We start from the raw sequence: 72,089 nt of genomic DNA, 5'->3' as shown, positions 1-72,089 counted from the left end.
TAAGTATTATATTTATTATTATTAATGCTATGAGTATTACTTATAATATTATTATAAATTTTAAAACTTTAATATTATTATCATTATGATAACAAGGTTTATTATTATTAACATTAAGAAAATAATACAGATTATTACTTTTTTAGTATTAGTATCACTTTTATAACTATTAGTATTATCGTTATATATTATTACTATTAATAATGTTATCAAATCATTATAAATATTATCATCATCATGTTTATCATTACAAATATTATTTGAGTATTACTATAACAATTATTTTAATAAACAAATGATATATATATAAGGATATATTTAAATACATATAACATAACAAAAATTAATACTTTTATATACAAAAGGAATATATGAAACATATATGTTCTATCGATATAAAAGGATATAATTAATGAATTTATATATATATATTTGTTCAATTTCCATTATGTATATTAATAAATAAATAAATGATATAGGTTCGTGAATTCGAGGTCAACCCTGCATTGTTCAATATAGTTATATGTATTTTTACTACAAAATACATTATGGTGAGTTTCATTTGCCTTTTTACCCTTTACATTTTTGGGCTGAGAATACATGTGCTTTTATAAATGTTTGACGCAATAGACACAAGTACCTTAACTGCATTCTATGATAGAATTATCTGGGATTGGGGTTGATTATTATGACACTCATTAGCCCCCGGTTTTTGTTAGAGCGTATGAGCTCCCGAGCCGGGTGGATGGTTTATTATTGATGACATTTTGGCACCGGTTGTCCTATATTTTTATAAACATGTGTTCAGCCGTGGGGTGTAAAGACCGGCACAGAGGTTCTATATTTTGAAGGCACATGTATTCAGCCGTGGGGTGAAAGACCGGCACAGATGGTTACTATTATATTTTGAATCATCACCAGGTGTTCTTCATATGAAAGATATTTTTGTGCAGTTGGAATGGGACTTCTGCACGTTTTATAATATTTAAAATCTTGTGGTCTATTAAAATGATGAAAATGAAATGATTACTATAAACTGATGAACTCACCAACCTTTTGGTTGACACTTGAAAGCATGTTTATTCTCAGGTTTGAAAGAAATCTTTCGCTGTGTATTAGCTCATTTTAAGGATATTACTTGGAGTCATTCATGACATATTTCAAAAGACGTTGCATTCGAGTCATTGAAGTTCATTAGAGATTATTAAGTAAATGACGGATTAGGTCATTTATAATTGGATATTATGAAATGGTATGCATAACTGTCAACTTTCGATGTAATGAAAGTTTGTCTTTTAAAAACGATGCAATGTTTGTAAAATGTATCATTTAGAGTTCAAGTACCTCGTGATGTAATCAACTATTATGAATCGTTTATAATCAATATGGACTTCATCCGGATGGATTAGGACGGGGCGTTAAAGAACTCGGCGAGGAGGCATTGTTCCTTCAAGACACAAGAATATCATTGATTAGTATTCTAAATAATACTAATCGTGATATGGAATAAAGATAGAGAGAAAATTTTCCTTGACTCGCCCTAAATTCTTTATGTCATAATGTCGGAACATCCATATGAGTCACCATAATATAATCCCGGCAATTATATTACCCTAATTCATATGTGCATTCGACATTACTTCATAAGGTCAAGGTGGCATGTCAATCAAATTTAACAACATGAGATTAAGATGGAATAAGAGTTAGATATGAATAGAAGAGTTCGAGTATAAATGCACAAGTAGTCACGTAATTCCTACTTCAAGTCTATATGCCGGTTGTAGTCTAGACTCACTAATGTACCCTATGACTCGGGGTTGACACCAATGAACTCTAAATCCCTACAACCAACGCTCTGATACCATCTGTAGCGACCCGACAAAATCGTCATTGACGGCGCCGTCTACTTAGGTCCCGTCACGTGGTCATAAGTCTTTAAAACAACGTTTGACCAAAATATGTCGCATTCATTTCAAAAGTAATGATGTTTCAAGGTTTACAAAGTAGTTCAATGACTAAACATGTTACAACGTTTTAAGTACAATTGAAACCTATGTGACACAATTTAAGTTAAGTCAAAAGACGCTCCATGTATGCATGTATACTCGACATCCAAGCAAGTATCAAAAAGAGTGCGGAAGTATGTAGCACATAGCGTTCAAGGTCCTGAGAAAACATATAGAAAACAGTCAACGAAAACGTTGGTGAAATCATAGGTTTAGTAAGTGAGTATGTAAGTTGAACCACAAGATTTATAACGTTGAAATAATAGTAAACTATTTTAAAATTTGTTATCACGAGCACCCAATTATCAAGGCTTAACTAATGTTACCCCATACACATAGTGTTAGAACCTACACTTATTCTCGAAAATATATTTCATCCGCATAACGGTAGCGAACCGTCCGAATGAGGGTTTATCAAACCCATATGGCCATACAACATAAGTTCTCGCTTACACTCGGCAAGTGTAACTAATGATAATCGAATTGAGGCATTTTTGTTCTAACTCGTACGTAGAATGTTTGTTTTCGTACTTGTGTTCACTTGTAAAACGAAACGTTTATGTTTTCTCATACCAAATGTAAGTATAAAAGAGTAAAAGTGGGACTATGATCTCACCTTGAGTGCACGGGTAAATAGGCACTTCACAAAGTAAACGTGTGCAAGAACAAATGCTAGCCTTGACCTAAACAAATAGGTTGTATCAATATCGATAAACACGGTCGGTCAAAGTTGTTCAATTAGTCCTATGGCTCGTTACGACTCGATTAATATAGCATGTGAGTCAAATTGTCAAGTTTCATGCAAGATATAAGTAAAAACGCAAGTTAGAACGATTGCATAAGAGTTTGGTTAGTTTGACTAAAAGTCAAACTTGGTCAAAGTCAAAGTCAACGTCGACGGGGTCTGGTCGGGTATCCAACAATTTTTCTTCAATTAGTAATCATATATAAACGTGTTGGCCAAGTTCCATGTTAATCGGAGTTGCGAGTAAGCGGAGTTGAATTTGTGAAAACACATAATAAGTTAGTCTACTTTTTCTGCACAGGAGCGACGCACCAAACCAGGAGCGGCGCTCTTGAGGACCCAGAAGCGGTGCTCTTATTTCCAGGAGCGGCACTCCTGACGTCTGAAGAAAAACTCCACAAAAGGCTGACCAGGAGCGGCGCTCTTAGTGCAGAAGCGGCGCCCCTGTACCTGGGAAAATGCTGTTTCTGAATTTTAACAAGTGCACGAACCAAACTTCAAACAAACACAACTAATGAATCGTAAACATTCAAAACACGTATCTTATATCGTTGGAAAGGTAATTTAACGAGGAATACAACTAAACACCTTTAATAATCCAGAAACATCATTTACAATAATCAAATCCAAGTTGAATGCTCATTTAATGTTCATCATAAATGCTTCAAGTTCATAAATGCATTTTGGTGACTCGGGAATTAAATGCACACATATAATACGAAGTTTTGTAGGGAATTATGCATACAATACTACTAAACACTTACAAACAACATTGCAAGGCATTTAAAGCATCAAAATTTCACTTTACTTCTACCCAACCCTAACTCAAAAATCATAAATTTGACAATTATGTTTATGAAGTTTTTTCATGTCAACCTACACATCAAATTGAAGCTAGTGATGCTAGTAACACTTTTAATACATGTACTTTTAACATCTAACAACATTTAAGCAACTAAATCTCAAGATCAAACACACCCATTTCAAGTTTAAGCTAGTTACATCAAAATGACAAGAACAAGCATATAAATCACATATTCATGTTAGACTTGAGTCATAGACACTAATTAACACACTTTTAAGTTTAAAAGATCAAGAACAAGAAATTTAGTGTTTTTAGAAAGTTACCCAAATGAGATGAAGTTGGTATGGATTTGAAGAGGAAGATGCAAGGATTCCAAATATGTAATTTGTTTTGAAGAACGCTTACTAGATCGAATTTAGATGATGAATTTGTGTTTGAGGGTTTGAGAGCATAAAAGTGGAAGTAGTGGAAAATGAGGAGGATGAAATGAATGGAGGAAGATGAAGTTGACTAGTTGACCTAGTCATGACTTTGCCCACTTGGCAACTTTGGTCCCTCAAGTTTAAATACAGGTTCGTGAATTAACCAAACGAATTACCTTAAATACGTAGAGTAAACGAGAGATGTTATAATTAAATAACGGACTTAAATTAACTTAACGGAAAGCAAACGGAAAAAGACGAGATGTTACACTAGTAATCCATTATTTTCTTTTAGAGCTATTTTAAATCAGTATAACAACTCGTTATATTTATTTGAAAAGTTATAAACTGCTATAAAAACTCGTCATTTTCTTTAAGAAATTTGCCCCCAGTGATTCGGAATCCTGGATCCGCTACTGTGTGTACTTTTTGTCAAATTTTTTGTACTAAACTTTACTAATTTTGCAATGTTTATCTTTTTTATTTGTAACATTGTTGTGGAGTACCCAAAGTCAGAAAGATCTTCATGCATGAAATGCTCGGAGAAGATCGAATCCAAGTCTATAAGATTGGGATATAGCAGTTGGGACACGTTTAAAAACACAAAATGGCATCATTTACACTGCTGCTTCCCTCTAAATGCAGACCCTGTTTTAGCAGAATCAGTAGTTGGGTTTTCAACACTGAAGGTGAACTTAAGTTTGTTAGTTTATATACTGATTATGTACTTAAGTGATCCCTTTTATGCATGATAATTTTTTCTCAGTTCTATGACTATAATTATGTGATGTTATACCATCACAAAAGTCGTTGAAAGAGATCTTCACATAGTTCGAGTTTGCTTGGTTGGCAATCAAGCTGTTATACCTCCAAAGAAGCATTCTTTGTCGTAGAGTCTTATGGAGGAAAGTGTGCAATCAGTCTTCGATTAACAATTCTCAAATCTATCAAAGCATGAATGTTGAAGATTGTTCTTGGAGGTATAGTAATTGTTGCATTTTAAAATTAACAACAACAACAAAAACAACAACAATACCCAATCTCACATATCTCACATGTGTAGGGTATGAGGGAGGTGAGACGTAGAAAATCTTTCCTCCAACCTAGAATAAAGAGAAGTCATTTCTTCACCCCGAGTGAAACACTCCAAGAGTGGAGAAAGTCCTCCTTCTCTATATTCGACGGATAGAGAGATTGCTTCCAAGAGAACCTCCGGCCATAAAAAAAAATAAATAAAAATAAAAATAAAAATTAAAAAAGAAAAAAGAAAAGAAGATAAAATATATGTATGTATGTATATATATATATATATATATATATATATATATATATATATATATATATATATATATATATATATATATATATATATATATATATATATAAAGTAAATAAAAAAAATAAAAAAATGAGACACCATTAAAATGATAAGATCGAATTTTCATGCGTTTTAAATCATGCCTGGAATTCAATTTAGGCTTTAAGCGGCAGTCAAGTCGTCAATAAATCGACGTTTGCTGCTGACTCACTTAATAGAGCCGTTTTAAAATTTAACGAATGCCATTAAATATACTAAGTTAGAATTTTACCCAAAAATTGAAACATTTATATGTGGGTATTTTAACGAGTAAACTTCTGAAATAGTTGAACACACCTGTAGATTCTTTAACGAGTAAAGTTCATATATTTTAGTGCTTTAAAACATGTTGGCACTAGGTCAACACTTCATAAAACTGAACTTTTGGGAATTTAAATACATCTGCTCAAAGATGCTTCTAGGATAGACAACATGGACCATAGAAATCACATAGGTTCATGTATGCTTTAATAATTGTGTAGTGTTGTCTGTGTGCTTTAAGGCGATGAATAGTTTTTCCTTTGATATTTTAAGTCCAATTACCTGAGACAGCTTAGTTGAAAACATAAACAGCATATAGCAAATGGGTAAGAAAAGGGGCATGGGGTGATCATTGAATGTAGTAACTCTGGTGTATGCTCCTTTTCATGATAAAGAAAGTTATACTCTTGCATTAATTTCAACATGGCCAAGTTATATTTTTTTTTTAATTTTTTTTTTTGCGAAAAAAAAACATAAATTTAGATAAATAAGACACTTTTCATCGAAAAGAATGAAAAGGTCAATATTACAAGATTACATGAAAGATCAAAGCAACTTGCTAGCATGTTCGCTTGCCTACACTAGTGATTCTATACCAAGACCAAACTGAAAGAACATACCAAATTGAAAGAACAGAACAAAGCAACTTGGTGCAAGTATTCTAGCCTTTTAGTTCACTAGGTGGTGGTTTCACAATGTGTTGGCATTGGAATTAGTAGTAAAAACATGAGGAAGTTATATGTGCAAGTATTCTTCCTTTTTTTTTATATATATTTAACTTTGACTTTAACCTCAACACCTAATATCAAACTTGAATGTATAATCTAAATTAAGATTTCTCAACCATCATTTATGTTTTCGACATCACAGTTACTTAGAGCTAACAAAGGGTGTTGCTGATAGTTATCATGATTCATAGTTGATAGTTATGATGATTCATAGTTGAAAGGGCACAATGTTAACCTAGATATGAATCAATTAATTTAATAAATGATACTAGAAGTAGAATGATATATGTTCCCATGTGATAATATGAACGAGTTAAATTATTCGACTGGATCAGGTTCTTCTCCAGTTGCTTTAGTCATGTTAAATATTGTTCTCCTCCAGTTTTCATGTTAAAAAATGGACGGCTCATTCCAATAATGCATTGCTGAACTTTTTGCTGATGTTTTATGCTGATTGTTTTGGAACTTAATTGCATTCATCCAATAATTCATGAGATTTGGTTGTGCACAATTCAGATATATAATTTATGTCTTGTTAAGATTTGGAACTTGTCTATTACGGAGTAATATATGTTACCATAATGAATCCCAAAAAGTTTTCAATTAAAACTTTTAAGGTTGCGGTATTAAACTAGTATATGTAAGATAATAATGGAACATTAACATGTCAATGGTTTTAAATACGGAGTATTTGATAAAATAAGTCTAAAAAACTAAAGGGCCGTCAACATCAATGCTCATTATCTTTAAAAAGGTTGGTTCGGGAAAAATTAAGGGCGGGTAGTTATGTCACCTAGCTTATGATTATGACTTATTATGACTTATTATCTTGTACGCAATCTAATTATGACTTATTATGCATGCTACTCTTTTCTCTATAAGTCCTATGCTATACAGTTCAAGGGGGAGCCATACTATCTTCCGCTATGTACGATTCAAGGGGAACATTACTCTAGGGTGCACTTAGTTCTAAGGGAGCTAACCTTTTTGCTTCGACAAAAGGGGGAGAAAGTGTATGGTAAGTGACGTTAACACATGTGTTGTTTTATATGTCTAAGCAAACTTACTTATGTTTGTCATCATCAATAAGGGGAGAATGTTAGTTAGTAATCCAATGATAATATTCAAAAGTTAATCACTTTATTTTTATGATGACACCAAGCCTTAAATGCTTAATGCGTATAGAACAACACAAGTTCATGAACCTACGTGATCTCTAGCAAACGACCAATACACATAATAAACAAGTCAAAAGAGTATTTTGAAAAACTCAGGTAGTACACGGCTAGGTCCACGGTCGACCGCAGGTCAGACCGTGGGTGTCCTACGACCATTAATGCAACAATGAATTTTCTCACATGGGAGGCCCAAATCAGCAGCATACTTCTTTGTTTCATAAAAACTACTAATCAACTTATTTTCAGATGGTAATGCATCTTTGAATAGTTGTAACATGGCATCAAATATCTTCTCTGACATATTAGACTCTGACTTTATGTTTAACAACCTAGCAATAGTTGACAACTGTGAGAGTTTTGAAGAACCTTGCCATAAGGGCTCATCGGCTTTACGAAGCAAGTCATATAACTTTTGAGTTTTCGCGTCTGGTGGCTCGACTTCATCCTCATTGAATAGTGGGTTAATATCATGACCAATTGCATCTATAACCAAGTTGCGATATGGATTTGACCCTTGCTCGTCTCTAATATCCGAGGCATTGTGTGATTGCGTAGAGCTCGATCCCACATATGGTTCCCCATGACAAACTCATTGATAGTAGTTTTTTACAAACCCCTTCTTCACAAGGTGCAATTTTACATCTTCTGGTAATAGAAACTTTCGGTTTTGACATATACGACAAGGGCACCTTATTTTATCATTATTCATGTAAGATGATTGTTGACAAGCATGATCCACAAATGATATAATCCCAGCAATAAAGTCTGGATTAGTGTACTTGCCTCCTTCTATATGCCTATTATACATCCATTCTCGATTAATTCTCATCTTAAAATATTACTCTTAGTCAATTCGCCCAACACTATATTAGTGTAAAACTTGTTGACAAGCAACGTTTCCTTTGTGTGGGGTACCTACATCAAGCACCAAATCCAAAAATTGTTATTGTGAGTCACAAAATTCCAAGTGTAGCAAGCATATGACATATAGAAGTGAACTATAGGAAGATAGTAAATGGGGAAGCAGGTGAGGAAGAGTAAACAAACTAGTACATAAGTTTTCAACTTTTCATCCATGGTATTTATTACTGACGCCATAGGTACTAGCGCATTATAAAAATGTGTAACAATCTATAAAAAAAAAAAAAAAAAAAAAAAAAAATGTACGGAGTAATCAATTTGCTGTAGAATTAGCTTCTATAAAATATTATGTGAGTGACTGCAAACGCAAACATCTTTAATTGTAATACTCCATACAACTTAACGAATTCTCACAAAAAAAAGTTATTTGACAACTGTGAAAGATCAAATATAATAGAATTCATATTCAACTCTATAGGAAACTCAATTAACTCGTGAAGCAAAAACAACCAAAAAATCATATCAGCTTATTAGAATCATCTATAGGTACCTTTAATAAACTTTAATTATTATGTTAATCATATCAAATACCTTAAGTAACCTAAACCCCTAAAGCTAAACATTAGTGTGCCATTAAAGCAATTAAATAATAACACTTGACATGCATAATATTGTGCAATTAACATTATATTGTGCAATTAGCAATATACTTAGCCATGAATAAGATTAAAATTAGAAGAATTTCACAACAAAGTACTCCGTACTTAAATAGATATTCGCCGGTGAGAAGGTCAGAATGTAGAACGTACTCTCGCCTATCAATCAATTAGGGCTATTTTGAAACTGAGTGTGCAACTTAATTACGGAGTATTTTCTTTATATTATAAATAAACAACCCATTAATATAATACATGTCACCGTTAATTTACGCTAAACGATTTATGGGATTAATAAATGAAGCAAAAGATGCGGGAAAATAATAATATAACAATAACAATAATAATAATAATAATAATAATAATAATAATAATAATAATAATAATAATAATTATTCACTTCCTAACTCCTTGGATCCATATGTGGCGAGTTCCAGTAGGGGTGATCTTCATGGGCCTAGTCCTTATGGGCATAGTGACGGAAGTGCGAAAGGTTCTAGCAGACTCAAGGTCGTTACATTTAAAATCGAAAAGCCCATTAGTAATAAGCATATCCTCTAGGGGTCGAATGGTAATAACGTGGACGACTCTATTGCGGCTTTTTGCGAACTTTATGGATAACATGGAAGACGTTCAAAAGGGCGACGTTAATCCTAGCGAACCGCCTCCCGAATCGGAGCATGTTAAAAAGCCGAGGAAGGAGAAAAAGAAAAAATTGGTTCAAGGTGCGGAGATGAAATCTTTTGGCGATTTCATCATAGACGCATAATTGCTTTTTTTAGCATGGTGGCGGAGGAACTCTCGGGTTTTAGATAGATTTTAATCTTCCGTTTCTCGCTTAGATTGTTTTCCATCTTTCCCTTTGTAGTTCTTTATCCATGTTGATCATTGTCTTTGTTAGTTTTGTGAGGTTAAAGAAAGTTGTCGGATACCCACGAATTTTACCCACAAATACTAATTCATGGTTATATAGCCACGGATTACACACAAATTTACCATGATTGTAGATTTAGTTTGTCGATCAAAATTACCCTCAACTTTCCCACGCATTTACCCACAAAATTAACCATGACTTTCTTTACCGAGTCAAATTGGCCACGAAAATAAACACAAAAAATTACCCACGAAACAATATGTGGGTAAAACCAAGTATATACGTTTACCTACAAATTAGCCACGTAAAATTACCCATGATTACACATGTCGTGTGTAATTTGTACGCCACTCACAATTACCCATGATTTTAACCATATATTTACCCATGAAATCTTAAAGTGTGGGTAATCCGTGTGAAATATTTGGAACTCGTTATTTTAGTCACCAATTTGACTCGGGGGAAAAATTCGTGGTTAATTTTGTGGGTAAATGCGTGGGAAAGTTGAGGGTAAGTTTGATCGACAAACTAAATCTACAATCATGGTAAATTTGTGGGTAATCCATGGCTATATAACCACGAATTAGTATTGTGGGTAAAATTCGTGGCTATCCGACAGCTTTCTTGTAGTGTTGTACCATGGTTTTTGAGAAACCATGTACAAGGTTGACTCCACGGAAGACCGTCGTTCGACCGTGGTTCGACCGCAGTTGTTCTGTCTAAAACTCTTGACCAAATAATGTTTGACCACTTCGGGGCATCTATAATTCACGAATCATTTTTCAACATACTTAGAATAGTTGCCCCTTTCATATCAAAAAGAGTTTTGGTCACTAGAACCCTAATCTTGATTAATCTCACCTAATGACGCCTTAATGACAATTTAGCTTGCGATTAAGGTTAAACATATAAGTGTTACAAATATCCTTTTAAATCTCAAATATATCTAGACATGTTTAGGATGGTTATTAAGTCCCAAATAAAGAGATGCTCTCCTCTTAACCCTTAAGCATTACTTGTATGATTAAGTATGGTTAATGCAACTCCCAAAGAGTCTTTAACTAGATTCAAACTAGTCAAATTTGACTTATTGCAAGCAACCAATGAGCCAAGATACTTCCATCAAAGTTGTGACAAATTGTTGAAGACATGGTATATGATGTTTGGAGTATTGTGGTTTGTCAAAGGATAAAAATCTGCATTTCAAATTATGGAAAATCAATGACACAATAGAAAGACAATGAGACTTTCCTCTTTTACAAGCTTATGTCAACTTCCATGATACATCCAAGAAGAAAGGGGTTATGCAGATTGTTTCAGATGTTTATGGCTTCTAATTGCAGCCATCCATTAAGGGAAAGTGACAAAAATAAAGGTCACAAACGGCTACAAAATCAGACGTCAGAACCTGCACGATCGAACCACGGTCGACCGTGAGGTGAGCCGCACAAGGCCTGGACAGTTTGTCTCTTGCCTATAAATACCAAGCCTTAGCAATTAAAGACTCACCTCTTGCACTTACATTTTTATATATTTTCAGATATCATTCAAATATTATTGTAAACTATTTAGAGTGATTCTAGCAAGAGTGATTGTAAATTTAGTTGTGAGTTTACTTGTAAGCTATCTTCATAAAGGGATCTAGACGGTAGTTAAGGTTTCACTAAGTTGGAGCATTAAGATCTTGTGGTAAGAGAATTTGGTGATTGTGAATTATTCAAAGGGACGTAAGGGTTCATAAGTTGCGGCTTATCGAGGAACTAGTGCTGTATCCGGACACTTCACCGAGTTTGGAGTATCATAGTGAAACTAACTCTCAATTCGTTAGAATTGGAGAGTGGATTAAGGAAGATTAGTTAACATCTTCCCGAACCACTATAAATCTATGTGTTTGTTCTCTTATCCCTTATCTTTACATTTATATGACTTGTGAACAAACAATTCAAATCTCACTATAGTCATCTCAAGTTTTAATATGAAAAGATTTGTAAAAATCAATTAAGTAACACTATTCATCCCCTCTAGTTACTTACAACTTTCTATATCGAATGAGTCGTGCTTCAATCATTAACACATACGAAATCACATAATTCGCTAAAAAAAACTAATAACAAGTTCTTCGAATTTACATGAAATCAAACTTAAATATGTTCAAATTTAAACTACTGATCAATTCTAAATGCTGATCCGAGACTAACTAATCCTAATTCCAACTCTAACCATAACAAATTCATAAGATCAAAGTTATTTGACTTTTATCAAAAATTCAAATAAGTAGAAACTCACTAGAGCTTGGAATCAAACATTGAAAAGTTCCAGATTCGGTAACCTAATGATTATATGCGCTGTACATGGTATCAATCAATATTTTAAGATCTTAAGTTAGTACCTTAGACATTCTAAAAGCACAGCCATCACATGTTAATGCATGAAGCTTATGCTATGTTGTTATGCACATCATCAATTTAGTGTTTGGGTAACTTGGTGGCTGCTGCAGTGTGTGTATTTAATAGATAATACATATGTAATTTTTACCCAACAGGAGCTAACTGCCAGTATTACATGCTTCTCTAGCGCCTCGTAGCAGTCAACGTCAAGTTGTTGTTGCATACAATGAAATGATGAATGGATTGTGTTCATTGGAAATTTTTGTTGTTTAGTATTAAAGTAGAATGCAAATAAGTTAAAATTGAGAGAAAGACCGACTTTAAGTTACTGTGTCTATGTTTTGGCACATCTTTTGGTTGCTATTGGTGTTAGGAATAAAACACGTGAGCCCTAACAAGATTTGATAACCCTAGGTTATCATACCCACTTACAATAAATGAAAATAATTGATGTATATGAAGAAACTAACAAAAACGATAAAGACAAGAGAATTTAACGAGGTTATATGTAATCACGAATGATTACTTTAATAATCGGCCACCAAAGAGAGTTCTTTTATTGATAATTTTCATGAATACATGTATGAGTTACAATAAGATGCTTAAATAGGCAAAACGCAATAAGGAAATAACTTTGGGAACAAGAAACGCGATTTGGAAACTTCCTCGTCAGGTCATAGCCACATCGCGCCCAGAATGAGCCTCGGCACGCCTCCAAGGCAAAAACCGAAACAAAAACTTTCTTCAGCTTGACCCTGTTGATAATCTAGGCCGCGTCGCGCCTAGGAGAGGCCGCGGGCGCCTTATCGCTTGAACCGAATCCTTCTTTCTCGTTTTTCAAATCCTTGTTTAACTCGCTTCGCACTCCAACAATCTCCCACTCGAAGAGACGTTAAGCAACATCCATCTTAACCTAACATCATCAACATCATCATCATCCCACAATAACAACTTGACCCGCTAATTATACCTTCCTTTTGATACCGCCAAATTTGCACCCGAATCACGCCGCACTTCACCCGATAACCTTAGAGCAAGTGAAGTCTTTTGAAACCAAAAAAAAAAAAAAAAACCGCTGAGCTATAACTCGATCCTTTTGTTACTAGCTTAGGAAACAAGAACCTCTCTTTGGCTATGGCACATACCTCATTAGTTTAGGAGATAACGGGTCGTATGAGTCCGACCCGACCCAATTAACCTCATCGTCCAAGTGATCCACCCCTACACAATATCATCCACCCGATTCAACTTTCCAACAAAGAATAAACCCTCCGGTAGATCAAACATGTGGATAACACCATCAAGGCAGCCGTGTGAGAACGCAATCACACCCTTGATCTTCCACATAACCGCCTTTTCTTTCACCATTGGAACACCGACCACATATGTGCGCACGTGTTTTGACAAACCCGATTTTCCATCCCGAGCCAACTCTCATTGTACGGATGTTTCATCAATCATGACTCTTCAGAAAACCTCTTGTTCATCTTCCTCGGTCGACCACAACAAAGTTGCCATTGGAGAAGATCTATCCGAAGTACCGAAAACTCTAGTGTACCCAATTCGACCCCAATTTTCACTAGCTTCAACTTCCTTTGAGCTCCCACTCAAACAAGAACCCTCAACAATTCCAGAAAGCATTAGAATGCTATGACTTTTGACATCCACAAAATTACGTAGCCATTCCTCCTTAGGAACTTCAAATATATACATGGTTCCGCTTTTAAACACGTGAGCAACCACATAATCTCCCTTAAACACTACCCACTTTTGATCTCCAAATAGGACATGACAATTATCATCATCCAATTTCCCCACTGAAATCAACCGACTCTTGAGCTTTGGAACGAACCGCACATTCCTCAAGATCCAAGTATAATTCAAGTGTCTAACTACGAGATCACCAATACCCGCAATATCAAGTGTACTCCCATTCACAACTCGAACCTTACCGGAGTATTCCTTGAAGTTCACCATCTCGTTCATGTATGGGGTACGAGGCATCAGAATCTAAAACCCAAGATTCGTCAAGAACCTCTTTTTGGCACATCAACCCATCATCGATCACCATAGTCGATACTGAAATTGCAATGACCCGCACTTTTTCGATCGTTCTATACTTATAAGATTAATATTTACATAAATTAAACCTTATCAACATGATAAGCAATCCAAATTGTTGAGATTTATGTTTTCGAAAAGAGTTTTACACAACGTTTGACCGTCTAGTTTGACCGATGATATCACGAACTATATAATATATGATAATTATACGTTTGTGTATATATATGTATATATACATATTTAACATGATCTAAGGATGTTTTAATACCTCATTTTGTATTAATAACAATAAGTTATAAGTATATTTTGAAACTACTAACTTAAGTTTTCAAAACGATAACCATACGTAACGTTATTTGACATAAATACTTATGACCTATAATGTTTATACATATATCGTATAAGTAATGTATTTAATCACTTTTTAAGGACTTAAATACATAAAACAATATAAGTGTATTCACAAAAGATAGCTATATTTGAATCCTCGTTCCGTTTTCACAAGATTTCTATACTTATATCTAGAGTATATGTACTCGTATCATACCTAGCTTCTATACGTATTTACTATTGGTATATACACATCAAATCACCATCAACCAGCCCTTGTTCATGCCTTATGTGTAAGGTAATTAGAAATTGGATGCTAGCATTGAAAGTCATACAAAATAACAAAAGGAAAACTTGTCCATGTCCCCCCCATTCACGTTTTATATGGCCTTCCCCATATCAATTCTAGTTCACCATTATCACTTCCAAATTACTCTCTAACACACCTACTTGAAAGCCATAAGAAACCCTCATCAATTCAGCAAGAAACCATGAAGATCTAGCCATAGAAACAAGCCTTAATCATCATAAGAAAACTCTTACAAAAACACTTCAAGAATCCTTCCAAGAACACAAGTTTACTTCCAATCTTTCATTCAACTCCATCACTCTTTTGGTTCTAGGTTTTTACTTCTCTTTTACAGCAACCTTGTCCAAGTAACTTGAGGTAGTAACTTTGTTCATAACCTTATTCGATTCATATATATATAGCTATCTTATTTTATGGTATAAAATTTTAATAACAAGAACATAGTTTGAATGTTTTCAAATTTGTTTGCAAACTAAATAGATCCTTCAAACTTAACTTTTAAAATACTTCAAGACCTGTAATATATCATAAATATATGCTAATTTAACAAGGTATAACTTGGTTTTTCAAAGAACACCTTAAAAACTGTTTTTACGATGTCGGAGTGCAACCGGGGGCTGTTTTGGGTTGGATAATTAAAAACTATTTTGAACCTTGAATTGGAGGTTTATTTTCTGGAAAAATGATATTTACTATGAATATGATAACACATAAAAATTTCATGATTTAACTCAAAGTATAAGTATTTTTAGAAAAATAATCATTTAATGTTGTTTACATAAGGGAAAATGATTAACTTCATAAGTTTCACCAAAGTTTGACCTATGACCTGTGATTTCGAATACAAACTAAGGTATTTACAGTTCATAGTCTTAAAGAAGAACTCGATCCAAGGAAGTGGCAAGTTGAACCAACGAAAACGGAGTTGTAACGAAGAAACTATGACCAAAACAAGATCGGATATCCAAAACTAGTTTAGCCACGAAAATAGTTGGAGAAAAATTAAATGAATCACATCTTTCTAAAATAACATGATATTTTATATATATGTACTCATAATTTAATTTTATATATTTCAGGACCACCCGTAAACAATACGAGAAGATTAATCATAAGATTCCATGATTGTACGCAACACGTCATTTGACAACACCGGTACTTTATGTACGCAACACGTCATTTGACAACACCGGTACCGTGGGTCAAGATTAATCCCGACCAATACAAATACGATCGGGTTTTATTTATTTCGATGGGGGTTTTATTTATTTATTAAACACCTAAATATGAACCATTAAAATTGAATTACTAACATCGGACTGCTAACTACGGACTAAGAAGACATTAAAAGTATTATAAGTATATATATATATGTGACGATTGTTTTAAATGAAAATATATTGATAAATTATATATGGATAGGTTCGTGATATCAACCGGAGACCAAGTCAAAATATATATATCTTCAAGGCAAAAGTGAGTATATAGTCCCACTTTTAAACTCTAAGTATTTCGGGATGAGAATACATGTATTTTATGTTTTACGTTATGGACACAAGTAACTGAAAAATATATTCTACGTTGAGTTGTACCACTGGCATACTTCCCTGTAGCTTGGTAACTATTATTTACAGCGGTATTGTAAACGCGAATCCTGTTGATAGATCTATCGGGCCTGACAACCCCAACCGGACTGGACGACCAGTATTCAACGGTTGCACAGTACTTCGTTTTGTGACTACACTTGGTACGGTGTAGTAAGATTTCATAATAAAGGGAATATGCGACGTGATTAAATGTTAAGTATGGTTACCAAGTGCTCAACCACTTAGAATATTTTTATTAAAATGTTTACATATGAAATCTTGTGGTCTATATTTATATCGCTGCCGGCATTAAACCTATATCTCACCAACTTTATGTTGACGTTTTAAACATGTCTATTCTCAGGTGATAACTAAAAGCTTCCGCTGCAACATGTTGAATTTAAGCAAGATCTTGAGTATGCATATTTGTGTCAAAAATAAAACTGCATATCCGAGGAATTGTAATGTAAAATATGCTAGAAATCGTATTGTTATCATCACATGTAAAGTTTGTAAGTCTAAGATTATCGCTAAACGATAATCATCTTTTTATTGTCTAAAGCTTGTATTAAAATAAGAGTTATGGTTTGTAATGTAAAATAAATGCAGTTGTTCTTTTAAAAATGTCGCATATAGAGGTCAATACCTCGCAATGAAATCATACGTTATCTAACTCGTTCTTATGGTTAAGGACGGTTATGACAGAAATGTCCCATTCTTATTGATTAAAAACGTTCCATATTAATTGATTTCGTTGCGAGGTTTTGACCTCTATATGAGACGTTTTTCAAAGACTGCATTCATTTTAAAACAAACCATAACCTTTATTTCATCAATAAAGGTTTAAAAAGCTTTACGTAGATTATCAAATAATGATAATCTAAAATATCCTGTTTACACACGACCATTACATAATGGTTTACAATACAAATATGTTACAACAAAATAAGTTTCTTGAATGCAGTTTTTACACAATATCATACAAGCATGGACTCCAAATCTCGTCCTTATTTAAGTATGCGACAGCGGAAGCTCTTAATAATCACCTGAGAATAAACATGCTTAAAACGTCAACAAAAATGTTGGTGAGTTATAGGTTTAACCTATATATATCAAATCATAATAATAGACCACAAGATTTCATATTTCAATACACATCCCATACATAGAGATAAAAATCATTCATTTGGTGAACACCTGGTAACCGACATTAACAAGATGCATATATAAGAATATCCCCATCATTCCGGGACACCCTTCGGATATGATATAAATTTCGAAGTACTAAAGCATCCGGTACTTTGGATGGGGTTTGTTAGGCCCAATAGATCTATCTTTAGGATTCGCGTCAATTAGGGTATCTGTTCCCTAATTCTTAGATTACCAGACTTAATAAAAAGGGGCATATTCGATTTTGATAATTCAACCATAGAATGTAGTTTCACGTACTTGTGTCTATTTTGTAAATCATTTATAAAACCTGCATGTATTCTCATCCCAAAAATATTAGATTTTAAAAGTAAGACTATAACTCACTTTCACAGATTTTTACTTCGTCGGGAAGTAAGACTTGGCCACTGGTTGATTCACGAACCTATAACAATATATACATATTTATCAAAGTATGTTCAAAATATATTTACAACACTTTTAATATATTTTGATGTTTTAAGTTTATTAAGTCAGCTGTCCTCGTTAGTAACCTACAACTAGTTGTCCACAGTTAAATGTACAGAAATAAATCGATAAATATTATCTTGAATCAATCCACGACCCAGTGTATACGTATCTCAGTATTGATCACAACTCAAACTATATATATTTTGGAATCAACCTCAACCCTGTATAGCTAACTCCAACATTCACATATAGAGTGTCTATGGTTGTTCCGAAATATATATAGATGTGTCGACATGATAGGTCGAAACATTGTATACGTGTCTATGGTATCTCAAGATTACATAATATACAATACAAGTTGATTAAGTTATGGTTGGAATAGATTTGTTACCAATTTTCACGTAGCTAAAATGAGAAAAATTACCCAATCTTGTTTTACCCATAACTTCTTCATTTTAAATCCGTTTTGAGTGAATCAAATTGCTATGGTTTCATATTGAACTCTATTTTATGAATCTAAATAGAAAAAGTATAGGTTTATAGTTGGAAAAATAAGTTACAAGTCGTTTTTGTAAAGGTAGTCATTTCAGTCGAAAGAACGACGTCTAGATGACCATTTTAGATAACATACTTCCACTTTGAGTTTAACCATATTTTTGGATATAGTTTCATGTTCATAATAAAAATCATTTTCTCAGAATAACAACTTTTAAATCAAAGTTTATCATAGTTTTTAATTAACTAACCCAAAACAGCCCGAGGTGTTACTACGACGGCGTAAATCCGGTTTTACGGTGTTTTTCGTGTTTCCAGGTTTTAAATCATTAAGTTAGCATATCATATAGATATAGAACATGTGTTTAGTTAATTTTAAAAGTCAAGTTAGAAGGATTAACTTTTGTTTGCGAACAAGTTTAGAATTAACTAAACTATGTTCTAGTGATTACGAGTTTAAACCTTCGAATAAGATAGTTTTATATATATGAATCGAATGATGTTATGAACATCATTACTACCTCAAGTTTAGTAGGTAAACCTACTGGAAGTGACAAGAAATGATCTAGCTTCAAAGGATCTTGGATGGCTTGAAAGTTCTTGAAGTAGGATCATGACACAAAAACAAGTTCAAGTAAGATTTTTACTCGAATTAAGATAGTTTATAGTTATAGAAATTGAATCAAAGTTTGAATATGAATATTACCTTGAATAAGAAAGATAACCTACTGTATATAACAAAGGTTTCTTGATCTTAGATGATTACTTGGAATGGATTAGAAAGCTTGGAAGTAAATTAGTAAACTTGAAGGGATTTTTGAAGTGTTCTTCCTATGATGATTATAGCTTGATTCTTGAAGTGATTTTTGATGAAGATGATGATTAACTACTGGAAAAATACGTTCATAATAGTGTGTGTGTGTTGAGAGAGAATTAGAAAGAGAATTGGAAGTGAAATGGAGTGAATGATGAGTGGTAATTGGTGAGTGGTGAGTGGGGTTAAAAGGAGTTCTAGTTAGTTGACTAGCTCATGGTAGAAGTTAAAATTGATTAGTCATACATGACATAATCAAGAGTGGAATCCCATACTAGTTCCTATTGGTATATACCCATAGTAAGTACGTTTTGAAGCTGTGTATAATACGGGTAAGAATACGACTAGAATTCTTGATGAAAGAAAAGAATGGGAAAGTAACTGTAACCATTTTCGTTAAGTATGAGTGTTTTGATATATGTCTTGAAGTCTTCCAAAAGTATTTTAATACATCTAAATACACTACATGTATATACATTTTAACTGAGTCGTTAAGTCATCGTTAGTCGTTACATGTAAGTGTTGTTTTGAAACCTTTAAGTTAATGATCTCAATTAATGTTGTTAACCCATTGTTTATTATATCTAATGAGATGTTAAATTATTATATTATCATGATATTATGATATATTAATATATCTTAATATGATATATATACATTTAAATGTCGTTACAACGATAATCGTTACATATATGTCTCGTTTCGAAATCCTTAAGTTAGTAGTCTTGTTTATATGTATATAACTCATTGTTAATATACTTATGGAGATACTTACTTATCATAATCTCATGTTAACCATATGTATATCCATATATATATATCGTCATGTCGTTTTTACAAGTTTTAACGTTCGTGAATCGCCGGTCAACTTGGGTGGTCAATTGTCTATATGAAACATATTTCAATTAATCAAGTCTTAACAAGTTTGATTGCTTAACATGTTGGAAACATTTAATCATGTAAATATCAATCTCAATTAATATATATAAACATGGAAAAGTTCGGGTCAGTACAGATACGCTCCTACCCGACTTAAGAATCGGGCACTTTGACTTATAGTGACCAACTTGTTGACAATTCCAACACACCACGTTCTTGCTCCTTGACGGACTTCTTTACCTAACTAAATCCCACGTTTTGCAATAGTGTTTGCAGCTACTGCTTCAAGTTTTGTTTCAATTTCATTTATTACGATCACTTAAGGCATAAGATTTTTAGCTGCTTCTATAAGCACCAAAATTACATAAGTATGAACCTTATTTAGTAATAATTCATAATACAACAACAACAACAACAATACCCAATCCCACACTTGTAGGGTATGGGGCTAATTTATGGCAACAACTAACAATTTAACCCCTTTAAAAATAAATACAATACTTGTTAGAACCCATCGGTTGCTTTGAATAAACATTAAATGACAAATATTTGTACTTCCTATCAAGAAGCATATTGTCTAAATGTGTTAATCAGATCATTGTTATTTCAATCTTAAAGGATATTGTGGTTTCTTTTGCAGTTTGGCAAGTACAACGATCCTAAAAACTCATACATATAGAAGTATTCCCTTGATAGTGCTCCAAATGAACATATATTTAGGCACAATATCCTTCCAATATGTAAAACTTTTAGTTGTAATTATTCTATTTTTATGTAATATTCGTTTAAATAGATAAGTGCGAAGACAAAAGAAGAAAACGACGATTTGAAGACGCAAATGATCAAAAAGCTAAAAAGTACAAAGTACAATCCAAGTGGTTCAATTTATTGATGAGAAACGTCTCAAAATTACAAGAGTACGAGTCGCAAAACGCAAAGTACAAGATATTAAATTATACGAAAGGACGTTCGAAAAACCAGAATCGGGACCTGAGCCAACTATCAACGCGCGACGCAACGGAGCTAAATTTACAAGTCAACTATGCACAAGAATATAATATAATATTTAAATAATTATATAAATTATTTATATATTATATATTATATTAAATAACGTCGACAAACTAGCAAACAAAAAATATGTGAGCTGAATCTGACGGCCATGCGATCGCATGGGAAATAGGCATAAAACCCATGCGAGTGCATGAGGCCATGCCAGTGCATGAGGTTTGCACTAAAATCTCATGCGATCGCATGAGTTACTGTAGCAGGCCACATCCTATAAATTCGCCAGTTTTCTGTGAGTTTGAGGACATCTTTTTCTATCTATCTCTCTTTCAATTTATATTTATATTTATATTTTAGTTATAATTTTAATTTAAGTTAATAATAATAAGGTTATTGTAAGAATGTTTTACGGGTTTTAAGTCGGAACTCTGTCCGTGTAAACGCTACGCGATTAATCACCACTATAAGCTATGTTCTTCCTTTTTAAATTAATGTATCGTAACTAAGTTATTATTATGCTTATTTGAGCCGAAGTAATCGTGATGTTAGACTAAATATTAAGATGGGGTTATTGGATTTTGTACCATAATTAAGGTTTGGACAAAAGACCGACACTTGTAGACATTGGACTATTGACTATTAATAGATAGGGGTATTGTCTAATCGAATGACAACTCATTAGAACCTGTCGAACCTATCTTCAAATTAGTTAATCTAATAATTATTAAAATGATTATGTATGTCCTATTTAGTGACGTTTATACGACATCTTTTACGATCATTTAATTAATTATTCGGGTTAGGTAATTGATTATTCATTCTGATCAAGTGGGTAAATTAATATTCATATCTCATTAAAACAGGGGTGGATTACATACAAGGATAATTGATGTAATTGTTAACAAAGTAATAAAACCTTGGATTACACGCAGTCGATAACCTGGTGTAATTATTAAACAAAGTATTAAAACCTTGTTACAGTTCGAATCCCTAATTAGTTGGAATATTTGACTTCGGAAATAAGGTTAATTTGACGAGCATTTTATAATTATGACCGATGGACTATTATGGATAAAAACCAAATAGGTATCAAATAAACCAGGACAAAGGACAATTAACCCGGGTAACAATTAATTAAAATCAAAACGTCAAACATCATGGTTACGGAAGTTTAAATAAGCATAATTATTTTATTTCATATTTCATCGTACATTTATTTACTGTCATTTTAATTACTGCAATTTACTTTATCGCAATTTAAATTCTGTCATTTATATTATCGTCATTTATCTTTACGCTTAAAATATAAAATCGACAAACCGGTTATTAAACGGTAAAAATGCCCTTTTATAATAATATTACTATATATAATTATATATATTTTATACAAATATAGTTGTTAAAAATATAGCGTTAAACTCAGCTAGCTCTCTGTGGAACGAACCGGACTTACTAAAAACTACACTACTCTACGATTAGGTACACTGCCTATAAGTGTTGTAGCAAGGTTTAGGTATATCACATCCGTAAATTAATAAAACTTGTGTAATATTTCGTAGTATTTCGTAGTAAAAATATAACTATTTCGTATACACCTCTACGCACATCAAGTATTTTTGGCGCCGCTACCGGGGACTGCTTAAACGCCGGAAGCGAAACGCTATATATATATAAAAAAAAAAAATTTTACTAAGTTTTAATTTCTTTTTGTAAAAATACGTTTTAAATATTAAAAATACAAAAATATAAAAAGAAAAACAAAATATATATATTTTTAAGAGTTGTTCAAAATATAAAAATTTAAAAAGTTTGTATTTTCTTTTATTTACAAAAAACTAATAGATAGTTTTTTTTGTTTGTAAAAATATAAGTTTTTATTTAATTTTATATAAATACTTTAATTAATTATAAAACAAAAAATTAAAAATAGAAAAAAAATAAGTAAAAGAATTGGGCTACACGGTAGCAGCCCAATTTGTGACCTGAATATTTAGGCCATGCGATCGAATGGATCCGAAGGCAAAAACGCATGCGACCGCATGAAGTGCTCTGACACGCCACATCTGATCCTAGTACTGCATTAATTACGGAGTAATTATAATTATTATTATTAAAAACCCTAATTAGGGTTAATTATAATATTAATTATTTTAGTTTTTAGTTTTAATTTGTATTTTAAGTTTAATTAATTTTATTAATATAAAAAATTAATACTTTTATAAAATAAATATAAAAATAATATTTTTATAAAAATAAATAATTTTATCACTTTTTATATCTTTTTATATTTATATCTTTTTAATCGTTTAAGCGTAATTTTATAATTTTTCGTTCGTAATTAGTTTTTAACTTAGTTTTTGCCATAGTTATTTTTATTTCTAGATTTTTAGGCTTTGTCATAAAATCCCTTAAGTACTCTTTCTTTAGACTAAGATTTAAGTGCTTTAGAATTTTGCGACGCCGTTTTAAGATTTTAGTACTTTTTAAGTTATTGCCGTTTTGGATATAGAATTCCTTTTAAGATTTAATACCTTTAGCCGCAACTTTTAGACTTAAGTGTTTAGAATTCTAAGTTTCGACGCTTTATTTTCTTATTTTTATTTTTCGACTATTTGTTTTTCGACGCTTATTTTTCGACCTTTTATTTTTTCGACGTTTTTCGACGCATTTTTTTCTTTCTTATTTCTCGATGCTCTAGTTTTTAGGACATAGAATTTTCTATTTCTTCTCTAAAATTTCAAAACGAAAAATTATTTTAAGCGGTTAAATTGATAGACATCCAAAATTTTCTGGTTCGTAGTAATAGTTGGATTTGTTAGTGGCGAGTTGTGGGCTTCCGATTTAAAGGGTCCTGGCTACCTGCTGCATCTATTGGCTATTCGAAATGTGGGCAAAATCCGAAAAGTCTATTAATTTGATAACTTATATAATTTTTATCTTTTATAACTAATAAGATATTCAGTGAATGCACCGAGCAAAATGTTCACCACCTTTTATACGTTCACCACCTGTAACTCGATCAAGACATCTAGCCAATATTGTCGCCGTTGATTTTTCTTTAGAATCGTCATCTAGTCGACCAAGTACTCCAATTCAAATTTCCGATAATCCATTTTTTGAACCCGACCTCACAATTGAGAATCCGGAGGATATTCAGGGACAACTCAGAGATCCTGAACGACTAATCATTCCTCCTGAACCACAAACCGTTAAATCAGAATCCTTTAGTGATTCAGATTCAACAAACTCATTCATGGAAAATCTAGAACCTCTAAGTATGGAAGACCGAATGAGAGCCACACGCACGGGCCAAGGTCACGCCATTATTAAGCCAGACATTAATGTGCCAGATTATGAAATCAAAGGACAAATCCTACACATGGTAACTAATCAATGCCAATATAGTGGTACACCGAAGGAAGATCCAAACGAACATCTTCGAACATTTAATAGGATCTGTACTCTATTCAAAATCAGAGAAGTTGAGGATGAACAGATCTATCTCATGTTATTTCCCTGGACTTTAAAGGGAGAAGCCAAAGATTGGTTAGAATCGTTACCTGAAGGGGCGATTGATACATGGGATGTGTTAGTTGAAAAATTTCTTAAACAATTCTTTCCGGCATCTAAAGCCGTGAGACTTCAAGGAGAAATAGTTACGTTCATGCAAAAGCCAAATAAAACTCTATATGAGGCGTGGACAAGATTCGGAAAGTTGTTGAGAGGATGTCCTCAGCATGGTTTAGACACTTATCAAATAGTACAAATATTCTACCAAGGATGCGACGTTGCTACACGAAAAGACATCGACATAACAGCTGGTGGTTCCATTATGAAGAAAACCGCAACTGACGCTTACAAAATTATTGATAACACTGCTTCCCACTCACATGAGTGGCACCAAGAAAAAGATATTTTTCGATCATCTAAAGCGGCTAGAGCCGATTCTAGCCATGACTTTGATTCCGTTTTCGCAAAAATAGATGCTTTCGAGAGACGAATGGAAAAGATGAATAAAGATATTCACGTAATACGAATCAGTTATGAGCAATGCGGTGGACCACACTTAATGAAAGATTGTCACATTGAGCAAACCATGGAACAACGTGAGAATGTTTCCTACATGAACCAAAGGCCGGGAAATAATTATCAAAATAATTATCAACCGCCAAGGCCAAACTTCAATCGAAATCAAAACATTCTTTACAATCCAAATGGACCCAACAATAACTCGTACAACCAACAAGGTCCAAATAACCAATCAACTCAAAACAACACTTTCAATCAACAAAAACCTAACTTGTATGAACTACCACAACAAAACGAAGAGAAAAAGCCAAATCTAGAAGAAATGATGGTAAAGCTAATGTAATCTCAAACACAATTTATTACATCTCAAACCCAAACAAATGAGAGGTTTGATCAGTCATTAAGAACTCAACAAGCTTCCATTTTGAATCTAGAAAAACATGTAAGTACTCTTGCTAGCATAATGAGTGAGAGGGAACAAGGAAAGCTACCAAGTAAGACTGAAGTAAATCCTCGGAATGAGAATGTTAATATGGTCTCAACAAATTCTGAAAAACTAGCATCAAAAGATGGGAAGGTTTTAGATGTGAGTAACAATGAAGAAGTTACAACACCACCACCACCCGAGTATGTAAAGCCAGTGGTGGCACCATACAGACCACCCATCCCGTTTCCAAGAAAAGGAGTTGAGTATGAGCAAGTGATAGGTAATAAAGTTTGTGATACCTCTGGAAAGAAGAAGAAGAATAAGAAAGTACAAGAAACAAAAACCGTAAAGATAAACCAGGTAAAGACAGTTCCACCAAAACCTCCACCAAGGTTAGGTGATCCGGGTGAATTTATTGTTCCTTGTCTACTTAGTGATTGTGTCATGTATGATGCACTAGCAGATTTAGGTGCAAGTGTGAGTGTAATGCCTCTTTCATTATATAATAGATTAGGAGTAGGTAAGTTAAGTCCAACGGAAATGAGTGTTCGACTCTTTGATCAAACCATTAGGCACTCAGTTGGAATTGCTGACAACCTACCCGTTCAAGTAGGTAATTTAACCTTTCTAGTCGAATTTATTATCATTGACATAGAAGAGGACCCAAACATTCCTCTAATTTTAGGTCGACCATTCTTAGCGTCCACCGGGGCATTATTTGATGTAAGAGAGGGTAGAATGACACTTAGTGATGATGAAAAATCGGTCACCTTTGTGATTCGAAAGACTAAATCTCCACCAACCAAAATCGTTGAACCAACAAAAACGATTGGTAAGAACCATGTTGTTTTACCAACTCCAACGGTAGTACTTAACAATAATAAAACGCCTAAGTGTGGGGAAGATGAAGTAAACCCTAATGATGACCTGATAACAAAGAACCCCGTTATTGATACGAAATTAAATGACTCCGTTATTAATAGTTCAATGAAGAAACTTATTAAATGGATTCACGATGCTAGAACCATGGGGAACTTTAAGTTATGTAACCGGTTAGTATCTAATCTATCGCCTAAAGAAAAGGCGAAACTAGTTGAATTTGTGAATATTACACAAGAATCCGACCAATGGCTTAAAGCAAAAGTCACAGATATGCAAGTTGATTATGGTCCAAGAGAAATTGACAATGAAGTTAATCACAATTTCGACACCACAGCTACCTAAGTGTGGGGAGATTCAAATGTTCTAAAAAGAAATTACTGTCTAAAGTTAGTTGTTCGGTTCTCGTGTAGTTTCGAGAATGGAATCCGATTGATCTTTTCCGCTAGCAGACACTAAAGAACTAGTTTTCTCCCCCCATTCTGAATTTTTGTTTTGTAGGTTTTGTATGAAATTAATTTGCATTTTTAAATTTAATTTTTGTGTGATTTAAAAACAAAATTTACTTTATTTCATTACGTTTAAAAAAAATGATTTCTAAAATTCGTCGTAAGTTGAAGACTAGGTCATGAAACCGAAATTGGTTTACCCAAGGACGGGGCGAAAAATTTTGTTATCATTATTTTTAATTTTATTGATCTAAAGTATACAAAAAAAAAACCCAAAAATCTTTGCTTTTAAAACAATCGCTTTAAAAATGACAAATTTTAAATTTTGTCGAGGGACGGACTAGGTAAACATACCGAAACTACCTAAAGTAAAAGGAAACAAAATTTTTTAAAAAAATTATTTAAATTGTTTTAATAACTAAAGATTTTATAAAAAATAATAATAATAAAAATATTATGTATGTTTGTAGTTTATCTTATGTACAAAACAGGGTAAAATAGCGCACTTTCAAAGACTGACATTAAGTTCAGCAAAAGCTACTAATTTTGACGACAAGACGCAAAATATCAAATGTGATATAAAATAATATGTTTGCAAACTCGGTATTTTTAATCACTTTTCTACGCTAATCACCCTCATGAATTTATAATTATAGTCTGATTTCATGCAAATGAGGGCATTTCATGATCTCAAGTGTGGGGAAGGGTTATAAATTCTCTCGGGTTTACACTTAGTTTAATTGCCAAATTTTGTGAAAATTTGAAAAATTTTCAACTAAATGAATTTAAAATCATGTTTATACATATTTATGAACGATAAAACTAGGTGTTAATGACGAAATTATTGTTACCTCGGAGAGAACATAAATGGAGAAACAGCCCAAAACATTAGAATTCATTTAAAATGGAATAGAGGAGAATAAAAAGGCAAAGAAAAAAAATAAAAATAAATAAAAGCTAAGTATGGGAAGAATTTACCAAGTTCTTTAAAACACATATCACATATGTTTGTACAAGATTATTACAGGTACTTTTGCTTTGGACGATTTTAATCAGTTTTACCCGATTTACTGTAATACCTTTAAAAGAAAGATGGATCTACACGATGAATCAATTCCATCATTAAAAGGAAGTAAAGTCTTCCGAAAAAGACACGCGCTTCTTGATTTAGGTCAGGAAGTTGTCGTCCAGACCAGCTGTAGGTTGACGAAAAATCTAGAAAAGTCATCTCTAAAATCAACAGGAAATCCACGTTCTTCAGCATCAAACAGGGTCGCCATGTGGTCAGACTTATCCTAACCATGAGAGGATCTGTCTCGTAAAATGGGGAGGGAGCCGTGCAAATTAGCTTGATAAGACTAATGAATCAGACCCCCAGAAAGGATAATCTCCTTAAAGATTAAAAAATCAGCATTTAAGCCTGATATTACTCAATCCTTGAGATTGACTTTAAAGATTGAGAATTACAAACTCATGGAATTCGATGAAATCTAAACTCGAGCTTGAACGAGAAAATATTTTGATCAAATTAAAACCGATTTGTTTTCTGAAAACCTATTTTCAATTCGTTCATTACCATTGAACGTAAAATCCTAGGAATTCACCTGGAATTCATATGGTCACCTGAACTAAATCGGGTGTCAACCGTAAGAACGGTGGTTGCATAGCATGGTCGAAGACAGGACCTTGTGCCAGACCGAAAAATTATAGGGTGATCTTTACTATTGCTCCTACAAAGGATAGTAATTGCATCTGACACGTTGTAGACCATGAACATCTGCATGTCATTAGACATTGCCTTAACAGTTGCTTGTTCAACGCTTTCCTTTACAACCGGACGGTACCAAAAGGTAATATACGGAGCAAGTAAACTGGAAGTGTGCTTTCCTAATACAAGGTTAGCAAGCGGGTACACAAAACCACGAGTTTTGAGCTAAAATTTTAAAATTTGAAACCCACCAAACCCACAAAAACAATTTGCAAACACCGGTGAAAGGTTATTCCGGAAAACTTATCTAGAATAAAATCTAGAATGAATTTTCAAAAGATCAAATGTTTTCATAAAGATCCAATTTTCTTAAAGGATCTAAATTTTTATAGTCATGTGGGACTGTAAACCACATCGTTACTATCATTGTTCATACCGCCGTATCAAAATCACTGATGTATAAAGTGTGAGAATAAAAAAGTGATTCGAGTGAAGTGTGATTTTATTTCAAAGTTATGTATTGCTTGAGGACAAGCAACGCTCAAGTGTGGGGATATTTGATAGTGCTTCAAATGAACATATATTTTGGCACAATATCCTTCCAATATGTAAAGCTTTTAGTTGTAATTGTTCTATTTTTATGTAATATTCGTTTAAATAAATAAGTGCGAAGACAAAAGAAGAAAACGACGATTTGAAGACGCAAATGACCAAAAAGCTAAAATTACAAAGTACAATTCAAGTGGTTCAATTTATTGATGAGAAACATCTCAAAATTACAAGAGTACGAGTCGCAAAACGCAAAGTACAAGATATTAAATTATACGAAAGGACGTTCGAAAAACCGGAACCGGGACCTGAGCCAACTATCAACGCGCGACACAACGGAGCTAAAATTACAAGTCAACTATGCACAAGAATATAATATAATATTTAAATAATTATATAAATTATTTATATATTATATATTATATTAAATAACGTCGACAAACTAGCAAACAAAAAATATGTGAGTTGGATCTGATGGCCATGCGATCGCATGGGAAATAAGCATAAAACCCATGCGAGTGCATGAGATTTGCACTAAAATCTCATGCGATCGCATGAGTTACTGTAGCAGGCCACATCCTATAAATTCGCTAGTTTTCTGGGAGTTTGAGGACATCTTTTTCTATCTATCTCTCTTTCAATTTATATTTTTATTTATATTTTAGTTATAATTTTAATTTAAATTAATAATAATAAGGTTATTGTAAGAATGTTTTACGGGTTTTAAGTCGGAACTCTGTCCGTGTAAACGCTACGCGATTAATCACCACTGTAAGCTATGTTCTTCCTTTTTAAATTAATGTATCGTAACTAAGTTATTATTATGATTATTTGAGCCGAAGTAATCGTGATGTTAGACTAAATATTAAGATGGGGTTATTGGATTTTGTACCATAATTAAGGTTTGGACAAAAGACCGACACTTGTGGACATTGGACTATTGACTATTAATAGATAGGGGGTATTGTCTAATCGAATGACAACTCATTAGAACCTGTCGAACCTATCTTCAAATTAGTTAATCTAGTAATTATTAAAATGATTATGTATGTCCTATTTAGTGACGTTTATACGACATCTTTTACGATCATTTAATTAATTATTCGGGTTGGGTAATTGATTATTCATTCTGATCAAGTGGGTAAATTAATATTCATATCTCATTAAAACAGGGGTGGATTACATACAAGGATAATTGATGTAATTATTAACAAATTAATAAAACCGTGGATTACACGCAGTCGATAACCTGGTGTAATTATTAAACAAAGTATTAAAACCTTGTTACAGTTCGAATCCCTAATTAGTTGGAATATTTGACTTCGGAAATAAGGTTAATTTGCCGAGCATTTTATAATTATGACCGATGGACTATTATGGACAAAAACCAAATAGGTATCAAATAAACCAGGACAAAGGACAATTAACCCGGGTAACAATTAATTAAAATCAAAACGTCAAACATCATGGTTACGGAAGTTTAAATAAGCATAATTGTTTTATTTCATATTTCATCGTACCTTTATTTACTGTTATTTTAATTACTGCAATTTACTTTATCGCAATTTAAATTCTGTCATTTATATTATCGTCATTTATCTTTATGCTTAAAATATAAATTCGACAAACCGGTCATTAAACGGTAAAAACCCCCTTTTATACTAATATTACTATATATAATTATATATATTTTATACAAATATAGTTGTTAAAAATATAGCGTTAAACTCAGCTAGCTCTCTGTGGAACGAACCGGACTTACTAAAAACTACACTACTCTACGATTAGGTACACTGCCTATAAGTGCTGTAGCAAGGTTTAGGTATATCACATCCGTAAATTAATAAAACTTGTGTAATATTTCGTAGTATTTCGTAGTAAAAATATAACTATTTCGTATACACCTCTATGCACATCATCCCTTTATTACTGATGTTGTCCATGTTGGTAAAAGTAACATACAAATTACTGATGTTGCAAAGAAAAACCACTATTATTCTTTTCATGATGAAAGAGGAGGCACCATGTCACTCACCACGCCATATGTATGTTACGAAATTCGGATATCACAAACTAATCCAGTCACCAACCTCATGTTGTTGCATCTACTGTGACGACCCGGCAAAATCGCCATTGACGGCGCCGTCAACTTAGGTCCCGTTACGTGGTCATAGTCCCTAAATGAGACGCGTTTGACCAAAATTATGTCGCATTCATTTGAAACGTGTAAGGCTTGCAAAGTTTTAAGTAAACCAAACGGTTCTACAACATGTATAAGTTTACAAAAGTTAATAAGTATAAATGAAATAACTTGCGATATAATATAAGTTGAAAATCACGATTGCTATAAATAGCGTAAGTATGTATGCTTTAAGTTTGAATCCAAAGGTGCTATCACTAGCGTATGCATGTATGCTTGACCCCAAGCAAGTAATCAAAGTATGCGGAAGCATGTATCAAGTAGCCAAGTATGAACCTGAGAAACATATAGAAAACTGTCAATGAAAAACGTTGGTGAAATCATTGGTGAGTTTGTAAACGTTGTTTTTGAACCACAAGATTTAGTATAAGTTGATTATCCAAATCGTTTGCATTCCAAAAGTTGTTGTTTGTATCACGAGCACCCAATTATCAAGGCTTAACTGAATAGTACCTCTGCATCATAGTGTTAGAACCTACACTATATCCCGAAAATACGTTTCATTCTTCCGAATGAGGGTTCGTCAAACCCGTATGGCCACACAACATAAGTTCTTGCTCACACCCTACAAGTGTAACTAATGATAATTGGACTTGAGGATTTTTGTTCTAACTAGTATGTGGAATGTTTGTTTTCGTACTTGTGTTCAAAGTATAAAAGTATAAACCGTATATGTTTCTCATCCCATGATTTAAAAGTATAAAAGTTGTTGAAAAGATGGGACTATGATCTCACCGTAGTTGCATGCCAAAGTACTTGTAATTAAACGTTGTGCAATGAAAGTTTCTTATCCTTGGCCTAAACAAATAAGTTGTATCAATTACCGGTTACGACACAAGGTCGGGCGGAATGTGTTCAATTAGTCCTATGGCTCGTTACGACTCGATTATATAGCATGTGAATCAAGTTATCAAGTTTCATGTAAGAATCAAGTATAAAAGAAGATTAGAATGGTTAAATAAAGTATTGGTTAAGTTTGGATAAAATTCAACTTTGGTCAAGTCAAAGAAAAAGTCAACACGTTCGGTTCGGGTCTTTGACAATTTTTCTGAGCTAATTAATCATATATGAGCACGTCAGAACAAGTTATATGTTAATCGAAGGTGCGTGGCATAGTTGGAATTAAACGTGAAAACAAAATTTTGATCAGCCGTCAGACACGGCCTATGTCGCGTCGCGACTAGGGATGGCCGCGCAGCGGCAGTACCCTTGGGCTGATCCCTGGCCTGTTTCAATTGTTCAAGTCTCGAACCGAAAATCACCAAGTCACAAATAACGAACCGTAAACATTTAAAACAAGTATCTTATGTCGTTGGAAAGGTAATTTAATGAGGAATACAACTAAACACATATTATCAAACAATTATATCATTTAAAATGACCAAGTCCTCGTCGAATGATCGTAAAAAGTTTATCATTAAAGTTTCAAGTTCGTAAAACGCATTTCATGATTCGGGAACTTACTACACACATATAATATGCCGTTTCGTAGGTAATTACGCATACAACACAACTAAACACTTACCAACAACATTGCAAAGCATTCAATGCATTAAAAGTTCGTTTTAAAAGCTATCAAACCCTAACCAAGAATCACAAAATCAATAATCATGTTAGTGATGTTTTTCCAAGTCAACCTACATACTAAAATGTAGCTAATGATACAAGTAACACATTTAATACATGAACTTTAACATTTAATCAACATTTAATCACCCAAAATTGAAGATTTAGCTAGTCACATTTCAAATTCAAGCTAGTTACTCAAAATAACAAGATCGAGCAAATAAATCACATATTCATGTTAGACTCGAGCCATAGACACTAACTAACACCATTTCAAGTCAAAAACATCAAGAACTAGAATCTAGAGTTTTTAGAAAGTTACCCAAAAGAGATGAAATTTGTATCAAGTTGTAGAGGAAGATGCAAGGATTCCAAATATGCAATTTATTTTGATGCTAGCTTCCTATTTTGGATTAAGATGATGAATTAGTGATGAAGATGAAAAGGATGAAAGTTTGGAAGTAAAAGTTGAGAGAAAAATGGAAAAGAAAAAGAAAAGATAATGAATGGTGGGGAGGGAGGTGGTTGACTAGTCAACCACTAGTAACATCTTTGCCCACTTGACAACATTAGTCCCTCGAGTTTAAAAGCGGGTGCGTGAATTAACCGAATGAAATATTCTAAGTACGCTAGGGTAACGAGAGATGTTATAATTAAATAATGGGAAAATATTAAAAACGCTAATCACGGAAGATACAAATTTAGATAACGAAAGATATTATCTAAAAAAAAGGCGTTAAAATAATTTAACGGAAAAAGGCGGGTTATTACATTACCTACACCTTAAAAGAAATTTCGTCCCGAAATTTAGGTAGAAGTAGTAAACGTCGTTTCCTCCTCGAGGTCTTGCGTCGTCAGATCTCCCAGTAAATGAGAATACTTTCGTTGCGTTTGAATCTTCTCGTCCCCAAGTAAACTCGGGTTCTCTTTTGGTGTCCCAATGAACTCGAACAAACAGAATCCGGCTTTATTACAAGGTTTGAACTCTCGGTCCACAATTTTAACGGGTTCTTCTACGAAGTGAAGTTTACCATCGATAGTAAGCTCATCGAAAATAACGACAAGTTCTTGTTTTGGCTAGGCATTTCTTTCAAGTTTGATACAAAAAAAAATGTAGGATGAACGGGATTCAATTGAGTTGGGAGTTCAAAACGGTAATCAACGGGTCCAATACGCTCCAAGATTTCAAAAGGATCAAAGTATCGCGGCTTTTGCTTTCTACGTTTCTCGAAACGGATTACACCTTTCCAAGGTGCGTATATTTACATTATGTGTCACCCATTTGGGACTCGACAGGTTTATGTCTAACTTCGGCATAGCGGCGATTACGGGACGTTTTGGGTCTTTCTTGAATTTGAACGATCTTATCGGTTATTTCATGAATGAGTTCGAGTCCGGTGGTTTGCTTGTTACCTACTTCGGCCCAACAATTAGGAGAACAACATTTTCGGCCATATAAAGTTTCGAAAAAGTGTGGCGTTAATACTCGAATGATAACTATCGTTGTGTAATGACCCGGCCAAATCTTCATTGACGGCATCGTTAACTTAGGTCCCGTTACGTGGTCATAGTCCCTAAATGAGACGTCTTTGACCAAAATTATGTCGCGTTCATTTGAAACGTACAAGACTGCAAAGTTTAGTTTACCAAACGGTTCGACAACAAGTTTATGTTTACAAAAGTAATAAAGTATAATTAAAATATCTTGCGACATAATAAGATTGAAAATCACGGTTGCTATAAATAGCGTAAGTATGTATGCTTTAATTTTGAATCCAAAGGTGCTATCACTAGCGTATGCATGTATGCTTGAACCCAAGCAAGTATTCAAAGTATGCGAAAGCATGTATCAAGTAGCCAAGTATGAACCTGAGAAAACATATAGAAAACTGTCAACGAAAAACGTTGGTGAAATCATAGGTGTATTTGTAAAGTATATTTTTGAACCACAAGATTTAGTATCAAAGCGTATACTTCTCAAAAGATGTTGTTTGTATCACGAGCACCCAATTATCAAGACTTAACTGAATAGTACCTCTGAATCATAGTGTTAGAACCTACACTATACTCGAAAATATATTTTATCCACTGGCGGTAGCGAACCGTCCAAATGAGGGTTCGTCAAACCCGTATGGCCACACAACATAAGTTCTCTCTTACACCCTACAAGTGTAACTAATGATAATTGAATTGAGGCTTTTTGTTCTAACTCGTACTGTAACGTCCTCCAGATAGGGTCTGGAAGAAACGTCACTAATATCAAATAAACCAACATATTATAATATACGAAAACAATACTACATGATAAAATCAAACTTTATTGAGAGTACGCAGCGGAAAATGAAATGTCGTTACAAGAATTGAAATTACAATAAAGTAAATGTTTCAAATGCAAGAATAGTAAATGCGATATCTCTTGTTCCTAAGTCCAAGTAGCATCACATAAGCAGTAAGTAAGTAAGCTTGAATCAATCAGCACCTGAGATAAACATGCTAAAGTGTCAACCAAAAAGGTTGAGTGAAATCATAGGTTTAACAAAAGTAGTTATCGGTGTTTTTAGACCACAAGATTTAGTTTGTAAAGTTGATCTCCCACAGGATCAAAAAGTTATGCCAATGCGTGATATTTAGACTAAACGTTCAAGTTTGCCCCAAAGACAAGTTGTAGTTTATACTTGTCGGTTTAATTTCATTATTAAGTAATACAAAGACTTAGTCAAATGTATCGGGGACGTTACTCCCGATAGGCCTACCCCCAATAATTAAGCATGCATTCAACGAGCAATTTAAAATATCACTGTAGGGACTTAGTCGGACATAGCCGGGTATAGCATAGTTTAGTAGTTTGGTACTTGTGTCTAATTGTAAAATGTAAAAACAGCATGTATCTCACCCCAATAAAAGTAAGTAAGTTTGCTAGAAATAAAGAGTGGGGCTATGAATTCACCTTAGTAAGTAGAGAGAGAGAGTTATTCCTCAGAATAGAAAGTTGGATGATTGAGCAGAAAAGTCAACCTATTGACATTTAAGAGTAGTAAGTGTTTTTTCCCAAGTTTAAGTAGATGTTTAAGTATGATAGTGTTGTAAGTATAGTTCGTTTTACTAAGTTTCCTTTCCTAGTAAGTTTCTATTTTTAGAAAGTTTCCACTTTTAGTAGATTTCTTATCTTAGTAAGTTTCTATAACTAGAAAGTTTCTACTTTAAGAGTGTTTTCCATTTTAGAATACTTGCCGTATTAGATAAGCTTCCAATCACCCCTTTCCCTTCGAATGGCCATTTCAGATCTAGGGGCTTGAGCTATAGGATCCTTTAAATCGGAAATCCAAACCCTTCCGCCTAGAGTTTTGTAAAAACCATTCGTCAAGAAAGTTCAAAGATGTATACATCTCTAATACATATCCCAAAATATTTTTATGTGTTATAATATAAGTAGTAGGTTATAGATGTTAGTAATAGTAATAGTGTATACATGTTAATTAATAGTATAAATAGTATTAGGGTTTCATTAATTAGGGTTAGTTAATTAAAGTAGTATTTTAATGATTATGGTTTAGGGTTTTGAGGATCTAAATAATATGAATGTTAAGATCATGCACAAATATGATTATGAATATAAACATGAATTGAAAGAAAGATCTAAAAGTTTTAAGATTTTGGATCATACCTTGTTAATGATGATGAAGATTAACAAGAAACAAGAAGAAAACTTGGTGATGAAGATCAAATAACCCAAATAATGAAGAACGCGCTTGAAAATCTTGATGAACACGAAGAACAAGCTTGAAGATCCGAATACCACAAGAGAGGGAGAGGGAGAGATTGTTTTTGAGAGAGGATTTTGGTGTGATTTGTGAATGAGAAACTAGGAGTCTAGGGGTGTTTATATAGTGCAAGTATTAGAGTGTTAGTCAACATAAGGATGTTCTAATTAATGATTTTATTTTATTTTATAATTTTTAGTCAACAATAGGTGGTACTAGTTTATATATATATATATATATATATATATATATATATATATATATATATATATATATATATATATATATATATATATATATATATATATTATATTATTTTTTAGTCAACATAAGGATGTAATTGTTTAAGATTCTTTAGTCTCATTATTATTATTATTATTATTATTATTATTATTATTATTATTATTATTATTATTATTATTATTATTATTATTATTATTTTTATATTTACTACATGATAAGTATTATTTTCTTTTTACTAATTCATGACTTGTATATATATATATTTTTTATTTAGTTCCCAATTGTTTTATTATTTATATAAATGTCACTTTTTATTTATTAATTATAGGTTATTAGTTATAATATTACATAAATGCATAAATTTTAATTAGCAGTTAGTGTCGACTAACAGTTTATTATTTTCATCTTTTATTAACTTGTCAATTATTGCACAAAGTTAATTAATATGTTTTATAACTCTTAACACTTAACATTTGTTGATTAAAGTTTAATCATTAAGTTTTAATTATATTATTTGGGCATTTAATAGTGGAAAAATATAGAATGAAAAAATGAGGGTCGTTATAGTTCCTCCCCGTTATTAGAAACTTCGTCCCGAAGTTTTAAGTAGAGCTCTCGTTTGCATCAGCAGTTGAGAAGAGATGGGGGGTATTTCCGTATCGTTTAGTCTTCGCGTTCCCATGTATGTTAGGGGCTTCTACGCGAATCTCAACGGACTTTAACAATAAAGTTTGATTTTCACGTTCCCGGGTACGGTCGGGGCCAATGAGTGTTAACAATAAGTATATTGTTTTGTTTACATGTTTGATCTCATGATCCTTAACCTTAATAGGTCATTTATAAGTGCATTAAATGCGAAGAATTTTCCAAGGAATAACAATAGTGTCGTTTGACTAGTTTTTCTTTAAAAGGAAAGATGATGCTATAATAGCATGAAATGTATTATTGAGCTCGTTAAGATCTTGAGTGTTTATGCCGCAATAGTAGGGCAGATAAAATAGAGTAGAGTACGTAAAGATTTCAGTTACGTAGTTTGATGTATGGCTGGTGTTTGTTTGAGATAGTACCAGATTCAAGTTTCGAAAGGTAACCATAATACCTTTAGTTTTCAAGAGATGTCTAATAGACAAATGAGATGTTAGTTGAGAGTTCGTTGATCTCAGGATAATACGAACGATTAAATTTAAGACATCGTTCAGTATACATGAGAACTTGTCTTTAGAAATAGTTTTAGAATGAAGCTTTAAGATTTATGATTTCAGTTTCATGTCGAATCATAGATTAAAACTTGACTAGAATAACATCTAGTTGCAAACCAAAAAGGAAGAAATGCTTAGAGTATCTTCACAAATGTCTAAGGTGTAATGACCCGCACTTTTTCGATCGTTCTATACTTATAAGATTAATATTTACATAAATTAAACCTTACCAACATGATAAGCAATCCAAATTGTTGAGATTTATGTTTTCGAAAAGAGTTTTACACAACGTTTGACCGTCTAGTTTGACCGATGATATCACGAACTATATAATATATGATAATTATACGTTTGTGTATATATATGTATATATACATATTTAACATGATCTAAGGATGTTTTAATACCTCATTTTGTATTAATAACAATAAGTTATAAGTATATTTTGAAACTACTAACTTAAGTTTTCAAAACGATAACCATACGTAACGTTATTTGACATAAATACTTATGACCTATAATGTTTATACATATATCGTATAAGTAATGTATTTAATCACTTTTTAAGGACTTAAATACATAAAACAATATAAGTGTATTCACAAAAGATAGCTATATTTGAATTCTCGTTCCGTTTTCACAAGATTTCTATACGTATATCTAGAGTATATGTACTCGTATCATACCTAGCTTCTATACGTATTTACTATTAGTATATACACATCAAATCACCACCAACCAGCCCTTGTTCATGCCTTATGTGTAAGGTAATTAGAAATTGAATGCTAGCATTGAAAGTCATACAAAATAACAAAAGGAAAACTTGTCCATGTCCCCCCCATTCACGTTTTATATGGCCTTCCCCATATCAATTCTAGTTCACCATTATCACTTCCAAATTACTCTCTAACACACCTACTTGAAAGCCATAAGAAACCCTCATCAATTCAGCAAGAAACCATGAAGATCTAGCCATAGAAACAAGCCTTAATCATCATAAGAAAACTCTTACAAAAACACTTCAAGAATCCTTCCAAGAACACAAGTTTACTTCCAATCTTTCATTCAACTCCATCACTCTTTTGGTTCTAGGTTTTTACTTCTCTTTTACAGCAACCTTGTCCAAGTAACTTGAGGTAGTAACTTTGTTCATAACCTTATTCGATTCATATATATATATATATAGCTATCTTATTTTATGGTATAAAATTTTAACAACAAGAACATAGTTTGAATGTTTTCAAATTTGTTTGCAAACTAAATAGATCCTTCTAACTTAACTTTTAAAATACTTCAAGACCTGTAATATATCATAAATATATGCTAATTTAACAAGGTATAACTTGGTTTTTCAAAGAACACCTTAAAAACTGTTTTTACGACGTCGGAGTGCAACCGGGGGCTGTTTTGGGTTGGATAATTAAAAACTATTTTGAACCTTGAATTGGAGGTTTATTTTCTGGAAAAATGATATTTACTATGAATATGATAACACATAAAAATTTCATGATTTAACTCAAAGTATAAGTATTTTTAGAAAAATAATCATTTAATGTTGTTTACATAAGGGAAAATGATTAACTTCATAAGTTTCACCAAAGTTTGACCTATGACCTGTGATTTAGAATACAAACTAAGGTATTTACAGTTCATAGTCTTAAAGAAGAACTCGATCCAAGGAAGTGGCAAGTTGAACCAACGAAAACGGAGTTGTAACGAAGAAACTATGACCAAAACAAGATCGGATATCCAAAACTAGTTTAGCCACGAAAATAGTTGGAGAAAAATTAAATGAATCACATCTTTCTAAAATAACATGATATTTTATATATATGTACTCATAATTTAATTTTATATATTTCAGGACCACCCGTAAACAATACGAGAAGATTAATCATAAGATTCCATGATTGTACGCAACACGTCATTTGACAACACCGGTACTTTATGTACGCAACACGTCATTTGACAACACCGGTACCGTGGGTCAAGATTAATCCCAACCAATACAAATACGATGGGGTTTTATTTATTTCGATGGGGGTTTTATTTATTTATTAAACACCTAAATATGAACCATTAAAATTGAATTACTAACATCGGACTGCTAACTACGGACTAAGAAGACATTAAAAGTATTATAAGTATATATATATGTGACGATTGTTTTAAATGAAAATATATTGATAAATTATATATGGATAGGTTCGTGATATCAACCGGAGACCAAGTCAAAATATATATATCTTCAAGGCAAAAGTGAGTATATAGTCCCACTTTTAAACTCTAAGTATTTCGGGATGAGAATACATGTATTTTATGTTTTACGTTATGGACACAAGTAACTGAAAAATATATTCTACGTTGAGTTGTACCACTGGCATACTTCCCTGTAGCTTGGTAACTATTATTTACAGCGGTATTGTAAACGCGAATCCTGTTGATAGATCTATCGGGCCTGACAACCCCAACCGGACTGGACGACCAGTATTCAACGGTTGCACAGTACTTCGTTTCGTGACTACACTTGGTACGGTGTAGTAAGATTTCATAATAAAGGGAATATGCGACGTGATTAAATGTTAAGTATGGTTACCAAGTGCTCAACCACTTAGAATATTTTTATTAAAATGTTTACATATGAAATCTTGTGGTCTATATTTATATCGCTGCCGGCATTAAACCTATATCTCACCAACTTTATGTTGACGTTTTAAACATGTCTATTCTCAGGTGATAACTAAAAGCTTCCGCTGCAACATGTTGAATTTAAACAAGATCTTGAGTATGCATATTTGTGTCAAAAATAAAACTGCATATCGGAGGATTTGTAATGTAAAATATGCTAGAAATCGTATTGTTATCATCACATGTAAAGTTTGTAAGTCTAAGATTATCGCTAAACGATAATCATCTTTTTATTGTCTAAAGCTTGTATTAAAATAAGAGTTATGGTTTGTAATGTAAAATAAATGCAGTTGTTCTTTTAAAAATGTCGCATATAGAGGTCAATACCTCGCAATGAAATCATACGTTATCTAACTCGTTCTTATGGTTAAGGACGGGTTATGACATGTGGTATCAGAGCGTTGGTCTTAGAGAACCAGAGAATTTGCATTAGTGTGTCTTATCGAGTTTGTTAGGATGCATTAGTGAGTCTGGACTTTGACCGTGTTTGATTTCGAAAACTATTGCTTATCCTTGTTGGTTAAAAATTAATATGTAAATATTATGTAGTATTAACGTGCTAGTTGTTATGTGATAGATGTCTGGCTTAGAACTTATTATCACATTCAGCGACTCCGAACCAGACTCTTCAGATGGTGTTCCAGTCATTAATCTATCCGATGATGAAAACGACACCTTTGGGGAAGACTCACAAGTTCCAGATGAATCAATTGAAGAGGAACCGGAAAGTGATCCTGAGGAGGAAGAAATACAGGAAATTACGAAAGACAAGTTCGAACGAGGAAAGAAACGAAAGGCTACTGAAATGGAAAATCTAAATTCCGAGTCTAGAGAGGATGTTGTGGAACCAACTCCACCAGATACTTCCACACCTATTCCCGCTATTCCTATTAGTTCTATCCCGACATCCAGTTCTTCGGTTCCTCAGCCAAAACGCAGGGAGACAACCAGGATAACCTTTAAGAGATTTCTTTGAACACAAACGCTTTGGGTTAAATGATGCGCTGTTGTTTTAAACCATGGGATCATATAATGTTTTGAATAATATTACTAGTGTGGTTTGCTTAATGTTCGATGTAAGATAAGCATATGTAAAATAGTGAAGTATGAAATGCAATAATTTTCCATGGTTAAGTATTATTTAGATGGTAGTAATTGGTTCTGTACTAAGCTATTAAGTATGAACATTAATGGGTAGGTACTACCCTAGATATAATTATAAAATGCTAATAAGAAGAAAAGGCTTTTTATAATAATACCTGGTTCATATTATTAACAAGCTATAATGTACTGTAAATATACACTACATCTATAATATTCCATGTGAATAATAATTTTCTTTTCATTCTTATAGAAGAATATGGCGCGATTGAATCGAATGACGGAACAAGAAGTAGAGGAATTCATCAACCAGCGAGTGAACGACAGAATGTTATGGGTCGAAGCTGCAAGAGCTGCTGCAGTTAACCCAAATCCTCGTGTAGGATGCACTTACAAAACTTTTCAAGCTTGCAAGCCCTCATCATTCAGTGGAACAGAAGGACCGATCGGTTTAACCCGATGGATAGAAAAGATGGAGACTGTGTTTAAAATCAGTGGTTGTGTTGAAAAGGACATGACCAAGTATGCATCGTGCACTTTACAAGATAGTGCACTCACGTGGTGAAAAAATTATGTGAAGGCTGTAGGAGGAGATGTAGCTTATGATACTCCATGGGAAGAATTCAAAACAATGTTAATCAACGAGTATTGTCCAAGGAACGAGGTTAGGAAGTTGGAAGATGAATTACGAAGTCTGAAGGTTGTTGGTACTGAAATCACCAACTACAATCAGCGATTCATGGAATTAGTTTTGCTATGTACTGAATTGGTTCCAACCGAAGAACGGAAGATTGAAATGTACAAAGATGGTTTGCCCAAAAAGGTCAAGGCAAATGTTACAGCATTGAAACCTAAGACAATTCATGAAGCTATAACCATGGTAAACGAGCTAATGGATCAGGTCATCATGGATAAGAAAGCATCCAATACTGATGTGAGGGTATCAGGTAACAAAAGAAAGTGGAATGGAAATTATGATCAAGGTAACCAACAACAATCTTTTAGGAAACAAGAAATCACGCAAGGTGCGGGTAGTGGTTTAAGCTTTGGTTACAAAGGACAAAACCCTTTATGTAACCGATGCCACAAACATCACTCTGGTTACTGTAATGTGGTATGCAACAAATGTAATCGAAAGGGTCATCTTGCTGAAGATTGTAGGGCTCTCGTTACAAATACAAACGGTACCAAGACTCCTGCCACCAATGCAAATAGAACTTCCTTGGCTACTGTTACTTGTTATGGGTGTGGGAAATAGGGTCATTATAAGAGCCAGTGTCCGAATCCAGAGAAGAATAATGGATCTGCACGTGGAAGAGCATTTGTTATTAATACTAGAGAGGCATGTGAAGACCCGGAGCTTGTTATGGGTACGTTTACCATTAATAACTTATCCGCATCTATTATATTTGATTCTGGTGCCGATAGAAGTTACGTGAGTAGAGACTTTTACGTTAAATTGAATTGTTCATCATTACCTCTAGATGCTAAGTACATGATTGAGTTAGCTAATGGTAAACTAATTAAAGCTGATAAAATTTGCCGTGATTGTAAAATAAATTTAGCCGGAGAAACATTTAAGATTGATTTGATACCCGTAGAATTAGGAAGTTTTGATGTAATAGTCGGCATGGACTGGATGTCCAAAATAGGAGCCGAAGTTGTGTGTGCCAAGAAGGCAATTCGCATTCCTTGTAAGGATAAAATGCCGGTGATGATTTATGGAGAGAAGGGTAACTCAAAGCTAAAACTCATTAGCTGTTTGAAAGCCAAGAAGTGTTTAGAAAAGGGATGTTATGCTATTCTAGCACATGTTAATAAAGTCGAAAAGAAAGAAAAAGAGAAGTGCATCAACGACGTGCCTGTGGCAAGAGATTTTCCTGAAGTTTTTCCGGAAGAGTTGCCGGGATTACCTCCATTTAGATCTGTAGAATTTCAAATAGATTTAGTACCAGGAGCTGCACCAGTTGCCCGTGCTCCATATAGACTTGCACCATCCGAGTTAAAAGAACTTCAGATTCAGTTAAAAGAATTACTGGATCGTGGATTTATACGACCAAGTACTTCACCGTGGGGAGCTCCGATTCTATTTGTTAAAAAGAAAGATGGATCTTTTAGGATGTGTATAGATTATCGTGAATTAAATAAGTTAACTATCAAGAATCGGTATCCACTACCGAGAATTGACGACTTATTTGATCAACTCCAAGGATCATGTGTGTACTCGAAAATTGACCTAAGATCGGGCTATCATCAATTACGCGTCAAAGAAGAAGATATACCGAAAACTGCTTTTCAGACACGTTATGGTCATTATGAATTTTTGGTCATGCCGTTTGGATTGACGAATGCGCCAGCTGTATTCATGGACCTCATGAATCGAGTTTGTAGTCCATATTTAGATAAGTTTGTTATTGTTTTCATTGATGACATTCTTATCTATTCCAAGAGTGAGCAAGAGCATGAGCAGCATTTAAGGTTAATATTAGAGTTGTTGAGAAAAGAACAGCTATATGCTAAATTTTCTAAATGTGCTTTCTGGTTGAAAGAAGTGCAATTTCTTGGCCACGTTGTTAGTAGCAAAGGAATTCAGGTTGATCCAGCAAAAATGAAGCCATTGAAAAATGGGAGACTCCTAAGACACCAACGCAGATACGCAAATTTTTGGGTTTAGCCGGTTATTATAGAAGGTTTATTCAAGATTTTTCCCGAATAGCTAAGCCGTTGACAGCGTTAACGCAAAAAGGGAAGAAATATGAATGGACCTCTGAGCAGGAGAGTGCATTTCAATTACTAAAGAAGAAGTTAACTACGGCGCCTATTTTATCATTACCAGAAGGGAACGATGATTTTGAAATATATTGTGACGCTTCGCGACAAGGTTTTGGTTGCGTTCTTATGCAACGGAAGAAAGTTATTGCATACGCATCCCGACAATTGAAGATTCACGAGCGGAATTATACGACTCATGATCTAGAACTGGGAGCAGTCGTGTTTGCATTGAAGATATGGAGACACTACTTGTATGGGGTTAAATGCACTGTGTTTACTGATCATAAAAGTCTTCAACATATTTTTGATCAGAAACAGCTGAACATGAGGCAACGTAGGTGGGTCGAGTTAATAAACGACTATGATTGTGAAATTCGTTATCATCCCGGGAAAGCGAATGTGGTGGCTGACGCACTAAGAAGAAAGGAACGAGAACCAATTCGAGTACGAGCGATGAACATAAAAATTCGCATGAATCTCAACTCACAAATCAAAGAAGTTCAACGAGAAGCACTTACTAAAGAAAACATAAGAAATGAAATAATGAAGAAGTATGAGAAGCAACTCGTTATGCGGGAAGATGGAACTCGATATTTTGCAAATCGTATTTGGGTACCGAAGTTGGGTGGATTAAGGAAGTTGATATTGAACGAGGCACATAAGACAAGATACTCGATACATCCTGGAGTGGGAAAGATGTACCAAGATCTTAAGACACATTATTGGTGGCCTAATTTAAAGACAGACGTTGCAACATATGTTGGGGAGTGTTTAACTTGTTCCAAAGTCAAAGCAGAACACCAGAAGCCGTCAGGGTTACTTCAAAAACCAGAAATCCCAAAATGGAAATGGGATGGTATTACCATGGATTTCATCACGAAGTTACCAAGGACTGCCTGGGGATACGACACCATTTGGGTAATTGTTGATCGTCTTACCAAATCTACACATTTCTTGCCTATAAAGGAAACAGATAGAATGGAGAAATTATTACGATTATATATAAAGGAAATAGTTTCAAAGCATGGAATACCTATTTCTATTATATCTGATCGTGATAGTAGATTTACCTCAAAGTTCTGGCAATCACTACAGGAGGCACTAGGAACTCGTTTGGATATGAGTACCGCATATCATCCACAAACCGACGAGTAGAGTGAAAGAACAATTCAGACACTTGAAGATATGCTCAGGGCATGTGTGATCGATTTTGGAAACAGATGGGATAAATATCTACCATTAGCAGAATTCTCATATAATAATAGTTATCATGCGAGCATTAAAGCTGCACCATTCGAAGCACTGTATGGAAGGAAGTGTAGATCTCCTATCTATTGGAATGAAGTAGGAGATCGACAATTAACTGGTCCCGAGATCATACACGAAACGACTGAGAAGATAGTACAAATCAAGGAGAGATTGAAAACAGCCCGTAGCCGCCAAAAGAGCTACGCCGATGTCCGAAGGAAACCATTAGAGTTTCAGATCGGGGACATGGTTATGTTAAAGGTGTCACCGTGGAAAGGTGTAATACGCTTCGGAAAAAGGGGTAAACTGAACCCAAGATATGTAGGCCCGTTCAAGATCATTGAACGCATTGGACCGGTAGCTTATCGACTCGAATTACCGCAACAACTCGCCGGAGTACATAATACCTTTCACGTCTCAAACCTTAAGAAGTGTCTTGCAAAGGAAGACCTCACCATTCCTCTTGAAGAAATCCAAGTTGACGAGAAATTACAATTCGTAGAAGAACCAGTCGAAATCATGGACCGTGAAGTTAAACAGCTCAAGCAGAGCAACATACCGATCGTTAAGGTTCGTTGGAATGCTCGAAGAGGTCCTGAGTTTACGTGGGAACGGGAGGACCAGATGAAACGAAAATATCCACACTTGTTTCCCGATGACGCAAAATAGGTCCAATTTTAAAATTTCGGGACGAAATTTATTTAACGGGTAGGTACTGTAATGACCCGCACTTTTTCGATCGTTCTATACTTATAAGATTAATATTTACATAAATTAAACCTTACCAACATGATAAGCAATCCAAATTGTTGAGATTTATGTTTTCGAAAAGAGTTTTACACAACGTTTGACCGTCTAGTTTGACCGATGATATCACGAACTATATAATATATGATAATTATACGTTTATGTATATATATGTATATATACATATTTAACATGATCTAAGGATGTTTTAATACCTCATTTTGTATTAATAACAATAAGTTATAAGTATATTTTGAAACTACTAACTTAAGTTTTCAAAACGATAACCATACGTAATGTTATTTGACATAAATACTTATGACCTATAATGTTTATACATATATCGTATAAGTAATGTATTTAATCACTTTTTAAGGACTTAAATACATAAAAAAATATAAGTGTATTCACAAAAGATAGCTATATTTGAATCCTCGTTCCATTTTCACAAGATTTCTATACGTATATCTAGAGTATATGTACTAGTATCATACCTAGCTTCTATACGTATTTACTATTGGTATATACACATCAAATCACCACCAACCAGCCCTTGTTCATGCCTTATGTGTATAAAATTTTAACAACAAGAACATAGCTATCTTATTTTATGGTATAAAATTTTAACAACAAGAACATAGTTTGAATGTTTTCAGATTTGTTTGCAAACTAAATAGATACTTCTAACTTAACTTTTAAAATACTTCAAGACCTGTAATATATCATAAATATATGCTAATTTAATAAGGTATAACTTGGTTTTTCAAAGAACACCTTAAAAACTGTTTTTACGACGTCGGAGTGCAACCGGGGGCTGTTTTGGGTTGGATAATTAAAAACTATTTTGAACCTTGAATTGGAGGTTTATTTTCTGGAAAAATGATATTTACTATGAATATGATAACACATAAAAATTTCATGATTTAACTCAAAGTATAAGTATTTTTAGAAAAATAATCATTTAATGTTGTTTACATAAGGGAAAATGATTAACTTCATAAGTTTCACCAAAGTTTGACCTATGACCTGTGATTTCGAATACAAACTAAGGTATTTACAGTTCATAGTCTTAAAGAAGAACTCGATCCAAGGAAGTGGCAAGTTGAACCAACGAAAACGGAGTTGTAACGAAGAAACTATGACCAAAACAAGATCGGATATCCAAAACTAGTTTAGCCACGAAAATAGTTGGAGAAAAATTAAATGAATCACATCTTTCTAAAATAACATGATATTTTATATATATGTACTCATAATTTAATTTTATATATTTCAGGACCACCCGTAAACAATACGAGAAGATTAATCATAAGATTCCATGATTGTACGCAACACGTCATTTGACAACACCGGTACTTTATGTACGCAACACGTCATTTGACAACACCGGTACCGTGGGTCAAGATTAATCCCGACCAATACAAATACGATGGGGTTTTATTTATTTCGATGGGGGTTTTATTTATTTATTAAACACCTAAATATGAACCATTAAAATTGAATTACTAACATCGGACTGCTAACTACGGACTAAGAAGACATTAAAAGTATTATAAGTATATATATATATGACGATTGTTTTAAATGAAAATATATTGATAAATTATATATGGATAGGTTCGTGATATCAACCGGAGACCAAGTCAAAATATATATATCTTCAAGGCAAAAGTGAGTATATAGTCCCACTTTTAAACTCTAAGTATTTCGGGATGAGAATACATGTATTTTATGTTTTACGTTATGGACACAAGTAACTGAAAAATATATTCTACGTTGAGTTGTACCACTGGCATACTTCCCTGTAGCTTGGTAACTATTATTTACAGCGGTATTGTAAATGCGAATCCTGTTGATAGATCTATCGGGCCTGACAACCCCAACCGGACTGGACGACCAGTATTCAACGGTTGCACAGTACTTCGTTTCGTGACTACACTTGGTACGGTGTAGTAAGATTTCATAATAAAGGGAATATGCGACGTGATTAAATGTTAAGTATGGTTACCAAGTGCTCAACCACTTAGAATATTTTTATTAAAATGTTTACATATGAAATCTTGTGGTCTATATTTATATTGCTGCCGGCATTAAACCTATATCTCACCAACTTTATGTTGACGTTTTAAACATGTCTATTCTCAGGTGATAACTAAAAGCTTCCGCTGCAACATGTTGAATTTAAACAAGATCTTGAGTATGCATATTTGTGTCAAAAATAAAACTGCATATCGGAGGATTTGTAATGTAAAATATGCTAGAAATCGTATTGTTATCATCACATGTAAAGTTTGTAAGTCTAAGATTATCGCTAAACGATAATCATCTTTTTATTGTCTAAAGCTTGTATTAAAATAAGAGTTATGGTTTGTAATGTAAAATAAATGCAGTTGTTCTTTTAAAAATGTCGCATATAGAGGTCAATACCTTGCAATGAAATCATACGTTATCTAACTCGTTCTTATGGTTAAGGACGGGTTATGACATAAGGTAACTCCTTCAGAGTAAGAAAAGTGTTTTCGCACAAATGGCGAGTCGGTCTATTATTTACTTATGAGTTTAAATGTGGATGAGAATAAATGTGAATCATTGATTATAAGGTATTGTTTCTACCATGAAGGAACCTTTGCTTCCTTGTTCAAAAGATCGTAGTTTCAAAAGATCATTGATTATAACGAATAACATAGCAAGGAAGAGATGATGTACGTAAAGAGGTAAGTCTCATTCTTGCACGGAGAATGGGAATAAAGGTGATCCAAACATATTGGAGAGCAATACGAAAGTTTTAATAATAAACCAAAGTAATTTTTGAAAAGTTGCGACATTTGTTATAACAATATAAATGAAGCGGAGCTATTGGTAAAACTTGAGTTATGTACAACACATACTATTTTATGTGAAATAATTTGAACAATACAAAAAAAAAAGAGTTGTTTAAAAGAATGTTTAATTTAATGAAACAAAGGTAAATTGCTAAAAATGCGAAAGTGTTTATATAATTAGTGAAAGTAATTTTAGAGTAGGTGACGAAATGATGTTCATAGTACAGCTAGGGTTACGTAAAATTTTGTAAAGTAATTTCAATTTATTCAAAGTGGAAATTTGTAGAAGTGAAAGTATAATTTGATATGTACTAGTCAAAGTACGTAAAGTTAAGTTTATGTATAAGGTTTTATAAATCACATAAGTGAAAAATCAGTTTTTTATAAATTTCGAGATAGTTTGAAAATAAAGACTCGTGTAAGAAATCTTTGGAAAACAGGATACTTGCATTTAAGAGTTTATTTGTTTGAGAAAAATTGATTGAAGATTTTAAAATTCTGGAGGATAATTGTGTAATAATTGTTTCAAGGTAGTGAACAATAATGGATCGACTTTTATCAGGGCATGAGTCCTTGGACTCGAAATGTTAACATTAAAGTTAGAAGGATGATAATGTGATTATCATCAAATGAGTAAATCCCTCTGATATAGAGTTATGTATGAAAGAACTTCAAATAAGATTTGCAACTTTGAATCGTTCGAATGATAGTGAGAGTTCGAGAACTCGGCATGAATAATCTGGTAGTCGCATAGACAAGTATAAATATATGCTAAAGCAGTGACTTTCAACTACGTAATGATTGTTGGAATTCAGCCTTAATTGGTCTGAGAGGAGGATACGTTAAAGTATGATGGAATCATTTCAATTGTTACAGCAGTTTTTCAGATGAGTTTAGCTCAAGCCACAACTTAAGATAGTGTATTTCACCTCTGGTTTTTGAGTTGACAATGATCGATTATTGTTTGAGTATGGCACCATTAATTGCATGGTGCCAAGGAGTCTATTATAAGTAGATGTATGAGTACAGAAGTTTCTTGACTATGATAGTTAAAACGATACATGTATGGAGGTTCCATTTTTCAGAAGATTATGCATATGAGATATTTATCATCTCGACATAGATAATGTAATGGTGTTTGTAATATCGACGTTGGAGGGTTCAAATGACTTAGGTTTTTGAAAGTCATATGAGAATTTACACCGAGAGTGTAATAACAACTGATGATTATGTATCAATGATCAGGAGATATCCATTTAGGATGAATGAATTTCAAGATTCGATTGTCTACAACTTTTTATGGTACATGAAAGTTTGTTAAATGAGTATGAGATAGATATATAGTTTGATTAGAATGAGTTCTTCGTATCTACTAAATATCAAGATGATCATTTTTCTCTTTTCATGCCCTTGTATTTGGGTTTTTGAACAGATAGCTTGAGAGTTTTTCGTTGATTCACTTTCTATTCCATACGTCATGATATTGAAATATCTCTATGAATTACCGTAATATAATCACGTTGGCCACCGTCATTATATTTCACTAATTCATATTTCCTTTCCAAGGTCACTCCATAAGGTCAGGATATGTGATCAATGATGACTTCTAATATAGTGTGTTAAGGACAGCAGTAATCTTAGCTGGATTGACAACATGTCAGTTTTAAGCCAAAACTTGCACTTTGGAAAAGTTTGCGTAGAGTTGTTCTTTTTCTCAAGAATGAATTTGTAAATGTTGCTTACGTCCTTTCTCACTCTTGGAGCAGTTCGAAATGCCATCCGTGAAAACAGTTACTAACTTATGGTTGGCTAGTTTTAAGTTGCAGTCTTTATAGACTTGGTTAACCTTCATATCTTTGATAGTTATGGAAGTTGTGGAAGACGTAGTCAGACGAGGAAATTACGAAACATCGTGGTAAGAGTTGGTGTAGTTGGACGAACCATGATTCTTCACTACATAAGGGTGTATAGAAGTTTGATAAATCCGATAGGATAAAGATAAATATGATATAAATGAAACACTTTATATTATTAAGAACGATGCATTAAGGCATAGCCTTTATATTATATATTCGGATATAGAAATGGTTTAAGGCATAGCCTTTACATAGATGAGAAATTGGAATAGGATAAACTAGGAAATATTAGGATTGAAGTAGTCTTCATATTTCTTCTTCTCGTCCTCAACCTTCTTCATAAACTTCTCAACTTTCTCATTCTTCTCCTTTTGTTTCTCATGCAGGAACTCGAGGTGGTTTTCCTCCATCTTCAATCTAAAGTTAACATCTTCTCTTATGTAGGCAAGAGATTGCTTCCACCATCGGGCATTTCTATCACCTTCATACTTCACCAACTTTATCTCCTCCTTTAGCTCAGCATTTTCCTCCATGAGCTTCCTGATCGCTAGGTCTTTTTCCTTCATTTGAACATCGATCCTTGCAATATGATGAATTAGGCCATCGGTAGTTTTGCGCAGATTCATGATCTCGTACTTGGCATCAACTTCTTTGTAGGAAGGAGATCGGGATCTTTTCTTTGATGGGCCATCTTCTTTAAAATCAGCAGGGCGTTTCCCTTTACTTTCCGTTCTTGGAGTCGGGTAGTATTCGGGAGAATTAGGTATCCGGACTATAGTTTGGTGAGGGAAGACCACCAAAGCCATAAGGTAGACTTTGGACTGGTCTTGCAGTTGAAGGATATCCGGTATCTTCTTCGATAGCAGGTTTGAAGTGAGTCATTACTTCAGATGGTTTGAAAAGAATTGTCTTGTCGTTTTTATTAACGCTTGACATCCTATCATTAGGAAAGAGACTTTGATTAGCATTTTAAGCCAAGATTATCAAGGCAAGGTTGTTAAGATTATAAGGCAATCCTAAGTGCTTTAAAGTCTAAGGCAGGAAAGGTTATAGTTTCCTAGATTGCTAAGGCACCCTAGCTAGCAAGTAAGGCACACATAAAGATGCAATCTGAAATGTCCCGTTCTTATTTATTAAAAACGTTTCATATTAATTGATTTCGTTGCGAGGTTTTGACCTCTATATGAGACGTTTTTCAAAGACTGCATTCATTTTAAAACAAACCATAACCTTTATTTCATCAATAAAGGTTTGAAAAGCTTTACGTAGATTATCAAATAATGATAATCTAAAATATCCTGTTTACACACGACCATTACATAATGGTTTACAATACAAATATGTTACAACAAAATAAGTTTCTTGAATGCAGTTTTTACACAATATCATACAAGCATGGACTCCAAATCTCGTCCTTAATTAAGTATGCGACAGCGGAAGCTCTTAATAATCACCTGAGAATAAACATGCTTAAAACGTCAACAAAAATGTTGGTGAGTTATAGGTTTAACCTATATATATCAAATCATAATAATAGACCACAAGATTTCATATTTCAATACACATCCCATACATAGAGATAAAAATCATTCATATGGTGAACACCTGGTAACCGACATTAACAAGGTGCATATATAAGAATATCCCCATCATTTCGGGACACCCTTCAGATATGATATAAATTTCGAAGTACTAAAGCATCCGGTACTTTGGATGGGGTTTGTTAGGCCCAATAGATCTATCTTTAGGATTCGCGTCAATTAGGGTGTCTGTTCCCAAATTCTTAGATTACCAGACTTAATAAAAAGGGGCATATTCGATTTCGATAATTCAACCATAGAATGTAGTTTCACGTACTTGTGTCTATTTTGTAAATCATTTATAAAACCTGCATGTATTCTCATCCCAAAAATATTAGATTTTAAAAGTGGGACTATAACTCACTTTTACAGATTTTTACTTCGTCGGGAAGTAAGACTTGGCCACTGGTTGATTCACGAACCTATAACAATATATACATATATATCAAAGTATGTTCAAAATATATTTACAACACTTTTAATATATTTTGATGTTTTAAGTTTATTAAGTCAGCTGTCCTCGTTAGTAACCTACAACTAGTTGTCCACAGTTAGATGTACAGAAATAAATCGATAAATATTATCTTGAATCAATCCATGACCCAGTGTATACGTATCTCAGTATTGATCACAACTCAAACTATATATATTTTGGAATCAACCTCAACCCTGTATAGCTAACTCCAACATTCACATATAGACTGTCTATGGTTGTTCCGAAATATATATAGATGTGTCGACATGATAGGTCAAAACATTGTATACGTGTCTATGGTATCTCATGATTACATAATATACAATACAAGTTGATTAAGTTATGGTTGGAATAGATTTGTTACCAATTTTCACGTAGCTAAAATGAGAAAAATTATCCAATCTTGTTTTACCCATAACTTCTTCATTTTAAATCTGTTTTGAGTGAATCAAATTGCTATGGTTTCATATTGAACTCTATTTTATGAATCTAAATAGAAAAAGTATAGGTTTATAGTCGGAAAAATAAGTTACAAGTCATTTTTGTAAAGGTAGTCATTTCAGTCGAAAGAACGACGTCTAGATGACCATTTTAGAAAACATACTTCCACTTTGAGTTTAACCATAATATTTGGATATAGTTTCATGTTCATAATAAAAATCATTTTCTCAGAATAACAACTTTTAAATCAAAGTTTATCATAGTTTTTAATTAACTAACCCAAAACAGCCCGCGGTGTTACTACGACGGCGTAAATCCAGTTTTACGGTGTTTTTCGTGTTTCCAGGTTTTAAATCATTAAGTTAGCATATTATATAGATATATAACATGTGTTTAGAATGAATATTACCTTGTATTAGAATGATAACCTTGTTATAGTTATAGAAATTGAACCAAAGTTTGAATATGATTATTACCTTGTATTAGAATGATAACCTACTGTAAGAAACAAAGATTTCTTGAGTTTGGATGATCACCTTACAAGATTGGAAGTGAGGTAGCAAACTTGAAAGTATTCTTGATTTTATGTAACTAGAACTTGTAGAATTTATGAAGAACACTTAGAACTTGAAGATAGAACTTGAGAGAGATCAATTAGATGAAGAAAATTGAAGAATGAAAGTGTTTGTAGGTGTTTTTGGTCGTTGGTGTATGGATTAGATATAAAGGATATGTAATTTTGTTTTCATGTAAATAAGTCATGAATGATTACTCATATTTTTGTAATTTTATGAGATATTTCATTCTAGTTGCCAAATGATGGTTCCCACATGTGTTAGGTGACTCACATGGGCTGCTAAGAGCTGATCATTGGAGTGTATATACCAATAGTACATACATCTAAAAGTTGTGTATTGTACGAGTACGAATACGGGTGCATACGAGTAGAATTGTTGATGAAACTGAACGAGGATGTAATTGTAAGCATTTTTGTTAAGTAGAAGTATTTTGATAAGTGTATTGAAGTCTTTCAAAAGTGTATAAATACATATTAAAACACTACATGTATATACATTTTAACTGAGTCGTTAAGTCATCGTTAGTCGTTATATGTAAATGTTGTTTTGAAACCTTTAGGTTAACGATCTTGTTGAATGTTGTTAACCCATTGTTTATTATAACAAATGAGATGTTAAATTATTATATTATCATGATATTATGATATATAATATATCTTAGTATGATATATATACAGTTAAATGTCGTTACAACGATAATCGTTACATATATGTCTCGTTTCGAAATCATTAAGTTATTACTCTTATTTTTACATATGTATTTCATTGTTAATACACTTAATAATATATTTACTTATCATTTAACATAATTAACCAAGTGTATCAATATCTTAATATGATTCATATGTACCTAGTAAGACGTTGTCATAACGATAATCGTTATATATATCGTTTTCGAGTTTCTTAAATTAATAGTCTCATTTTTATGTATATAACTCATTGTTAAAATACCTAATGAGATACATACTTATAATAAAATCATGTTAACTATATATATAACCATATATATGTCATCGTATAGTTTTTACAAGTTTTAACGTTCGTGAATCACCGGTCAACTTGGGTGGTCAATTGTCTATATGAAACCTATTTCAATTTATCAAGTCTTAACAAGTTTGATTGCTTAACATGTTGGAAACACTTAATCATGTAAATAACAATTTCATTTAATATATATATAAACATGGAAAAGTTCGGGTCACTACAGTACCTACCCGTTAAATAAATTTCGTCCCGAAATTTTAAGCAGTTGGAGGTGTTGACGTATCTTCTGGAAATAAATGCGGGTATTTCTTCTTCATCTGATCTTCACGCTCCCAGGTGAACTCGGGTCCTCTACGAGCATTCCATCGAACCTTAACAATTGGTATCTTGTTTTGCTTAAGTCTTTTAACCTCACGATCCATTATTTCGACGGGTTCTTCGATGAATTGGAGTTTTTCGTTGATTTGGATTTCATCTAACGGAATAGTGAGATCTTTTTTAGCAAAACATTTCTTCAAATTCGAGACGTGGAAAGTGTTATGTACAGCCACGAGTTGTTGAGGTAACTCAAGTCGGTAAGCTACTGGTCCGACACGATCAATAATCTTGAATGGTCCAATATACCTTGGATTTAATTTCCCTCGTTTACCATATTGAACAACGCCTTTCCAAGGTACAACTTTAAGCATGACCATCTCTGCAATTTCAAATTCTATATCTTTTCTTTTATCGTCAGCGTAGCTCTTTTGTCGACTTTGGGCGGTTTTCAACCGTTGTTGAATTTGGATGATCTTCTCGGTAGTTTCTTGTATAATCTCCGAACCCGTAATCTGTCTATCCCCCACTTCACTCTAACAAATCGGAGACCTGCACTTTCTACCATAAAGTGCTTCAAACGGCGCCATCTCAATGCTTGAATGGTAGCTGTTGTTGTAGGAAAATTCTGCTAACGGTAGATGTCGATCCCAACTGTTTCCGAAATCAATAACACATGCTCGTAGCATGTCTTCAAGCGTTTGTATCGTCCTTTCGCTCTACCCATCAGTTTGTGGATGATAGGCAGTACTCATGTCTAGACGAGTTCCTAATGCTTGCTGTAATGTCTGCCAGAATCTTGAAATAAATCTGTCATCCCTATCAGAGATAATAGAGATTGGTATTCCATGTCTGGAGACGACTTCCTTCAAATACAGTCGTGCTAACTTATCCATCTTGCCATCTTCTCTTATTGACAGGAAGTGTGCTGATTTGGTGAGACGATAAACTATTACCCAAATAGTATCAAAACCACTTGCAGTCCTTGGCAATTTAGTGATGAAATCCATGGTAGTGTTTTCCCATTTCCATTCCGAGATTTCGGGTTGTTGAAGTAGACCTGATGGTTTCTGATGCTCAGCTTTGACCTTAGAACACGTCAAACATTCTCCTACGTATTTAGCAACATCGGCTTTCATACCCGGCCACCAAAAATGTTTCTTGAGATCCTTGTACATCTTCCCCGTTTCAGGATGTATTGAGTATCTGGTTTTATGAGCTTCTCTAAGTACCATTTCTCTCATATCTCCAAATTTTGGTACCCAAATTCTTTCAGCCCTATACCGGGTTCCGTCTTCCCGAATATTAAGATGCTTCTCCGATCTTTTGGGTATTTCATCCTTTAAATTTTCCTCTTTTAAAACTCCTTGTTGCGCCTCCTTTATTTGAGTAGTAAGGTTAGTGTGAATCATTATATTCATAGATTTTACTCGAATGGGTTCTCTGTCCTTCCTGCTCAAGGCATCGGCTACCACATTTGCCTTCCCCTGGTGGTAACGAATCTCAAAGTCGTAATCATTCAACAATTCAATCCACCTACGCTGCCTCATTTTCAGTTGTTTCTGATTAAATATGTGTTGAAGAGTTTTGTGGTCGGTATATATAATACTTTTGACCCTATATAAGTAGTGCCTCCAAGTCTTTAATGCAAAAACAACCGCGCCTAATTCCAAATCATGCGTCATATAATTTTGTTCGTGAATCTTCAATTGTCTAGACGCATAAGCAATCACCTTCGTTCATTGCATTAATACACAACCGAGACCTTGCTTTGATGCGTCACAATAAATCATAAAATCATCATTCCCTTCAGGCAATGACAATATAGGTGCCGTAGTTAGCTTTTTCTTCAATAACTGAAACGCTTTCTCTTGTTCATCCTTCCATTCAAATTTCTTCCCTTTATGCGTTAATGCAGTCAAGGGTTTTTCTATTCTGGAAAAGTCTTGGATGAACCTTCTGTAGTAACCAGCTAGTCCTAAAAACTGGCGTATGTGTTTCGGAGTTTTCGGGGTTTCCCACTTTTCAACAGTTTCTATCTTTGCCGGATCCACCTTAATACCTTCTTTGTTCACTATGTGACCGAGGAATTGAACTTCTTCCAACCAAAATGCACACTTTGAAAACTTAACGTACAATTCTTCCTTCCTCAATACTTCTAACACCTTTCTCAAATGTTCACCGTGTTCTTGGTCATTCTTTGAGTAAATAAGTATGTCATCAATGAAAACAATGACAAACTTGTCAAGGTATGGTCCACACACTCGGTTCATAAGGTCCATGAACATAGCTGGTGCATTAGTTAAACCAAACGGCATGACCATAAACTCGTAATGACCGTAACGTGTTCTGAAAGCAGTCTTTGGAATATCATCTTCTTTCACCCGCATTTGATGATACCCGGAACGTAAGTCAATCTTTGAATAAACAGACGAGCCTTGTAGTTGATCAAATAAGTCGTCGATTCTCGGTAGTGGGTAGCGGTTCTTGATGGTAAGTTTGTTTAACTCTCGGTAGTCGATACACAACCTGAATGTACCATCTTTCTTCTTGACAAACAAAACAGGAGCTCCCCACGGTGATGTGCTTGGTCGAATGAAACCATGCTCTAAAAGTTCTTGTAATTGGCTTTGCAGTTCTTTCATCTAGCTGGGTGCGAGTCTGTAAGGAGCACGAGCTATTGGTGCAGCTCCTGGTACAAGATCTATTTGAAATTCAACGGATCGATGTGGGGGTAATCCCGGTAATTCTTTCGGAAATACATCGGGAAATTCTTTTGCAATGGGAACATCATTGATGCTCTTTTCTTCAGTTTGTACTTTCTCGACGTGTGATAGAACAGCATAGCAACCTTTTCTTATTAGTTTTTGTGCCTTCAAATTACTAATAAGATGTAGCTTCGTGTTGCCCTTTTCTCCGTACACCATTAAGGGTTTTCCTTTTTCTCGTATAATGCGAATTGCATTTTTGTAACAAACGATCTCTGCTTTCACTTCTTTCAACCAGTCCATACCGATTATCACATCAAAACTCCCTAACTCTACTGGTATCAAATCAATCTTAAATATTTCGCTAACCAGTTTAATTTCTCGATTCCGACATATATTATCTGCTGAAATTCATTTACCATTTGCTAATTCGAGTAAAAATTTACTATCCAAAGGCGTCAATGGACAACTTAATTTAGCACAAAAATCTCTACTCATATAGCTTCTATCCGCACCCGAATCAAATAAAACGTGAGCAGATTTATTGTCAATAAGAAACGTACCCGTAACAAGCTCCGGGTCTTCCTGTGCCTCTGCCGCATTAATATTGAAAACTCTTCCGCGGCCTTGTCCATTCGTGTTCTCCTGGTTCGGGCAATTTCTAATAATGTGGCCCGGTTTTCCATAGTTATAACAAACTACATTGGCATAACTTGCTCCGACACTACTTGCTCCGCCATTACTCGTTCCGACACCATTTGTTCCTTTCGTTCTATTAACCCCTGGTCCGTAGACCTCACACTTCGCCGCGCTATGACCATTTCTTTTACACTTGTTGCAAAATTTGGTGCAGAACCCCGAGTGATACTTTTCACACCTTTGGCATAGCTGCTTCTGATTGTTGTTGTTGTTGCGGTTGTTATTGTTGTTGGGATGATTGTTGTAGTTGTTGTTGTTGTTGTTGTTGTTGTTTGTGATGACCCAGAAATTTCGACTAAATTTAAACTTAATCTTTGTATGATTAACATTTCCGACACGATAAGCAAAGTCTGTAAAACTGAATCTCAAAATTTTTGAATTACTTTTATATATTTAAATACCTTCGGTTGTTTTCGACGATTCGCGAACAATTATATGTAAAAAGATACATATATACTATAACATGAAAAGGTAACAATGTATTAATTGTTTGATACCGTACATTAAACTTATTGGTTTAAATATCTATTTTAATGTATATGATAAATTTAAATATTTATTATTAAAATTTATTTATAAATAACGTCCAATGTGTATTTAAAAACTGATTTATGTATATTAAAAAGATATATACATATATATAATAAACGATAGTAACATTCGTTTATTGATTCAATTGATATTTAGATAAGTTAACTAAAGCGTTTAAGATGAACCAGTTAAACACTAATTTGCTACAGTGTTTTCAAATTGCCACATTACTCAAAATGCTACAGTGTTTTCGAAAATCACTATTTGCTACAGTGAAATTGACTTTGCTACAGTGAATTGCTACAGTAAAATGAGTTTAATAACTCATTAAATCTATATTACATCTGAAGGAAATATACATACATATATTTTCATAAAGATTGTAATTGAAAATCCTTTTGTACAAACTGTTAATGATGAGAATATTTTAATGGGTAGGTAATACCCTAGAAATATATAAATTCCACATTAATATGTTACACTATACATTCTTCAATTCTGATTCAGCAATCATTAACTATACTGCTCAAACCTATAGATATACGTATATGTTCATCGCAGAATAATCATTTTCATTCAATTTCATATTCTAATTTCGATAGATCAGAATCCAAGTCAAGATTAAACGAAAAACATCACTCTTAGATTCCTACATCTTTCAAAACCATGCTTCGAAACCCATGCTTTGAATTTAGAACAGTACTAGAACATCATATGATTATATTTTGCGTTCAAACCCATCGAAATTCTTGGAAACACTTCAACTAATGAACAAACGAGAAGACAAACCAACTACACGATATCTACGAGGAGAAAGATTTGTACTTATAATCATATATCTGGAAAGCTCTCGAAACCTAAGTAAAACTTTAACACGTATCTGTGATAAATCCTTCGGCATTATTATTACTGAAAGTAACCTTGCAATTTCTTTTTAAAAGTATCCAGTATTATCACCCATTCAACTAGTCAACGACGACCTTTCAGACTTATAACTTTGGCATATACGTTTTTGTTACTGGGGAACCTTTCATGTTCCACCACATTAGCAGTAAATTTACCAACAACTTCAGTGATCTTTGACCTTTCAAAAAAAAAAAAAAAATCCTTATACTCATTGAAACCGTATCATGTACTCATCCACATCTTGTAACAGCAATTGCCATACCAACTATCGGGAATTAGCAATCAGTATTTTGAAATCTTGCAGCACGTCTACGCCAACAGTTATATGTGTACATATAACGTCTACCTCCACGAATTACATACTTCGAATGTGAAGTTTTTGAAAAACACCCCAAACTATGAAACTAGTTCTCTGAAATTGGAACAATGCTGATGAAGCAGCAAAAACTGTAAACGACCTTAACAGACAAAAGTTTGATGATAAAGAATAATATGGTGGTAAAGCTGAGAAAAAGAGAAGGTTTGAAACTGGAAAACGGATTGAGCAAAGTATGAAGGAGGGTTGTGGATAAATCACAAAGACTAAACCTGCCTTCAAAGAATACAAATGATTCAGTATCTGCTGAAGCCATTAACGAATACCTTGCTTCCGAATCTAAACCTTTGCGGACAATATTCTTCATCATCCTCTGATATTAGAAATTCTAAGATATCATCGTATCTTTCATTATAAATATCCTCCATATTTCTGGAGATAATTTCATAATCATTCTTATCGAAAATCAATTTTCTCTTTACGATATCTGTGTTACACCATAAAAGAAACTATTTTAGTTTCTAATTTCTGAAAATTTCGAAAAATGGATGTTTTTGAAGTAATGTTGGGAACTGAAGCATGAGTTAGTATAATATAATGACACTTGATCAACGTGATTATATTACAGTAAGTCATGCTGAGTTTCTAATGGAACGTGATAAAGGTTCACAGATCCCACCCTCATAATGAACCATGTTACATAACTCTTTTATTCTATTTAACCTCTAAACATATCAAGAAAATATTTTCTTGATGATTCGGTCTTTTCCGGATATTCTGGTAATTTGACAAATCAAGATCGTGCCATTACGATTACCTTCTTAGAACATTAATTATGTTCATTTCAAAATCCATACCTACGAATTTTGGACCATTATTCGCTTGACTTAAAGTCGGGAAGAGAAAACGAAAGCATGAAGCTCCGAAATATAATGGAAAATATAAAGCCCGAAAACAACCCGAAATTACAAACCGTGTATATCAATGCGTATAGCAATATAAAGACACGGGAGAATGAAAAACACTATAACCCCAAGGTAATAGTAGAAGAAAGCACTATTTTTAGCACTATTTGCTACAGTAAAACACTATTTTAAAATGTATTTTTAGCAAATAACGAGATGATGATTTATAGAAGTAAATGACCAAAATACTCGAAAGTTTAAGATATACTATGAGTGGTATAGTTTATGGATAACTTAAGGCTATATTTTGACAAAGGTACGTGTCACGAAACGTAAAATGCAAGTTTTCTCAGCGTACGAAAGGACATTCGAAAAACCAGAACCGGGACATAAGTCGAGTGATGACGTACGACTTATCGGAACAAAAATTACAAGTCAACTATGCACGTGAATTTAATATAATATATAATTAATTATTTAAATTATATATATTATATTAATATTTAATTATGTCGACGAGCTAAATTACAAAACAATGTGAGCTGTCCCTGGTCCTCATGCGAGTCGCATGGCCAGAAGGCCATTTCCATGCGAGTCGCATGACTCCAGATTTCAGGCCAAGTGCTATAAATTCTCGAGTTTTGGCCAGATAAATCACACACACATATATATTATTTTTACTCCGTATTTATTTATTTTATTATTATTATTATTATTATTATTATTATTATTATTATTATTATTAATAAGATTATTATTAATCTTATTATTTTTATTATTAGTGTTATTACTTTTGCGATACAAAAATAATAATGTACATAAAATATTACGACGGAGTGCTGTCCAAGTAATTTTCAAAATGAGTTTTCGAGCAAGCTAGAGCTAAGGAAATTATGGGTTATTGCCAAGGAGGTTATGGGTAATGTTCGGGGGTATTTTTTTGTGAATCAAACCTCGTGTTTATCATCTCCGATGCGTCTACGTGCTTTCCTGCAATATTGTATATCAATATTAAACAGTGAGTTTCATATGATCCCTTTTACTCTCTACATTTTTGGGCTGAGAATACATGCAAATGCTTTATTAACCGATATACAATATTTATATGCGTGAGTTTCATATGATCCCTTTTACTCTCTACATTTTTGGGCTGAGAATACATGCAAATGCTTTATTAACCGATATACAATATTTATATGCGTGAGTTTCATTTGCTCCCTTTTTAATTGCTTTTGCAATCTATATTTTTGGGCTGAGAATACATGCACTTTATTTTAAACGCAATGGATACAAGTACATACTAAATTCTACACTGAGTTTGAACCAAAAATCCCTTAGCTTTGGTAACTAGTAACTGCCAGTTATAAGAACTGGTGGGCGCGAGTAGTAGTATATGGATCCATAGGGCTTGATATCCCCGTCCGAGCTAGAGCACTAGCCTTTTAACGGACGTATGCTATTTGAGAAGCGTACACGTTGGTTTGCGTGTATTATTAAGATGATTATACAAAGGGTACAAATTATATATACGTTAAAGTTTAGTTACCAGGGTGCTCAATTTCGTAGTATATTTTTGATAAACGTTTCTGGATGAAACAACTGAAATCTTGTGATCCACTTTTATAGAATATATTGATAAACGTTTCGGATGAAATAACTGAAATCTTGTGATCCACCTTTTATGTAAAACCTATTGATAAACATTTTGAATAAAACAACTGAACTTTTGTAAATCCACATTGATATACGGATTATGTGTAATATTAAAACTATGAACTCACCAACCTTTGTGTTGACACTTGAAGCATGTTTATTCTTAGGTTTCCTAGAAGTCTTCCGCTGTTTGTTTAGATGTTAGACAAGCTATGTGCATGGAGTCTTATATGACACATTTTTCAAGGAAACGCTGCATTCACCAAATCATCACCATGTATTTTATTTTGACTGCATTGTCAACGGAAATAATGTTGTAAACTATTATTCATGGTGATTGTCTATATGTAGAAATCATCAGATGTCAAAAACCTTTGATTTAAATATTCATTTATGGTGTGCCTTTTCAAAAGAATGCAATGTTTACAAAATGTATCATATAGAGGTCAAATACCTCGCAATGAAATCAATAAATGACGTGTTCGTCCATATGGATTTGGAGCGATCGTCACATTGTTGTTGTTGTTGTTGTTGTTGTTGTGGTTTTTGTTGTTGTTGTTGTTGTTGTTGGGCCGTTTGTTGTAGTTGCGATTGATGTTGCGATTGTTGGGATAATTGTTGCGATTATTATTGTAGTTGTTGTTGTTGTATTGATGATTCTTATCACCGTTTTCCTCCCACTTTCTTTTGACTTGCTTCACATTGGCCTCTTCAGCCGTCTGTTCTTTAATTCTTTCCTCAATCTGGTTCACTAGTTTGTGAGCCATTCTACATGCCTGTTGTATGGAGGCAGGCTCGTGTGAACTTATATCTTCTTGGATTCTTTCCGGTAATCCTTTCACAAACGCGTCGATCTTCTCTTCCTCATCTTCGAACGCTCCCGGACACAATAGGCACAATTCTGTGAATCGTCTTTCGTACGTGGTAATATCAAATCCTTGGGTTCGTAACCCTCTAAGTTCTGTCTTGAGCTTATTGACCTCGGTTCTGGGACGGTACTTCTCGTTCATCAAGTGCTTGAATGCTGACCACGGTAGTGCGTACGCATCATCTTGTCCCACTTGCTCTAGATAGGTATTCCACCATGTTAACGCAGAACCTGTGAAGGTATGTGTAGCGTACTTCACTTTGTCCTCTTCAGTACACTTACTTATGACAAACACCGATTCGACCTTCTCGGTCCACCGTTTCAATCCGATCGGTCCTTCGGTTCCATCAAATTCCAAAGGTTTACAGGCAGTGAATTCTTTGTAGGTGCATCCTACACGATTTCCTGTACTGCTAGATCCAAGGTTATTGTTAGTATGTAGCGCAGCCTGTACTGCAGCTATGTTTGAAGCTAGAAAAGTACGGAATTTTTCTTCATTCATATTCACGGTGTGTCGAGTAGTCGGTGCCATTTCCTTCAAAATAGTGAAATGGAACAAGTTAATCATACAGAATATTAAGAGTAGTTAATAGTATTTCGTAGCATAATATGAACTCATTTATAAAAGCTTTTTCTTCATATTAGCGTTTTATAAGTTTAAATTCGGGTAGTACCTACCCGTTAAGTTCATACTTAGTAGCTAATATACAATTCAACTACTATAATTCTATATGAAAAAATGATTATAATAATATTTCGCGTTCAAACTTTTACACAATATTTTACAAACTTACAATACCGCTTATTTTACATATAGCATGAAATATAGCACACAATAAATTTGATACAAGATGGTTGTGAAGATAATTCTAGCTAGTACACAAGTCGTTCAGCTAAGGCAATAAAGACACGTAATTCATACGTCCAGAAACAAGTCATGCATTCTGGTTTTACTAGGATTACTTCCCATCCTTGGTCTTGTGGAACATAACCGTTATGGCCGTTGATAAGACAACGTGTTGTAACGTCGTCAAAGGGACGAGGGTTACGTAATGTCCAACAGTCCCGTAACAATCTAAAAACCTCATTTCTTACCCCAATTACCGACTCCGTCACTTGTGGGAACGTTTTGTTTAATAGTTGTAGCCCGATGTTCTTGTTCTCACTTTGGTGAGAAGCGAACATTACTAATCCGTAAGCATAACATGCTTCTTTATGTTGCATGTTAGCCGCTTTTTCTAAATCACGAAGTCCAATATTCGGATATATTGAGTCAAAATAATTTCTTAACCCATTGCGTAAAATAGCATTTGGGTTCCCCGCAATATATGCGTCAAAGTAAACACATCGTAACTTATGGATTTCCCAATGTGATATCCCCCATCTTTCGAAGGAAAGCCTTTTATAAACCAAGGCATTCTTGGAACGTTCTTCGAATGTCTTACAAACTGATCTCGCCTTAAATAGTTGTGCCGAAGAATTCTGACCGACTCTAGACAAGATTTCATCAATCATGTCTCCTGGTAGGTCTCTTAAAATATTGGGTTGTCTATCCATTTTGTGTTTTTATACTGTAAAATAGACAAGAGTTAGATTCATAAAAAAAATACTTATTAATACAAGCAATTTTTACATATATCATAAAGCATAAGCACACTATATTACATATATTACACCACATGAATACAACTATCTTATTCCGACTCGTTTGTTTCTTCTTCTTCGGTTTTGGTTCGTTTTGCCAAGTTTCTAAGGATATATGATGTTCCCCTAATACGAGCCGTCGTTTTCCACATTGGTTTAGAAAAACCTGGTGGTTTAGAGGTTCCCGGGTCGTTGTTACAACTTAAGGACTTCGGGGATTGACGATACATATAAAGTTCATCGGGGTTGGAATTAGATTTCTCTATTTTTATGCCCTTTCCCTTATTATTTTCTTTTGCCTTTTTAAATTCAGTTGGGGTAATTTCTATAACATCATCGGAATTCTCGTCGGAATTCGATTCATCGGAGAATTGGTAATCCTCCCAATATTTTGCTTCCTTGGCGGAAACACCATTGACCATAATTAACCTTGGTCGGTTGGTTGAGGATTTTCTTTTACTTAACCATTTATTATTTCCCCCACCGGTTCTATTTCTTCATCCGGTTCCGATTCTTCTTCCGGTTCCGATTCTTCTTCCGGTTCCGACTCTTCTTCCGGTTCCTCTTCGGGAACTTGTGAATCAGTCCACGAATCATTCCAATTTACATTTGACTCTTCATTATTATTAGGTGAGTCAATGGGACTTGTTCTAGAGGTAGACATCTATCACATAATATCAAACGCGTTAAGAGATTAATATATCACATAATATTCACATGTTAAAAATATATAGTTTCCAACAAAATTTGTTAAGCAATCATTTTTCAAGTAAACACGGTCGAAGTCCAGACTCACTAATGCATCCTAACAAACTCGATAAGACACACTAATGCAAAATTCTGGTTCTCTAAGACCAACGCTCGGATACCAACTGAAATGTCCCGTTCTTATTGATTAAAAACGTTCCATATTAATTGATTTCGTTGCGAGGTTTTGACCTCTATATGAGACGTTTTTCAAAGACTGCATTCATTTTAAAACAAACCATAACCTTTATTTCATCAATAAAGGTTTAAAAAGCTTTACGTAGATTATCAAATAATGATAATCTAAAATATCCTGTTTACACACGACCATTACATAATGGTTTACAATACAAATATGTTACAACAAAATAAGTTTCTTGAATGCAATTTTTACACAATATCATACAAGCATGGACTCCAAATCTCGTCCTTATTTAAGTATGCGACAGCAGAAGCTCTTAATAATCACCTGAGAATAAACATGCTTAAAACGTCAACAAAAATGTTGGTGAGTTATAGGTTTAACCTATATATATCAAATCATAATAATAGACCACAAGATTTCATATTTCAATACACATCCCATAAATAGAGATAAAAATCATTCATATGGTGAACACCTGGTAACCGACATTAACAAGATGCATATATAAGAATATCCCCATCATTCCGGGACACCCTTCGGATATGATATACATTTCGAAGTACTAAAGCATCCGGTACTTTGCATGGGGTTTGTTAGGCCCAATAGATCTATCTTTAGGATTCGCGTCAATTAGGGTGTCTGTTCCCAAATTCTTAGATTACCAGACTTAATAAAAAGGGGCATATTCGATTTCGATAATTCAACCATAGAATGAAGTTTCACGTACTTGTGTCTATTTTGTAAATCATTTATAAAACCTGCATGTATTCTCATCCCAAAAATATTAGATTTTAAAAGTGGGACTATAACTCACTTTCACAGATTTTTACTTCGTCGGGAAGTAAGACTTGGCCACTGGTTGATTCACGAACCTATAACAATATATACATATATATCAAAGTATGTTCAAAATATATTTACAACACTTTTAATATATTTTGATGTTTTAAGTTTATTAAGTCAGCTGTCCTCGTTAGTAACCTACAATTAGTTGTCCACAGTTAGATGTACAGAAATAAATCGATAAATATTATCTTGAATCAATCCACGACCCAGTGTATACGTATCTCAGTATTGATCACAACTCAAACTATATATATTTTGGAATCAACCTCAACCCTGTATAGCTAACTCCAACATTCACATATAGACTGTCTATGGTTGTTCCGAAATATATATAGATGTGTCGACATGATAGGTCAAAACATTGTATACGTGTCTATGGTATCTCATGATTACATAATATATAATACAAGTTGATTAAGTTATGGTTGGAATAGATTTGTTACCAATTTTCACGTAGCTAAAATGAGAAAAATTATCCAATCTTGTTTTTCCCATAACTTCTTCATTTTAAATCCGTTTTGAGTGAATAAAATTGCTATGGTTTCATATTGAACTATATTTTATGAATATATATAGAAAAAGTATAGGTTTATAGTCAGAAAAATAAGTTACAAGTCATTTTTGTAAAGGTAGTCATTTCAGTCGAAAGAACGACGTCTAGATGACCATTTTAGAAAACATACTTCCACTTTGAGTTTAACCATAAATTTTGGATATAGTTTCATGTTCATAATAAAAATCATTTTCTCAGAATAAAAACTTTTAAATCAAAGTTTATAATAGTTTTTAATTAACTAACCCAAAACAGCCCGCGGTGTTACTACGACGGCGTAAATCCGGTTTTACGGTATTTTTCATGTTTCCAGGTTTTAAATCATTAAGTTAGCATATCATATAGATATATAACATGTGTTTAGTTGATTTTAAAAGTCAAGTTAGAAGGATTAACTTTTATTTGCGAACAAGTTTAGAATTAACTAAACTATGTTCTAGTGATTACAAGTTTAAACCTTCGAATAAGATAGCTTTATATGTATGAATTGAATGATGTTATGAACATCATTACTACCTTAAGTTCCTTAGATAAACCTACTGGAAAATAGAAAAATGGATCTAGCTTCAACGGATCCTTGGATGGCTCGAAGTTCTTGAAGCAGAATCATGACACGAAAACAAGTTCAAGTAAGATCATCACTTGAAATAAGATTGTTATAGTTATAGAAATTGAAACAAAGTTTGAATATGATTATTACCTTGTATTAGAATGATAACCTACTATAAGAAACAAAGATTTCTTGAGTTTGGATGATCACCTTACAAGATTGGAAGTGAGGTTGCAAACTTGAAAGTATTCTTGATTTTATGTAACTAGAACTTGTAGAATTTATGAAGAACACTTAGAACTTGAAGATAGAACTTGAGAGAGATCAATTAGATGAAGAAAATTGAAGAATGAAAGTGTTTGTAGGTGTTTTTGGTCGTTGGTGTATGGATTAGATATAAAGGATATGTAATTTTGTTTTCATGTAAATAAGTCATGAATGATTACTCATATTTTTGTAATTTTATGCGATATTTCATGCTAGTTGCCAAATGATGGTTCCTACATGTGTTAGGTGACTCACATGGGCTGCTAAGAGCTGATCATTGGAGTGTATATACCAATAGTACATACATCTAAAAGCTGTGTATTGTACGAGTACGAATACGGGTGCATACGAGTAGAATTGTTGATGAAACTGAACGAGGATGTAATTGTAGGCATTTTTGTTAAGTAGAAGTATTTTGATAAGTGTATTGAAGTCTTTCAAAAGTGTATAAATACATATTAAAACACTACATGTATATACATTTTAACTGAGTCGTTAAGTCATCGTTAGTCGTTACATGTAAATGTTGTTTTGAAACCTTTAGGTTAACGATCTTGTTGAATGTTGTTAACCCATTGTTTATTATAACAAATGAGATGTTAAATTGTTATATTATCATGATATTATGATATATAATATATCTTAGTATGATATATATACAGTTAAATGTCGTTACAACGATAATCGTTACATATATGTCTCGTTTCGAAATCATTAAGTTAGTAGTCTTATTTTTACATATGTATTTCATTGTTAATACATTTAATAATATATTTACTTATCATTTAACATAATTAACCAAGTATATCAATATCTTAATATGATTCATATGTACCTAGTAAGACGTTGTCATAACGATAATCGTTATATATATCGTTTTCGAGTTTCTTAAATTAATAGTCTCATTTTTATGTATATAACTCATTGTTAAAATACCTAATGAGATACATACTTATAATAAAATCATGTTAACTATATATATAACCATATATATGTCATCGTATAGTTTTTACAAGTTTTAACGTTCGTGAATCACCGGTCAACTTGGGTGGTCAATTGTCTATATGAAACCTATTTCAATTTATCAAGTCTTAACAAGTTTGATTGCTTAACATGTTGGAAACACTTAATCATGTAAATAACAATTTCATTTAATATATATATAAACATGGAAAAGTTCGGGTCACTACACAATCCTGGTTCTCTATAACAGCCTGGTTTGCTCTGATACCACTCGGTAACGTCCTCCAGATAGGGTCTGGAAGAAATGTCACTAATATCAAATAAACCAACATATTATAATATACGAGAACAATACTACATGATAAAATCAAACTTTATTGAGAGTACGCAGCGGAAAATGAAATGTCGTTACAAGAATTGAAATTACAATAAAGTAAATGTTTCAAATGCAAGAATAGTAAATTCGATATCTCTTGTTCCTAAGTCCAAGTAGCATCACCTAAGTAGTAAGTAAGTAAGCTTGAATCAATCAGCACCTGAGACAAACATGCTAAAGTGTCAACCAAAAAGGTTGAGTGAAATCATAGGTTTAACAAAAGTAGTTATCGATGTTTTTAGACCACAAGATTTAGTTTGTAAAGTTTATCTCCCTCAGGATCAAAAAGTTATGCCAATGCGTGATATTTAGACTAAACGTTCAAGTTTGCCCCAAAGACAAGTTGTAGTTTATACTTGTCGGTTTAATTTCATTATTAAGTAATACAAAGACTTAGTCAAATGTATCGGGGACGTTACTCCCGATAGGCCTACCCCCAATAATTAAGCATGCATTCAACGATCAATTTAAAATATCACTGTAGGGACTTAGTCGGACATAGCCGGGTATAGCATAGTTTATTAGTTTGGTACTTGTGTCTAAGTTGTAAAATGTAAAAACATCATGTGTCTCACCCCAATAAAAGTAAGTAAGTTTGCTAGCAATAAAGAGTGGGGCTATGAATTTACCTTAGTAAGTAGAGAGAGAGAGAGAGAGAGAGAGAGAGAGAGAGAGAGAGAGTTATTCCTCGGAATATAAAGTTGGATGAGTGAGCAGAAAAGTCAACATATTGACATTTAAGAGTAGTAAGTGTTTTTACCCAAGTTTAAGTAGATGTTTAAGTATGATAGTGTTGTAAGTATAGTTCGTTTTACTAAGTTTCCTTTCCTAGTAAGTTTCTATTTTTAGAAAGTTTCCACTTTTAGTAGATTTCTTATCTTAGTAAGTTTCTATAACTAGAAAGTTTCTACTTTAAGAGTGTTTTCCATTTTAGGATACTTGCCGTATTAGATAAGATTCCAATCACCCCTTTCCCTTCGAATGGCCATTTCAGGTCTAGGGGCTTGAGCTATAGGATCCTTTAAATCGGAAATCCAAACCCTTCCGCCTAGAGTTTCGTAGAAACCATTCGTCAAGAAAGTTCGAAGATCTATACATCTCTAATACATATCCCAAAATGTTTTTATGTGTTATAATATAAGTAGTAGGTTATAGGTGTTAGTAATAGTAATAGTGTATACATGTTAATTAATAGTATAAGTAGTATTAGGGTTTCATTAATTAGGGTTAGTTAATTAAAGTAGTATTTTAATAATTAGGGTTTAGGGTTTTGAGGATCTAAATAATATGAATGTTAAGATCATGCACGAATATGATTATGAATATAAACATGAATTGAAAGAAAGATCTAAAAGTTTTAAGATTTTGGATCATACCTTGTTAATGATGATGAAGATTAACAAGAAACA

Source organism: Rutidosis leptorrhynchoides, chromosome 1 (genome assembly GCF_046630445.1).
Source record: "Rutidosis leptorrhynchoides isolate AG116_Rl617_1_P2 chromosome 1, CSIRO_AGI_Rlap_v1, whole genome shotgun sequence".
In the NCBI taxonomy this organism is placed as follows: Eukaryota; Viridiplantae; Streptophyta; class Magnoliopsida; order Asterales; family Asteraceae; genus Rutidosis; species Rutidosis leptorrhynchoides.
The sequence above is the reverse complement of the archived record's forward strand: the minus strand, read 5'-3'. Positions refer to the sequence as shown.